The 72,089-nt window shown below is 40.3% G+C and overlaps 1 protein-coding gene across 1 annotated transcript; it reads right to left on the bottom strand.

Moving 5' to 3' along the window:
• Nucleotides 1-50,245: 50,245 nt before the first annotated feature.
• On the bottom strand, nucleotides 50,246-50,671 carry LOC110697621. Its single transcript, XM_021875004.1, has one exon. It carries the CDS (start codon nucleotides 50,669-50,671, stop codon nucleotides 50,246-50,248), a length of 426 nt encoding a protein of 141 aa, XP_021730696.1.
• Between the last annotated feature and the right edge of the window lie 21,418 nt (nucleotides 50,672-72,089).

Raw genomic sequence — 72,089 nt, 5'->3', positions numbered from 1 at the left:
GGAGCCTTCGGCCGCCTGGGGCTGACCAGTCGTCTGGCCGGCTGGTTCACTTGGACCTGCCTGTTCGTCGTCTCGTTCCCTCCTTTCGGTGGGACAAATGCGCCTAGTTCTTAGTATCCCGTTAGGGGCAGTGTATGTATCGACTTCATAGTCGTCATTTGTATCTTGGTCTGTATAGACCTGGGCGTCGGCTATAGGCCGTTTTTCATTAGGAGGTGGTACAGACTGTGAAGCCATCTCAGAAGTACTCTCTCCACAAACGGCGCCAAAATGTTCCGGGGTTTTTTCGGATGTCCTACGGGAGAGTTAAAATTCCAAGACTGGTCTCTAGACGCCTGTACTTGCAAAACAACGGAGACTCTGGTGGTGTAAAGTTCCGTCTCCGAAGATCAAGTTAGAATGTGTTCGAAGATGTAAAGTGCGGAAAGTAAAGTCTTTCTTGGATTCGAAGAGAGTATCTACAATTAATGATTGCTCAGGTTTTTCGGGAATCTTTTTTTAATGTCCACCGTGATGGAATCATCTCCCTATTTATAGGGTCTCGAATTACGTGCCCCATCCTAGGTTACAGAAACCTTAGAATGGTGGGCTTCCTCGGGAATTGGGCAAGAAAAGCCGCCATTTTTCCCAATCATTAGAGATGCCACGTGTTAGCAAGGGATTGGTTCTATATGAACCTCTCCTAAAGTGACACATGTCACCTTCCCATTGGATCACGTGTCCTTGGTAAAAATACCCAAAACATTCTCCACCTTGGGCAAAGTTTAATTTGCCCATGTGAAGGGTATTTATACTCCCTTTTCTAAAACCCTCCTAGACTTATATTGCCTTTTTACCCTTAATGATCCCTTTCCTAGACAAACTAGTATTTGACTTTCTATAAAAACTCGTTGACTTTAAAATTTCCTTTTATAAAATAATATGCCCTAAAGTTTCCAAATCATTCAATAAAATATTTCAAAGATTATGAAAAAAAACTTTGAATTAAAATAATACTTTTTGTTTCGGGGTTTTTGGAGTCCCTCGGGAGAGTTACAATCCTGAGTATGCGCGCCTAACGTCTGTACTTGCAAAACCACGAAACTTAGGTTGGGTGGAGTTCTGCCTCCGACGATCAAGTTAGAATGATTCCGGATGGGTAAAAGTGTAGAAAGTAAATGGGTTTTTCTCACTGATTCAGAGAGATTCCGCAATTAATATTGCTCGGGTTTTGTGTTTTTTATTTATGAATGGGTAATAAATGAGGAATTTCCTTGCTATTTAAAAGTTCATCATAAACACAATATAACTTGTTTAAGTAGAAATTATGGTCTAAGGTAGGAAACGAATTAGATCTGTGCTGAGCTTGATTTAAGGAAGGCATGGTTGGGGTTAGTTGAAGAACGCCAGAGGTTCCATTGCCAACTAAGTTCAGGTATTGGTCAAAACTTTCTTAATAAACTGTTATTATTGCGAAGCATGGTGATAAGTGTAATTTATGACACATTTTAGGGAGTTTTTCTCCCTTAGTTTTATGTTTATTTTGGTCATTCTTGGTTATTTCTAGTCCTTTTATTCTTGTTTTAATTAATATTGTCTTAGTTTATGTTTTTAGGCCTTAGTTGTGAATAATGTGCTCTATACTCGGTTTTCAGCTTAATTTGCGTGCTTTTCTATGTGATCTTTCACCCTTTCCTCTCTTGGTCTATTTGTCTAGGTACTTGGCTTTCTCGATGTTGATGACCCGAGAGACAGCCGAAAAACTTCATAAGAAGAAGCATTGAAGAAGCAAGCAAGCATGAGCAAGCTGCCCAGCCCAGGCCGCCGCAGGCACGGCCAAAACAACCGCGGGCGTGGCCCTCTGCTTTTCCCATGTTTGCAATTTTCTGGAGATGCCTCGGAGAAGCCTTGTCGCGGGCTTGGCTCTGGCTACCGCGGGCGCGGTTTTCTGGGTCTTTTTTGAGCTTAATTTCTTGATTTCCTTCTTTCTCTTCTTGTAATATTTATAAGACAATTTCTTAGACTTTAGGGGGGGGGGGAAGTTTTACATTTTCTCTCTCCTCTAATTAGGATTAGGTTTAGATTATGAGTTTCTCTCTCTAGTTTAGGAGTAGTTTTAGAGAGAGAAAGCTTGGATTTCAATGGAGATTTGAGAGGTTGAAGAAGCAACTTTATGGATTCTTTTCTCATCAACTCAATGAGCTTTTCTAACTTTCTCTCACCTTTATTGCTTTGTTTAATTCTTGTTTTTGTTTAATTCATTGTTGATTAGAGTAGTTATTTAGTTTGGTTGTTTGATTCTTGCTTTAATTCTAGTTTTATCTTGTTTTCCATGTTCATCTTTATTATGTTTGCTTAGTTATTATTCTAGGGAAATGGATGAAGGTTAGGTTGATGAATTGAGTGATTGGTTGTGATTAGTATGCAATTGATTCTTGATTATTGTGTTTGGATGATGCTTACATTGACTAGAATCTTTTTAGGTATTGATTCTAGGTTCTTCATTGTGCTTACAATCAATTGTGAAGAAGTGAGTTGATTGAGAGTCTAGATTCTTCCATACCTTTTCTAGGCTAGTTGCGCGGGAGTGAATTAGCTTAGTAGGATAATTAACATGCTTAATTGTGCGGGAGTGAGTTGAGTGTGTTAATCGTTCCTAATTGAGATCATGATCATCTAATTGTGACTTGCCATTGAATTCATTAATGTAATTGGATTCTCCTTTCCCTAGTACCTTGTTAATCTCTTTAAGTAGCGTTTTAGTTGTTTCTCTCTCTTTCTCACAACCCTTCCTACTAGTTTAATTAGCTCAAATATATACACTTAGTCCTTGTGGTTCGACCGTAGCTTGCCACTATCTAGTGTAAACTTGATAGAGTTAGGTTGGGAATATAAATTGTTGATTTGATCTAATATGGTTGACCAACGACCTATTATCCCCCGATCAAATTTTTGGCAACATTTCCTAGGATTAAGGCGTTCATTAGTTTGTGTTGATTAGATTAGCTAGGTTCTTGTGTATAGTTTTGATTGTTGTTTGCTTTGTGTAAAAAAAAAAAAAAATGGTATGCTTATCCTTTCCTCAATTTGATGATGAACCCTTCTATGCCTATTTTGAAAGACTTGATGGTTTCCTTAGTTTCCATTGTTATTCTCTTAGTGATGCTTGTAGTATAGCTTATTGGGGCATGAATGAGTATAGTAGGGGAATGGTTGAGAATATGTATAATGGTAGATTCTATCTTTTGCCTATCCGTGATGCTTGAAATTTCTTCACATGGCTTGCTAGAGATTCTTATGATAGAGAATGTCATGTTTCTTGTTTTGATTCTCAATGTCAAGATTCTCTTAATTTTTGCATGAACTCTCTTGATGATTCTAATATGCCTTGTGATGATCCAAATATGCATGTTAATTCCTTTCCCTCTTATGGTCATTGTGATGAGGTGTGTTCTAACGTTGATGATATGCATGTTAATGGTGATTGTGAGCCTCAACCCAATAACATTGATGCCTAAATTCTTGCCCAAATGTAATATCTCGCCCAACAAGTCCAAGAGCTTCAAGAGGAACAAAAGTTGAGAGAAGTGAGACTTGCCCAAGTGATGAGTGCTAGAGTTGTTGGAAATGGATGCGAGGCACCTCACTTAGAGTGTGAGAGTGCTTTTGAGGATGATATGGGCTAAGGGTGTAAAGGTGAGGGGAGATTTTCTTGTGATGAGAGGACTTTTGAGGATTTTGATCCTTTTCATTCCCCTTTTGAGCTTGAGCGCCTTCCATCCCCTCATTCACCCCCTTTGGGAGCTACGTACCCTTGGTGAGGATGTGAGTGAGCCATTTTCAATTTCGGATGAGGGAATTCATGAAGAGGATGAGGATGAATTTGAGAAACCAAGAGAGATTGGATTCCCTTGGATGATGGTGGAGGAGTTGAGAATGAAGAAAATGTTGATTTTGTGGATTCCAACCCCCTTCCCCATCTTGATGAGTCTACCTTGCATGCTTGTGACCCTTCGATCCATGAGTATTTTGGACTCATTTGAGGTTATGACTAGTGTGTTCATTGAAGGAGTAACGAAAACTCGTAGCCTTTTGAGTGAGTTCATTGATAATGCTTCATGGGAGAGAAATGAGTTTGAAATGAATTTCCATCTTTTCATGCATGGTTTTGAGACTCTAGGCTTTGAGGATCTTGAGGGAGTTGTTGTTCATCGTTGTGATAGAGAGGAAGATGTGGTTTCTTTTGGAGGTTGGATGTTTGAGGGAGATGGAGATCATGAGTGTTCTTCTTTTGAGGATTCTATGATTGATTTCTATGCTCTTATTGGTGATTTAAGGAATGGTGGTGAGGAAGAGATCATAGGTGAGACCATTGCTCATATTACCTTTTCTCATGTCCCTTTTTGAAGAAGATTTAACCATATCCCCTACTATCCTATGTCCCTCCCTTATTTTGTCAAATAGCTTATTAGGGACCTTCTTTCTGTTGGTGATATTCAAGCCCCTCTCTCATCGATTATTGAGGAAAAGGGTGATTTTGCCACCCAAAAAGATTTGAGGAGGTTTTGCCTTTTTATTCTTTTTCTTTTTCTTCTTCTTCTTTTTCTTATTTTCTTGATTTTTCTTCTATCTTTTGGCATCTCCCTCCTCACTTGTGTGGAATAATCTTGTTGCACGTCCTCTTCCCTTCATTTGCCTACTTGTTATATTATGAGATGTGTAATAGTGCATTTGACAAGCTCTTGCGTTCGTTGCAATATTATTTACTAGAGCGGTCAAGCTTGGACCTTAAGCAAGCCTTTCTCGGGAAGTAACCCGTGTTTATTGCTTTCATTTTCTTTTCTTTTTTAGTATAGATTTTCTCTCATGGAAATGTTTGTGTGACCTTTTCTAGGTACATAACTTGATATACTTTGGTGCATTGGTATTGGATCAAGAATCAAGGAAGTTTGACTTCTCTTTCCTAGCATACGGTATATGAGGCATAACTTTGGAGGAAATTGGCTTTGAAAGGTTTAATTGTGTCATTTGGGGGTATTTACACCCACCTATATCCGGTAATATATTTCCTTTCTCTTTCTCTAATGGTTGATGGCTTGAAGACTATGTGTTGGTTTGTTGGATTGATTTCTCTCTTTTCCCCTCCCATGGACTCTATGGTCTATGATTTGAGTGTAGTGTCTCATTCAAGCTTGGGGGAGGGTATTCTATCATGTTTGGTGGGATGTTGATTCATATATTGAATGCGCAATTATATATGCATTTCCATGTTCTTTATTTTGTAAAATCCAAAAATATTTTCGTTTCTATCAAGGCAAATTTGCAATGTGTTTTTGTTTTGTTCTTATTTTAGACATAATACTTTTGGATTTGTGTTCTTGAATGCTTTTCTTCCTAAATAGTAGTGGTTTGCATGCTTTGAGATATCTTGGGTTGATTGTAGGATAAAGTATGCTAAGGTAGTAAGTTAAGAACTTTGGGACCTTGAAGCCCTAGTCTACTCGCTTGTGGTAAGAAGGTGTTGCTTCCTATAGTGAATTTGAAGCCAATAGTGAGTTTTTGGTACAGCCATGTGAGGTTTCATTTTCTCTATCCTTCTACCTATTTTGCATGAGTGGCACATGGATCCTTGACTATCGCTTACTTTATCTAGAACTTGACTTTTATCTCCTGAGATTGCGACCGAACCATTTAGGAAGGACAAAGGCATCTTTTCGGGGTGGTTATTTTTGCTTTTCTAGGTTTTGAATTTATATTTTTGGTTTTGGGTTTACATTTGCCTCTTTGCTAACCATTTGAGACTTATACCTTCTTTTCTAACCATATTATTAGACTTCATACCATTTGTTTCATTCTTTTCACCTTTGGTTTTTTTGAAGCTAGTGGTGATGAGTTTGTTTGGTGATTATAAGTGCAATAGTTTGAAGTTACGAGCTCATTTTGTATAGCAAATATGTATTGTGTATAAGTTTGTGAATAAAAGCAAATGTAAAATTGAAAAAGTCGTCCATAGTCAAAAGAGGCGAGGACCAAGCACTAAAGTGAAAAAAAAAACAAAAAGAAAATGAAAAGCACAAAAATATTTTGACGTAGTTATGATTTCCCTAGTTTAGAGCATTGAGGATAATGCTCCATTTAAGATTGGGGGAAGCGTGTCTACGCTTTTTGTTTATATGTTCGTGATTTTTCTTTGAATAAGCTTGGGGGTGTTGATATTTTTGTTTGAGTTTTGGTGATAGCTTGGTTATGGTGTTGAGAATTGGCCATTATAATGCTTCACAATTAGGTATACCACTAAAATTTTCAAATTTGTAGTCTACCTTTACCCTTTTTTCCCATACGTTATAACCCTTAAAAGACCTTTTGACCTTTATGGTTAAGTCACAAGTTGGTGGAGGGAGATGAGAGTCAAGCTTATGGAGCAGTTTTCCATAGTCGAGATGTCGAGTAGCCCTAAAATCTCTTCTTTTCCAGTTCCTTAGAGGAATCATTGAGATGCTCACTAGAGGTAGATTTGAAACTAGGGAGAACGCGGTAAGATTGTTTGGGATGAAGGTGAATTGTGTCTTATTAGTTCTCTATGCTTAGCATTTCTTATGTTTCAATCAACCTTGGACATCTTGAGTGTACATTCCTCTATTGTTTAGAAAGAGTTGTATTCATTTGTACTTGTTCATTTGAAAAAGTCCATTCATAAACATTTATTTTCCTTTCTTTTCTTTTGATTTCCTTTTTATGCTTTGCCTTGTTTTTCTTGGGTTTTGTCAAGAGTTGTGGGTAAAACACTTAGGAAACCCTCACGAGAGCACACTCGTCCTCTAGAGCGATCTAGGGGTTTAAAGGGCTTGTCTTTAGTTGCTAAAATTGACCGTGATTCCTACGAAAGTAAGTTAGTGTACATTCTTATCTCCTTAAGTGTGTTAATCTTGTTTGAATAAATCTTATTCCTTTTCTCTTTTGTTTTTGTCTTGCTCGAGGACGAGCAAAAGTTAAGCTTGGGGGAATTTGTCAATTACTACCTCAAAACCCTCAAAATTTGTCAATAACTACCTTAAAACCATTAAAAATTTGTCAATTATTACCGCCCCCTCCCCTTGCCCCAATCTTTAAAACCTATCCCCTCCCCTTTTCCCATCCCCGATTACCGACTATCCCCTTCCCCCAGCTCCCGAAAACAGCCCAACCACGTGATGGGGGTGAGTTTCGTTGTGGCGGAATGAGGGTGGGAATCGTGGTGGTGAGCGGGAGAGGGGTGGGAATCATGGTACGGGGAACGGGAAGGGGGAAGGTTTCGTGGTGGGGGACCAAGAGAAGGGTGGATTTCGTAGTAGGGGAACAGGAGGGGTGGGTTTTTGAAAGGAATGGTGTCCTTCAAACAAGTGTATTACTTCGATCGATGGATCATAATTTAAATTAGGAAAGCTAATTTTTTAGTAAAGTCAAGTAGCTAGAGGCCACTTCCGATTAGTAAGATTAATGTATAATTAATCTTATGGCTTGCTCTTGACTGAACCCTACAGGTCACACCTAATCGTGTAACTGAACAAAAGCGACGAATTAATCCGAAGGATTAAATTAGTCGATAAGGATTTTACGAATTCAGACGTCGGATTCTGAGCTTAGAGCGTCGAAGCTGAACGTCGAATGTCGAGTCGATTTTAGGAATTGATGAATACAATAAATAAGTCAAATAACAAGTCAACGTTAAGCCGTAGCCTCGCGTTGGCTTAGCCATACGAGGGCTAGGCTACCAAGGGCTGCTAGCCTAAGCTCTAGCTAGGCCGCAAGCCTAGCAGCTCCATGCGGGTGCTGGCTGGCCAAGCTTGCGTGTTAGCAATGCTAGCAAGGCTAGTCGCACGCTAGCGCGCTGGGCCTCACAGCTGCTACTAGCACTAGCCAGCCCGCAACAAGTCAAGCCACGCACAACAACCCGCATAGCCATTGAAAAGTGACATTTGTGTCACTTATATGGGTTGTATTTAGGTTATTTCCGTATTTATTTTTGCTATTTTCTTCCCTTTTATTTTCTTGTTTTCTTTTAAATAAGGTTTTTAGTTTATTTGGTAATTTATGTATGTTTTAGTTTAATTGTTATTTAATTGGTTTCTAGTTTATTTTCGTATTTTATTTGCTTTGGATTTATTTTATTTCGTTCTTTTTCTTTATAATTTTAATAGTTTTAATTAGATTTATGTTTATTTTGTTATTTTATTTGATTTATTTACTTGTATAGTTTTTATTAGTTTAGTTTTATTTCTCTAATTACTATTTTACTTCTTATTTTCATTTTATTTTGTCCCAATCCTCTCTTCGATTTTGTTTGTTGATGTAGGTTCGAGCTCAAGTCAATGAGTTCGGTTTCGAGGTCTTAAGTCAAACCATCATTGCCGCATCGCGCCACTCAAAACACAACAACAGCTGCACCTCAAGTCCTCAACACACAAAATCACCTCATAGCGCACCACCTGTTCCTCCATCACCCCACAAACACGCACCAATTTAAAGCCCCACTTCTCGCCACCAATCAACCACCACCTTCGCACCACACCTTTGGTTCGATCGAACCAACCCATAGTTCGGCCGAACCTACCTTCTGTTCGACCGAACCACTTGTTTACGAGCGTCTCACGTGGTTGTTTAGAAGATGAACGACCTTGATTAATGCTCCATGATAGGCGATGATGATGAACAATGGTGATTTAATGATGATGATTGATGATGGTGTTTGATGGGAATTGAAGCATGGGATTAAACCCCATATTAGAGCAGCTTCAATTCGAAAAGATGGAGAATTGGGGGGGGGGGGGGGAGGGGGTGGGTTGACTTTAGTGGGATTTGTTTTTATTAATTTCTTTTCTTTTATATTTTCCATTCCTATTTTCTTTCTTTATTTTCTATTTTCTTTTCTTTTCTTTTTGCTTTCTTTCTTTATTATTTTTCCTTTGTTTTTACTTTCTTTTCTTAGCTTAATATAAATTTCCATTTTTGAGGTAGTTAGAAAAGGGGAGCTTAGTTTTATTACTCTCTTAATTAGCTTTTAGCTCTCTTTCTCTCTCTAGTTTCTAGGGTTAGTTTTAGAAGTAGCTTTTAGAGAGAGAAAGTGAGGAAATCAATGGTAAAGTTCGGTTGTTGAAGATTCAAGAGCAAGACTTGTATTTGAACCTTCCATCATCAATCAATGAGCACTTTCTTACCTTCTCTTCTCTATTTTGTTTATTGTGTTTGATTATTGTTTTTGGTATTGCTTGTTAATCATGTTATTGCTTGTTAATTTGTTGATTAATCTTGTTATTAGCATGAATACCGAGTAGTTACCTTACTAAGGGGATGTTGGTGGTATAGTTGAATCTTAAGCATGTTTTAGGGTTTGGAGTTGATTTGTTAGTGATTAAAATGCTTTGTTTTCCATGTTCTACCAATTATTTCATTTGAGAGGCCTATTAATTGTTGTAGTTGGGTGGATTGAACTAGGTTATGGTGATAGCGTGATCTAGGAATGTCCATTGAATAATTTGCTTGATTTGTACCTCGATTCGTGTGGCTTATGACGATAGTGTAAGTTGTGCTTGAGTTGAGAAAACAATTAACCCTGATAAGCTGTTAGGTTGTGTTTTAAATCATCAACACAAGTTACTTAGTTCGCATTTCGATTCAATTTCCATGCCTTTGCTATGCTTGAGTGAATGTTATGCCTAAACCATCTCCCTTAGTGTTTTGTTTTAATGTCTTTAGATTTAGGTTTACATATCTTGTTGATAACATTTGGTGGTGTTTAATCTTTCTATGTGGTTCGACCCCTATGCTTACCTTATATTTGTATTGGGTTTGTTTCGGTTGTATAAATTGTATTTCATCTAGGGATAGAAAATTGACGATGCGTTTACTCCCTCATCAACTATGCAAGGCCTGCGTGTGCGAGCCAGCGATGGTCCGTTGGCAGGCCCATCCAAGGGACCATGCCGCCAGCAAGGCAGGCCACAGCTGGCGCGCCATGGTTGGCCAAGATTTTGTGAAGGGGCTTGCTTGGGGAGCAAGGGGAGTTATGGTCCTCCCTTTCTTGTCCTCACCTACCCTCCTTCTCTCTAGGCGCCATTTGTTGTTTACTTATGATTAGCTTATTTAATTTAATTTAGAATTAAATTAATTGCTCATATTCTCATTTTATCAACTCTCCCACATGGAAAGATGATTGAGGTTTTTTGGAGTGCTTTGCCTATAAATACCAACATTAGGAGTTGGGAAATCACTATTTGAGTTGAACTTAATAAGGCATCTCCTAAAAGCGTGAGAAAACCTTTAAGTTCGTAAAACTCAAGTTTTTGGTTTAGCCTCATCTAAGCTACGAGGTAAGAACCTTGCTCGGGCGCGTGGGTGTGCGAAGTAGAAGGGTTCGCGCTTGCGGGTCTTGAGCTTTTGAAGGTTCGTGCTCGAGTTCGTGAGAAGCACGCTACAATGGTAAGGAAGTCTTTAACTTAATTTCTCTCTCCTCATCTTTATGTGTTTATTATTTTAATAATTGTGTTTCGGGGTTTTAAGTGTCCTTCGGGAGAGTTACAACACCTAGACTGGATTCAGGGCGCCTGTACCTGCAAAACAACAGAGACTCCGGTTGGGTGGAGTTTCGCCTCCGACGATCAAGTTAGAATGTGTTCAGATAAAGTAAAAAGTGCGGAAAGTAAAGTATCTTCTCGAATTCCGAGATCGGGAGAATTAAATATCTGCAATTAATGATTGCTCTGTTTTTTGTGAATCTTTCTGAATGTGTTCCCTTGGTGGGATACATCTCCCTTTTATAGGGTCTTGGGATTCGTGCCACCATCCTAGGTTAAGAAAACCTAGGATTGTTGGGCTGTGCCGTTATACGGCCTGTTTCAGGAATTGAGCCCAGAAGCTGCCTTTTTCCCAATGATTAGAGATGCCACGTGTCAGCTGTGGATTAGTTCACTTTAAATCTCTCTTAGGGTGACAGTGTCACCATTTTATTGGGCCATGTGTCATGGGTATTTTTACCAAAAACATTTGCCCCTCACAAGGGTGATGTGGCGTGCCACGTTACGCCTGTGACACTTGTCACACAAGCATTGATGGACGGTTTTAACCGTTCACTTTATGAGGCAATTACAGGAATACCCCTGATTTTTACCCTTGTATAAATATCATTTTCACTCCCCATTTTCGCACATTCACAAAAACTTTCAGACAAAGAATCTTTGCCTTTTGAGAGGATTTAAATATCACATTTTGAGTTCAACCCGTCTGCTTTTTCCATTTGACACAGCCGGTATACCGTCTGTGTAGTTCTCAAACAAGAAACACCTGAAACTCCTGGGAAGTTTCCAAAGAGTTCCCTTTTTTCAGCTAAACACAGCCAGACTACCGTTTGAGCACTTCCCGACCAATTCTCTTGCTTTCAAAGTAGATACAGCTGGCCATCCACCTGTGTACCCAACAGACAGAACTGTCAAGAAGCTTCTGGGTACCTTTCCATAAAATCCACTTGCTTTTCAAGGGGGTACATCCGGTCAACCACCTGCGTATGTCTCAAGCAGCTGATTGGTATCCGCCTGCCTATTACAGCTGGTTAACGCTTTGCCTTTCTTTTAGAAATATCTTCGAGGTACCGTCTATCCCCTTCGCAACTCTTTCAAGCTTCTACCATCTATATATATTGTATTTGAATAATGGATTCACCCACCACACACTCGACACAGCCTACGACAGTAGTCAGCAGGTCTTCTAGTACGGCTGAGTCTAGGACTGAGGATGCCGTTTGGGACTGGGGATGTCGTCTGGGACTGGGGATGCCGTCTGGGGGTGTTTGAACCACCCTTGCTCTTCCTCGAATCCAAGCGTCTCTGTGCATGTGCAGGACAGTATGGCTCGGACGAAGTGGACGGCAATTGACTTAGACTATAGATCAGACAGCTCAGCTGAGGCGCTGGCTGACATAGAATCTTACTATCCTCCAGGTGCACCCAACACTTCAAGTGACAACATTTTGGAGGACTCTAATCAAGGAGACGGCGATGAGGTCGTCCAACGATCTGACTTAGAGGAGTCGTCATCACTGCAAGGCGGATGCCGTCAATGAGGTGGAGGAGGCGTACAAATGGTTGTAGTGTTTTTGTGATTTGTTTGTATTTAACCAGCCGGTTTTCCTTTTGTAGAAAAAGGTCTAGAAATGGTGAATTTTGCAAAGACGCCTGCCAGGTCAGCAGCCCAGATCTAGAAAGATCAACTAGAAAAGGAAAGAGCCCAACTACCGTACAAGGATGATGGGTTAAGCTCCGGCTATCTTTTACCTTAACATTTATTGTCACCAGACGACTTTTAACCGACTGTGACCCCTGCGTTTGACTTGCAGGGTGGAAGTAAGAACATTCCACGCTCCATCACAAAAATGCTCAAAAGGAAGGCAGAAGAACCTTCCAAAGCTCCTTCAAAGGCAAGGAAAGGAACGCCTGCCCAATCGGCATCATCAAGACGGATGCTGAGGTAACTTCTTCGCCATGGATCGCATTACCGCCTTGCTGGCTGAGGTAACTTCTTCGCCGGCTGTGTTATTTGGGCTAAATTAACTTCTTGCCAGCTGAGGTAACCTTTTTGCCAATTGTGTTAACAAAGCTAAATTAACTTTTAACCGTCTTATTTTTGCAAGCAATGTTGAGAGTTGAAGGGCTCAAAGCCCTTTTAAAAAGAAGCAAGAGGAGGCAAGAGACGCAATAAACGGGCGGCTGATACCCTTGATGTTGCTCAATACAAATGTACAATGAATGACATAAGGACTAAAGCCCGAGAGATGACACAGGAGGAGCTGATCAAGGAGCTTACAACTGCTGTGGAGACGGCCAATAATAAGACGTTTGAACTTGAGCTTCAAATTAAAAACCTTCAGTTAGATCTCAAGGCACTGGAGGATGCTGACAAAGAGAATACCTAGCTTAGGGCAGATGTCTCCCACCTAAATGATGAGTTGATCCAGGTGCAAATTGACCACAAGGTTGAGCTGGCTGCTGAACAAGAATGATTGGTGGATGAGAATGAGCGAGATTGTGAAACTTTCATGAAAATGGCATGGAATCTCATCCATACGGACTATGACTGGGTGTTCTTCAATTTAAGGTATAAGTATGCCTCTAAGGTATACGATACTCAATCCCTTGGTCTTGAGGCGCCGACTCCCTTTGAAGAATGGGCCGACATTAAGCTGTCTAATGAGGAGTAGGAGGATGAGGAGCTCAATGAGCAAGAAGAGCAAGTGTCGGTTGACAATGACCAAGTTCAACGAAGGCAACCTGACGACGAGCTCCCCTCAGGCCAGGATCAGTCTGTGCCTCCTCCTCAGCAAACTTAAGCTTGTCTTTGTTTTCGGCCTGCGTGCCGAGTATTTCAATGTCAAGTCAACAATCACATTGATATCTCTTTCTCTCTCGGTCTTTTTATGCCAGGGGATTTTAATGAAATAGCCGACTGGGTTCGATTTTTAACAAAAAAAATATTTTTGTTATACGATTGCTTGCAATCTAACTTGTTAATGGCACACGGTACTTTACGAACCGGTTGCCTCTTGCCCCTGGATGGATGTATGTGTGGTTTCAATCAGGAAGGTGATTACCCTAAACTAGGCGGACAATCGTCCATTGAACAACTAGTTCTTAGAGAGAATTTGTCTAAGTAGGGATGGAAGCCGTATTACGGCTGGTGTCAATGAGACATGCGGCATTTGCTTTGCCGCCTAGATTCCATCTTATATTATTTAGGTCAATCGGCTGGGAGTTAATCCTCATGGGTTAATCAGTCTGCCAATTGTTTTCAATGACGAATATACTCATATAGGCTTCGTCGAATGTTTTGCTATTGGAGCAAACGACTATTAGCCGTGTGTGGTTGCTTTAAGCGAGCAAGGTCTTTGCTGCTAGGTTTCTGGCTTAGCTTAGATCTTAAAATTTTAATCGTTTGTGGTGCTTTTGAGCAACAATAGGTAATATCCTACAAAGATGATTAATACTTGCCGTTTGTCTCAGAATAGGCGATAATCTATGTTATCCAGGTCTCACTTGATCATTCAAACGACTGCGAGTTATCTTAATCCGGACAACCGGTAGGGCCTTTTGTTTTTAAGTTTATGGAGCAACGTGCCACCCGAATGGGAGATGCTCTCTGTGACGAATTCACCCGGATGGGCGTCGTCGGTTGCCTACCCGTGTTGGAGTAGACGGTTTTTAATATCATCTGGCCATTGGCCTTATCAGGGGGTTAAAATATGATCAACACATAGCCGATAAGTTTTTGGACTTGGCTTATATCTACTCATGTTAGAGCAGATGTATAAAATAGTAACAGGTCCGTTTGTACATTGCACAGACGATGTTTATATAGCAATAAATATGATTGAAAATAAAGAACAACTTTTCATTGATAGACTTTATTTACAAAATTTCTGAAGTCTTAGAAGTAGTATTTTTGTTAGTTGTCTACATTCCAAGTTCTTGCTAACTGCCTACCGTTTGGGGTTTCCAGGGGGTAGGTGCCGCATCTCACTTCTTCATTAATCCGATAGGGGCCTTCCCATTTGGGAGTCAACTTTCCTTGCTCATTGGCCCTACCGGTTGCCTCCATTTTCCGTAACACAAAGTCCCCTACTTTCAAGGGCTGTTTGTGTACTATTTTGTTGTAAGCTCTTTTCATTCTCAAACGGTAAATTTCATGACGCAAGGTGGCATTGCCCCTGTGCTCCAGGAGTGAGTCCAATGCTACGCATAGCCTCCTAGTTAGCCTCTGTCATAAAGCATGACTCAAAGAGTCAGCTCATAATGTTCAATAGGCAAGACAGCCTCAGCACCATAAACCATGAGGAATGGGGTTTAACCGGTTGCCCCTTTTTCAGTTGTTCTGATGGCCCATAGGACATGAGGCAACTCATCTGCCCATAAACCACTGACTCTCTCAATTTTCTTCTTAATGTCGTTTGAGATAAGTTTGTTGAAGGCTTCAACCTGGTCGTTCGCTTGGGAATGACCAACTGATGTAAAGCAATGTGAGATCGCTTGATCTCCCAAAATATTCCTGAGAGTAGGCGTCTCAAACTGAGGGCCATTGTCAAAGACCATAGACATAGGTACCCCAAACCGGGTGATAATATTCCTTCAAATGAAGGAAATGACATCTTATGTCTTTATGCCTTTTACCGCCTCTGCTTCTACCCATTTGGTGTAGTAGTCAACAATAACTAAAATATATCGCCGTCCGCCTGTTGCAGCGGTATACGGACCAAGAATGCCCATGCCCCATTTGGCGAATGGTATTGGGCTGTAAATGGCCGTCAGATCAGTAGCCAGACGGTGAATGAGTTGGCCAAATCTTTAACACTTATCACATTTCTTCATAATTTATATGGCGTCTACCTTAAGAGTTTGATAAAAATAGCCTTCTCGCCTGGCCTTTTTTGCTAAAGACCTACCGCCTATGTGTGATGCACAAAAACCCAAATGCAGATCCTCTAGCACCACTTGCCCCCTTTTTTAGGGTGATGCGATTCAAGAGAGGTTGCAAATAAACTTTCTAAAAAAGCTATCCATTATGAATCTCAATGCTGGCTGCACGTTTTTTCATTGCAACAACTTCTGGGTATGCATTCGGCAAAATGTCGTCTGTTAGATAAGCCAGGATGCCTTCCATCCAGGTTGAACTTCGGTCTAGGACTCTAATGGGATCTTCTTCAATACTTCGTTTTTCCATGACTTCCTAAAAGACTAACCGAGTTGTATCACAGGATGCGGATGATGCCAGCTTAGAGAGAGCATCCACTTGATTGTTTTCTGATCTAGGCACCTGACTTAGTTGAAACCTCAAGTGTCCCAACCTCTTTTTTGACCGCCTGCAAGCATTTGATCATGGCCGGATGGGTAACCTCATATTCACCATGGTATTAACTGACGATAAATTGGGAATAAGAAAAGGCGTAAACTTTTCTTGCCCCTGCCGCCTTACACATGCGTATACCGGCTAACAGGGCTTTATACTCTGCCTCTTTGTTTGAGGCTTGAAACTTGAACCGTAGTGCATACTCGTACTTGTCCCCTTCAGGGGACTGGCATACTACGCCTGCACCTCAGCCGTTCATAGTAGAGCTCCCATTTACATACACTTTCCAAACCTGGTCAAGATTCTCCGGCCCAGCCGGCCTTGTCATTTCGACAATGAAGTCGGAAAACGCCTAACCCTTTACTGCCTTCCTTGTTCGAAAGTGATTTCAAGGCTTTGCATTTCAATAGCCCATTTGAGCTTCCTACCGGATGAATCCAAGGTTATCATTGGCCGCTTGAGGGGTTGATCTGTTTAGATTACAACCGTATGTGCCAAGAAGTAAGGCTTCAACTTCTTGACTGAACCCTGAACCATGAACCCTGAACCTTGAACCCTAAACCCTGAACCCTATTGTCATGAAAAGAGCAAGGCCAAAATTTTCAACAATTGGGTACCGTAGTTCAGTATTTCAAAGAACTGGCTAAAGAAATAGACCGGGAGCTGGGTATTATCTCTTTCAGCAAGGAGAACATCACTGAGGGCATGGTCTGAGACAGCTAAGTACATGTACATCATTCCTTTGGCAGAGGGCTACGAAGCCTTGGCTGAGAATGCAAGTGATCTTTCAATTTCTAAAAGGCCGCCTCAGCATCATCCCCCCCATTCAAACATAGTCTTGATTTTGATGGCTTGAAAGAAATAGAGGCACTTGTCACCTGACCGGCTGAGTAATCTCCCCAATGAAGCCAGACAACCAGTTAATTTTTGAACTTCTTTGGCCTCAATCCCCCTTTGAACAATAAAAAATCTGAGAAACTTCCCAGACTCAACACCAAAAACACACTTCTTGGGATTGAGCATGACCTTGTGCTGCCTGAGGGTGGTGAACGTTTCTTGGAGGTCAGTAAGGTGATCCGCTTTTTTCTTGGATTTGACTATCATGTCATCAATGTACGCCACTACATTCCTCCCAATTTGATTAATGAAGATTGTATAAATCATTCGTTGGAAAGTAGCAGGCGCATTCTTCAAGCTAAACGACATCACAATGTAACAGAATAACCCTTGATCAGTGATGAATGCTGTCTTTTCTTGATCTTTTTTCCACAAGGGTATCTAATGAAAGCCTGAATATGCGTCCATAAAACTCATCAAGGCATGGCCGGTTGTGGAGTCGACCAGACTGTCGGTCTTTGGAAGTGGATAACTATCCTTCGGACATGCCTTGTTCAAATCTGTGTAATCAACACACATGCGCCAGGTACCATTCGACTTTTTTACAAGCACAACATTTGCTACCCAACCAGGGAAGTAACATTGCCGAAAGAAACCAGGGTCTAAAAGCTTTTTTACTTCAGCGGCTGCCGCCTGACTTCTTTCCTCGCCATGGTTTCTTCAAACCAGCTTGTTTTTAGGATCCACGACAAGTTTGTGAATAGCTAGATCTGGGCTGATGCCTGGCATCTCATCCACTTCAAAGGCAAAGATGTCTTTGAATTCTTTCAACAAATTATGCAAATCTTCACCCAGTTTAGCAAAAGCAACCGTCCCCACCTTTATAGTGCGATCCGGACGTGAGTCGTCCAGAGCGATATCAATGTGTTCGCCAACCGGCTTGGGACGGAGTTTATCCAGTCAGTGATTGCTATTGCTTTTCTTTTTTCATGGCCACCAACTGGTCGACCTTTCTCTTTTTACCGGCTGCTATTGGAGGAGGTGCGGCTTCCTTGATTTCATCAAGGTTTATTGGTTCCTCACCCTAGCCGGATGCGACCATAGTGGGCTTGACGCCTGAGAGGTAACGTTCTCTATCCTTCTTCTTGTCTCTTTTTAGGGAGCTAACAGACCCATCATTCCTCTCAAAATTCAGAAGTATAAGGGATGGATTGATGACAACCTTTGATTTGTTAAGTGTTGGACGACCTAATATCAGATTCTAGGCGGTCAACTCTAGGGGTGAGCAAAGACCCAGGATACCCAATACCGGACCCGGAACTGGTTAGGACCCGCCGGGTCCGGACCCGAAACTGGTCTCACCGGTTCCGGGACCGGGTCCAAAATGTCGGACCCGGTTGTAACCGTTCCAAAATGTCGGATCTGGTTATAACCGGTTCCGGTTCCCAAATCCTAAAATTTTGGACCTGATACCCACTAGGTACCCGGTTAGATATGATAAATATATTTATCAGTTAGTGGCTCTACTTCCTTGTACGCTATCCATCTCTTTTCTCTATGTGTGTTTGCAGAAATTACCAACACCTTTCCCCCCCTTTTCTTTCTCCTCCTTTTCAGCATGCCATCTTCTTCTTTTTTCTTTTACCACGATAAATTTCATTCCTTTTCTATTAGATTCCCCAACTAAAAAAAAGAGGGGGGAATTAATCCTTAACCAAATCAAATTAAAACCAAAAAAAAAAAAAAAATCGAAGTACCTAGTTTAGTGAAATTCTTCCTTTACTCTTGCTCTTCATACTTAAATCTTTCAGATTAACCATGATTGAACAAAGTCTAATATATGGAAGATCACAACCCATCTTTCGTTCATCTCGTGCGGGTCTTTAGGTATTTTTCGCCCTTTTCTCTGTTTTTTTTTTTGGGTTTTTTATCATACAATTTTTGTAGATCTATGCTTGTATATTCAAAGTTCAAAGAATTGTGCTTGTAGGGTGTTGTTCAAATCACCGAAATTGTGTTGTGATTGTGTTACATTATATGATTTTTATAAGATTACCTGATGGAATTTCTAGGTTTTTGAATTTGATTTTGAAATTTTGTATGTTTTCAGAAATTAATTTTGTAGTTAAAGTTGTATTGCAATTTAGTTTTAACTTTGGGAAATAATTGAAATAAGAACTGGGTACCTCGTCTTGGAACCGGTTCCCCCCAGTTCCGCCACTACGGGACCCGGTTACAACCAACTCCGGTTCTGGTTCCGAAATCTTGGACCCGGTTATAACCAAGTTGCGGTTCCGGATCCATTAAAACTGACTGGGTACCCGGTTTTGCTCACCCCTAGTCAACTCCTCAACGATCAAAAACCGGACTACCATGTGGCATCTTTTTCCCTTCTCCCCTAGCCGGATGGGTAGGTCAATTCGACCTACTGGATGCACTACTCTACCCCCAAAACCAACTAAGGGGTGAGACACCTTGTGCATGCTCTCAGGCTTGTACTTGAGGTTCGCCAAGCACTTGTGGCTGATGAGGTCAGACGAACTGCCTGTGTCAATAAGGATCTGGCCTACCTTCTGGTTGGCCACTGTAAATTCAATAACAATGGGGTCATCATGTGGTCGACTGACCTTGCCCCTGTCTTTCTCAGTGATGATGACCTCTAGAAAGGTGTCAGTAAACGCCTAGCCCTCATCAACTGAATTGACATCCAGCCGCCTGACATGACCTACACAAAACCGCTTGCTATTGTGTAGATCGGCTCTTGATCAGTTTCCGAACTATCAGCAGGAGGTTGTCCACAGGGTTACCTTGGACTTCAGAATTTAAGACTTTAACACCCCCTTACCAGCCGCTTGAGACTATAGTAGTCGTTGGTGTCGTGGCCAATATCCTCATGGAAGTGGCAATACTTGTTTTTGTTCCAATTTTTTTTACAGAACCTTTAAGAAGCCGATTTTTCAATGGTTACCCGGTCTTTGATCTCCATGAGGATAGAGTAGTAGTCCTTATTAAACTCGTACTTTAGGACGTATGGTTTAAACTCTTTCTTTTTCTTCTAGCTTACCTAGCTATTTTCACAAAGTCGCAGATTGTTGTAAAGGAAAGCTAAGTCTTGTGCAACACACTGATGCTTGTTTTGAAGTCTATGTCCAAGGGCTAAATTGATTAAGGCAGTCCCTGCAAAGTAAGATGCATCAGTTAAATGGAGAATCAACACCAGCACACTCACATTAATCAGATTGGATAAAATTACATAAAACATACCGACACAGAGATTGGTCAGTGGGGAATTTGGCATTTGTTTATGCGCTTCCAAGTACTCCCTTGCAGCTACTTGGTGTTGACTGATCATTGTAAACTGATTTCTAGAAATGATCATGGGTGGCACTAGATCCTTATGTTCAACTCGCATATGATGCATAAACATATTATGCTTTGAGAGACGATTCTCTAACCTAAAGCCAGATGAACAATAGTAAGAAATATTATAAGATAGTTTCAAGTTATAAGACAAACCATAGCAAACCAGCATGGACAAAAAGAACAGAAGCTCTAAGCAGGTACAAGAACAGTCAAACAACCCCAGCACACTTACTAGCTCTGCATCACAGTAGAACACAGCCTGCAGCAACACACAATAGACAAAAATAGGTATATATGGTGTTGTTAGTCTATTATTCAGTGACAACACTTTAGGGATACAAGTGAAACCATTATTCTAATAGCTTTTTTTCCCCTAAATTTTTCTAATGCCAAGTAACCAGCTCATTAGAGAAATGAAAACTCTTCAGTTAATGTTGCACACTTTTAAAGGCACAAAACGAGAAGGTGAACAAATAGAATTTTAGGATGGGTACCAGTTATGTTGCTATCCCTTGGTACATCAACCAAAAGGGCAGGACCTGTAATAAAAAACAAACAACAGCAATAAGCAATTAAATGATCAACAATATCTAATCATTAGCCAAATATCCAAAAATCAAACAAAAGCCAAATACTATTAATTCAATAAAACTAATATTTTACGAAATAGAAGAATAACAAGCACACCATCATCTAGCTAAACATAACAACAAATACCCATTAACTCTAGATAATGATATAGTCTGACTTGATCTCAGGTCTTTAGTACAACCACTACAAGTCTATGACTTTATCAAATAAGCCACTTTACCTGATAAGCTAGCAGTCAACCAGAAACAGCAATAACACAGAACTAAAATCATTGATCCAACAAATAATTCCAATTAAAACCCAGCTGAAAAAACAAAAGCTCTGAGCAGGCACAGGAACAGTCAAACACCCCCAGCACACTGACTAGCTCAGCATCACAGTAGAACACAGCCTGCAGCAGCACACAATAGACAAAACAAGAGCTAGAGAAATAGCAACTCAACCCAGCAGATAAAAAAGACAGACTCAGGGCATGAATCAAAGCTGAACAGACTCCAGAACACACGCCAAATCCAGAATTCAGCAAGGCACACAGAGAAGAAACAGACAGAAAACCAGGACAACAAGAAAAACAAACACTACAGAAGTTAGGGCCTGCAATTCAAGGAATTCTAGGTAGATGTGATAGAAATGGGGAAATATAAAAGCTTTAGCACAGAGCCAAATTGGTATCTCGATAGCTAGGCAGCCTGATTTTATAGCAATTTTTTTTACCTGAAATCATACTTCACACTGTTTTAGGATATACAAATCTAAAATTATCACTTGTGATTGTGCTACAGATGTACAGATCTAAAATTATCACTTGTGAGATAAGTTTGATAATATAAGCCTTTTAGTAGCTCTGTATAATCTGGATTTTCACTTGAATTCTATTATTCTTCGTGATCTTACACTCTAATTTAGAAACACGGTTAACAGCCTAACACCACCACAAAAAAAAAAAAAAAAAAAAACGCTTAACAATTAAAACCAGTTTGGGTTTTTCTCTCCTGTGATATCAGAAGCAATAATTTGCCTTTTTTTTTATAAAAAAAATAGCCTATATTCATTCTGCTAAAGTGACCTTGTGAAACATGTTAATTCTAGTTATATTGCAAATTAAATTTTCTAATTCATACTCTGTAACCACTTAGCTTAAGCCAAAAGGAAAATAGAAGCATGACATATAAAGAAGATATGACCCGATGTAATGACGTATCAACAAAACAGATTCATCATTACACAAACAAGGAGCAACGAGGGGTTATTTTATTCCTCTACTTAGAAGTAAATAATGTCACAGAAGTTTTAAGTAGTAGCTTCATATCTGAAACATACAGAAACTTTAGCCCTAGTGCTTCAGATTGTGCATTTTAATCAATAAAGACAGAGGTAGTAGGTTGGATTTGGGCAATCATAAATATTGGGACTTAAGGCATAGATGTTGTACGGTCTTTGATAGGGTGAATTCTGAAATAATTTAATCAATAAACCACAAATTTTCAAACTACATCATTTTCAATAAATATAATTAACACAAGCAAGATCCCAGTACAAAATTTTATGACTGATCAACACTATCATACTAAGAGGATTGATGGTCTTGATACATAATTAATATCCAAAAAAAAAAACATTTTTTATTGGTGGAACTTTCACAAGTCTTCATTATTATAGGACAGAGATACATTAAGTATTTCCTTTAATTATAGTGATACAATGTTGTATGCTTTCGTAGTGACCCGACACTATGCAGAAGGAAACCCACCAAGACCCGCCCCTTAATTAAAGCAATTAACAAGCATAATAAACTTAATCAAACAAGATTAAGAACGAGAATTATACCTTTGACGCGTGCTTCGCTCCTAAAGAGCTCTTACTTCAAAATCCCGAAAAGACGAGATCTCCGACGGATTGTACCCTCGACCCGACCCGAGCGTCCTAAGTCTTGAAGGTTAGTCAAGACCCGGACAAAATAACTATGAGTTTTACGAATCAAAGGTTTACTCTTTCTTAGAGTTTCCTTTTTAATTCCACTTAAGGTTGTTCATTTCCCAATACCCAAGTTTGGTATTTATAGGGAAATGATCCCTTGATTTCCAATCTCCCATCAATGTGGGAGAGTTGGTAAAATGATAATTATTTAATTCCAAAATTAAATGATTAATCAATTCAATCACAAATCGACACATGGCACAATAATAGAGAAAGCCAAGTGAGGACCAAGGCTTGGGGGGACCATTGCCTTGATCCCCAAGGCCATGAATTGGTCCCCACACACAATTCCCAAAACCGGATCAAGGTGAGCTAGCTGGCTGCCAGCTAGCGTGCCAGCTAGGGCTGCCAGCTAGCATCGTCTTGCTGCCCAGCACCCAGCCAGCCAGCCAGTGCATACTGCTACTACTGTGCTGGTGCTACGTGCTGGCACTGGCCCTAGCTGCCCACGCACACCTCCTTGCGCGCCATTGCTAGCACAGCCAGCATGCTGCTGTTAGCGAGCCACACATGCTGGCCCTTCCCTCGCATCATCCTACGCACCACGCACCATGCACCACGCAACGCTCGCATCAGCTAGTGCCTAGCACTACTATGCTTGGTGCGAGGCATGCACACACGCACACACACATGCATGCGTGGTGCTGCTAACCAGCAACCTAGCATCCCCATTGCACGCACACACGCACCAGCCCACACGCATCATTGCTGCTGCTGTGCGAGGCTGCGAGGCACACACGCAAGCCCCTGGCATTGCGATGGTGCTGTGTGTGGTGCCATGCCTTGCGATGGTGCCTGGCCTGGGCTTGCGTGCTGCGATAGCCTGCCACATGCACCCAGGCACCCAGGCTAGGACGCTGCTAGCTGCGATGAACTGCCTGGTGCTTGTGGCACTTGCGATGGCTTGCCATGCGCATGCCTAGGCTGCGATGGTGCACCTAGGTTGCGATGGTGCGCCTTGAGCTTGCGATGGTGCCCCTAGCCATGCTAGGTGCATGCTAGCTTGAACTAGCCTAGCATCCACATGGCTAGGCCAGTGTGGTTCTAGGGCTATGTTCGTACTTGTAGCTTTGTGATTTTGTGACGCTCGGTCTCGACGCTCTAGGCTCGATTTTCGACGTCTGTATTCGTAAAACTCTGTTGACTCATTAAATCCTTTCGGATTAATTTGTCGTCTCGGATTTGTGATTCGATTGGGTTCGACCCGAAGGGTTCAGTTAAGATTAAGCTGCAACATCAATTGCACATTGATATTACTGATCGGAAGCGGCCTCCACCTAGGCATTCCGGTCACTTGACCTTACTGAAGAATTAGCTCCGTAATATTTCTGAACCCTCTATCGGAAGAATACACTTGTTGGAAGGACACCATTCCTTTCAAATGTTGCATATGAAAATTCAATTAATATATAGATCATACCTCACGAGTGTCTTTTATGACGATAGAATTTGAAGAAGCTCCAATTTTAGACACTGATCTAATAAAAAACAGTTCCCTATCCTGCAAGTAAATAGATAGAATATTACAATATATTAAACCCTGTAAGTAAATAAATATAATATATTAAATTTTGCCTATGGCAAGCAATTGTTTCTATATTATAAAATTCATAAGCCTTGTCAATGTTCCACAGCACAAGAGCTGATCTGAATTAGCAATAAACTTGGAAACCATCCCCTATTCTGTCCCAGAAGATTACAGGATATTCTCTGATAGTTTATAGAATATGCAGATTGTAGACAGTTAGAGAACCGAAGCTCAAATTGGTCAAACACTCTAACATGCATGTTGGCCACTACACAAATAGCTAGTGAGTAGAACAAAGACAGAGGTAGTATAGACTAAAACATGCATGCACTCCCAATCTGATTAATTGCTTCTACAAATCTACTAACAAGTGGTGGTTGGTATAGAGTAAAATGAGGTGTGCATGTTAGCATGTACTCACTCTTTTCTAGTAAACTAATTAGAGAATATATCCAAGAATAAATTTATGTCAATAACAAATTAACAAGTACACAAGCACCAAGTAAATATCAGTTATATATATATGTTGTACTACAATTCAAATAACATAGATCCAGCCGATGTGACATTTGATACATTCAGAAAGCTATATGCTACTTGAGAACTTCTAGTTTGCTAAATGCTACGGAGTATAACATAAATTACTGTTTACTGAAATATAACTTTTCAACTATTATATGTTTTATAGCTCATTTGAAATATATTGAGGGTAATTAAAGAAAAAGAAAACAAACAGAAGCAAAATGAATTGAATAAAAAAGCAAATGGAAAAAGAAATTTGTCTTAAAAACCTTCACTAAACAAAGCTAATAATGGAATTAGAATGACTCATGCTCATCCAATTAGAAATGAGATACTGTTAAAATCAACACCAAAAGTCAAGAAAAATATCACAATTTCTCATAGTCAGCCTGTGCATTCCCTCCCAAATTTGTTTTCATGATTAAAACTCTATAAACCAATGACATAAAAGTGGAAAAACATCCGGATTATACTTACAAGGCATCAACAGCAAGCATTCTACCAATCTGGTGTCTTGAGTTGCCAGGGATTGAAAGTTGAACATGAGTCACTGGAAAGAACCTAATCAGTCAGCGGAAGCACAAATACAAGTAACCAACTAAACCATAATTAGTTCACACAACGAGAAACTATAAATACATCTAATTTTTCTATTAAAAAGCAGAGGAGAATTCATAGAGGAAGGCTCTAGATGAGAGTAGAACCTATGCATTTCATTACAAAATGTAGAAAAGAGAGCTTTCTAGAATCGAAAATGATAACCAACATGCCTTTCCCCACAACCTACAGAAGGAATAAAATATGCATTCAATTACAATGCAAGAAAAGAGATGTAGCCATTATGAGCCTTAACATGAGGGTTCCTTACATCATGTAAAACCTGTGAGTTATTTTGTCCATATATGTCGAAATATTGATTGGATTACTGTAAGGTCGAGTCGGGTTACTTTTTTACGCATCTAATTAAAAACCCCTGTCATAGTGATAACTGATAAACCCTTAAAAAAACCTTGACCTAATTAGCATGAATAGCGATCTCTGTAATTCCTCATAGCAGCTACAATGTAAGCTAAGTTTGACTGATTTTGCAAATCTATTTATTCATGCAAGTTTTCACATAAACAAAATTTGAGTTTCTATATTGCTGTTTACAAGTGATGTGTATAGCAACTATAGCCCCTGTATCATAGACGATGAAACTCTACTGGTTCTTTGATAAGCAGGAAAAAAATTTCTCTGATCTTAAACAAAGGAAAACTAAAGGTCTCATCTCCCTATAAAGTTTGTTAAATGATGTAGTAATTTTAAAACATGTGAAGAATCACTCCCTACCTCATCACATAGCTAAAGAATTAAGATTTAAGACACGTCTAGATTGGCCTATATACATTACCAAAGCACCCATAGAACTTTTCGAAAAAAAAAGTTGTTCTATATATTTTTAATCCTTATGGCTTATGCAATGTCAAATTCACCAAACATAACTATAGAAAATAAGAGAATAAATAGGTAGGAAAAGAAAAGTTAAGGAGTTTGAAGGCTTCAAACAACCAGCAGGCTATCTTAGAGATCCAGAGGAAAAGCTATATAGTCTAATATTTGCCAACTAACTGATCTATACATGTGTGGAATGCCACCTTAAAGCTACTTAATTTACTTCAGTCATTATGGGAGTTCCGTATCATAAAACCTATTGTGTACTACCTACCTTGACATACAACATAAGTCATAACCACCATACCTAATCTTTACACAACAAAAACTTCAATATAAACTACTGCTCTCAATAAACACATTACTCCTACATTTATTTTGTATAAATGCTCTTAATATTAAATACATAATGTGCAGTAATTTAATTAAATAAGGAATACTTACGAGACGATGATGAAAATAAGAAATAAAACCAGAACCCTAAAATTACAAAATTGAAAACCAAATCAATGACAAACCCTAGGTTCCGAAGAAATTCGGTAGATTAAGAAGACCACAATGGCCCAAATCTTACCTCGAAGCTGCTTCAATGGAGGTGAGAAAACTTAGAATGCGCTTCAATGGAGAATAGAGAGCACGAGTTCAATGGAGGAGAGATATGGACAGAGAAGGAGGTGCATGCAGCTGCTTCAACGGAGATAGAGAGCTCAAAAACGGCTTTAATGGAGAAGGTGGGAATTCGGAGGTGGTGGCCTGGAAGAGAAGGTGAGAACGAGGGAAAAAATAAGTGTTGAAAAATCAAGGGGAAAGAAAAGAAGAAGAAGAAATACGAGAAGCCCGGTTTTTTTAATGGCACCGGTTCAAACCGGTGCTAACTACTATAGTTGGCACCGGTTTAAGACGAACCGGTAACAACTCTATTGCTTTCTTTGTTTTTTTTTTCTTTTTTTTTTTTGGTTGGCACCGGTTTGAACCGGTGCTAATTAGAATAGTTAGCACCGGTTTTGGTTGGAACCGGTGCTAACTCTGAATTTTCCAATCCCACCCATTTCTTTTGGCACCGGTTTTCAAGAACCGGTGCTAAAGGGGGGGGGGAGTGCCTATGTCAAAATTTCTACTAGTGGAAGTTAGAAGAAAACAAGTACGCAAGCGTCTTGAAGCTATTGATGTATCCGGCTGGCAGGTTGCCAAACCATCGTTGGGCAATACCCTTCAATGTGGCTGGGAAGCATCGGCACCAGGTAGCATCATCCAACCCCTGTAAGTACATGAGGTTGGTGTAAGCCATTTTGTGGTCTTCCGGGTTGGTGGTACCATCATAAGTACCCACCAAAACATTTTCAACCTTGGCTAGCTGTGCTGCCTTGGTTATCTCCTTGGAGAATGCAAAAGGTTGTTCCCCAAGTTTTAGCTAACGGAACTGCTAGTCTAAAGGTTCGACGTTTTATGTCGCCTGACCTCCAAAGAGGGTCGGCTGCACGTAAGGTTGTCCATAAGGCATGTATGGTTGCTGAGGCACATACAAAGCCGAAAGGATTATCTGAGGGCGAGTGCGAATGGACATGCCGCCTAACTGACTCTCTCGGTTAGATTGAGAATACCCCATTGAGGCATTCTGAAAGCTGTCTGGGTAATTCGACGTTGAAGCCGATTTAGACAGTTGTTGATTTTTCTTCTGCTGGATTAACATTCGGGCATCAGTATAAGTCTTCTTTGAGCCATCCGGTTGAACATGCCAAATAACCTTCCTCTTTCTGTGTCTCAGGGAATCGGATCTTTATAAGATCGATCAACGACGACTGCCCCACCCCCCCTTTGATTTAGGATGCAGAGTGGGCTCTCGGTCCTTAACAAGCTTGTTCCTCCCAGAATGGGAAGGCTTCTTGGGTGACTGACCCTTATTGGAGCCAGCCGTCCTTTTATCGATCAGGTCCCTTATCTCCCCCTTGAAACTTGTCATGAATCTCATGAGTTCCTCACAAGTGATTGGAGTTGTGCCTTCTGCCGCCCGGGGTTGTCCCGACAGCTGTCTAGATGGTTGACTTGGACCTACTTGATTGTCGCCCCGTTCCCTTCTTTTAGTGGGGCATACGCGCCTGGTTCTGAGTGACCCATTAGGGGCCACATACGTTTCGACCTCAAAGTCGTCATCACTGTCTTCGTCCGTATAGAGCTGAACATCGGACATAGGGCGTTTATCATTAGGAGGCGGTACAGAATGTGAAGCCATCTAAGAAGTATTCTCCCCACAAACCGCACCAAAATGTTTCGGGGTTTTCTGTGTCCTTCGGGAGAGTTTTAACACTTAGAGTGGATTCTAGGCGACTATACTTGCAAAACAACGGAGACTGCGATTGGGTGGAGTTCCGCCTGCGACGATCAAGTTAGAACGTGTTCGAATGAAGTAAAAAGTGCGAAAAGTAAAGTATCTTCTCGGATTCCGAGATCGGGAGTATTCTATTAGCGGAGAATTAAATATCTGCAATTAATGATTGCTCTGTTTTTTGTGAATCTTTCTGAATGATTTCCCTTAGTGGGATACATATCCCTTTTACAGGGTCTTAGGATTCGTGCCACTATCCTAGGTTACGAAAACCTAGGATTGTTGGGCTGCGCCGTTGTACGACCTGTCTCAGGAATTAGGCCTAAAAGCTGCCTTTTTCCCAATGACTGGAGATGCCATGTGTCAGCTGTGGATTGGTTTACTTTGAACCTCTCTTAGGGTGACATGTGTCACCATTCTATTGGGCCATGTGTCATGGGTGTTTTTACCCAAAACAAATTGCATGTCAGTTTGTTTCGTTGTATTAATTATTTATGCAGTCCGGGCGGGTTTTAATTCCACACGGTTCACGCGCATCTTAAAACCCAACAGCGGTATAAGAGCCTCTTCCATTTAATTTTTACAATTAAAAATTAATTAAGGTTTAAAATGGATTTAAGTTTCTGGATTAGCAACCTAATTAGATCTGGATCTCGTTTTTATTGGATTAAAATTGTATTATAGCTATTTTTTTACTACGAACACAGATTTCGACCCAAAAGTAGTGTATTTTTTTTTTTCTGTGGAATCGATGTTCTAAATCATACTTTATCTACAAAGTGTTTAAAAATGGCCTTCCAGAAGCCAAAATTTGCAAAAAGGTGCTTTTCTGAAGGGTTTTTCGGTTGGAACGAAAAAAATTTAAATCTTTAAACCTTGATTAATTTAAACATGTAATTGTTGGATTATGAGTTTAATTATAGCATTAATCTACTGCAATTTCATTCCTTATTAAGCATGTTTTGATGTGATTTGGTTGCTTAATTTGGATAGCTCTAAAATATACATAAACTTGATTATTGTTCATTCTTGCAATTAGATTGCTTGCAATGCATGAGTTTATGTTAAATATGATTTTTGAACCCTTAAAATAGTCAAAGATTGAATATTTAATGGTTTAATTGGTTGAATCTTGACTTGCTAAAATCCAAAGTGAACATATTTTGAGTTTTAATCATTTTGGAAGTTGATTAAAATCACGAATGTTCATACTTGTGCTTGAATATTATTTTTCATTAGAAGGTTGAAATATTCAAATATACATGAGTAATTGTTGGTAAAATTATTTTCATTGGATAATTGATTATTTATTCAACTAATTTTGTTAAACTCGTAATTAATTTTAATCTTTGGTTGAATTAATCATGAGACAAGCATTCAATTTTTTGATTGCATCAAGTTGACCCAAAATTATTACAAGAATAGTTCTTCGAGTAATATTGGTTTATGCACTAAAATCGGTTAGACTTGTTTTAATTCAAAATGGCTCAAGTGTTAGTTCTAAAACGAATTTATATAAGTTGGAATTCTTTTATATTCATTTTCCTCAATATTAATTCTAAAAATAATTAAGAATTAATTTTTTATCACAAAAAAATTGGGATATAATCCCGAGGCACAAGCACGCAAATCGAGGCACGAAGCCTCAAGCACATCTCTCGGCCAGCTTGGCTGCTTGTGCAGCCCGCATGTGGCTGTCGAGGAGTGCGGGGCTGGTTCATTGATGTGTGCATGAGTGCGTGGGTGTGCGAGCATTGGTGCACTTGGTGTTGAATTGGTGCGATGTGTGGGTTGCGATGTGCAGTTGCAGCCAGCACGAGCTCGCACAGCAGCAGGCCTTTGAGGCCCTCACTTGTTAGCATTGCAAGCATGCAGGCGGGGCATGCATAATGCACTTGGTGCGATGCTGTTAGCCGCCTGCACATGCTTGGCGCAACAAGTGGTTTTCCAAGGGCAGCAGCCACACAAGGCAGCGGAGGCTCGGGCCTAGCAAACCAAGCCTTGTTGCTTGGTACTAGGCACTCGAGCATCGTAGGGCTATGCGTTTTGCAATTTTTACCATTTTAATTATTTTATTTAAATATTAAAACGAGGCTAGGCCTCGGTTTTTCCTGGCACTTGCAAAATAATTTTTGCAAAATTTGGGTAAACCGACTTAATTAAATTAATTGGATTAATTTTAATAAGTTTGATGAGGAAGTAAGTGGGAGCTTCATTAATTATTTGAGCTTATTTTATTACGTTAAATCACATAATCCATTATAAACTTTGACTAGTTTAAAGTAGGCGCGTTAATTTGATTAACCACCTAAGTTAGTTACTAGTTTTCGCATGTTTTGCTTTATTGATTGTTTTACTTAGTAAAATGCATGGGCCAATCACATTAGTGAATGGATGAATGGTACATATATTCTAATGCAAGTTTTACAAAATGGCAACCAGTGGGGCCCGACTGGGATAGTAAATACGAATTGCAAATCTAAATACGAACAGCGTGCCGTTGGGTATTTCTGTACCTTAATATTTAGATTAGTCCTAGTCTTATTATTTGTTGCATAATTGGTGGTGATGTCTGAAAGACGCCGTTTCTAACAAGACGAGCCAAGAGGATGCAACGAAGGCCCTTGAAGATTTTGAAGACTCAAGTTCAAGAGGTCATGCTAGTTGCCAAATGAATCTTCAATTATACTTACAATTTTAGATGCATGTTTAGGTATTTGCATGTTGTGATGATTAATTAAGTTCACTTAAATCAACCAACATAGTAACCCTAAGTCCCAAAGAAAATTGAGTTAAATTTGTCATTCCAAAATGACACTTACGGAACTAATGAGAATAGTAATGGGTTGTGCCAAAGTACATCATTACTACTTTCCTAGGGAAGTAAGGTATGTTGATGCGCTTGCCAAAGAAAGGCATCGCATACACGTTAGTTTTGGTTAGACTCAACGATATAGTAAGGAGTCCTTAGATGTCGTGGCAATGGAGATAAAACGTCAAGAAAGCATTAGATGCGATGTTTTATCGAACCAAGAGTAGCTTAGAGCTATTAGCAATTGTATTTCTTACCTTAAAATATTAAGTGTTAAGACAAGACAAAGCATGCTTAATCATTTTTTGATTTTTGGGGTCTTGGAATCGTTTTAATTCTCACCTAAATGGGACAATTTTAACTGTGTGGATAAAGCACTTAATATCATGTTATCTTGATAAAAGGTAAAACTTTGCACTTATATTTGTAGAGTTCTAAATCAAAGTATAATGTTTCCAACGATTGGTAAAAGGAAATCTTTTGAGAATGGTTCTCAAGGAAAGTAAAGGCATTTCTAAAATACGACTTATCATAATTGACATTTATGACTAAATTTCGAAAGGACGGTTAATTATCATGTATCGAAAATACTAGATAGTTTTGATAAACATGAAGTATTGAGTTGAAAAACTCAAATTTTCAATAGTTGACAACCAACATATATTTTCGCTTCATACACTAATGAGTAGGACTCATTGATGTAGTAATTCGAGTACGAATTGAAGGAAAAGATGGAACTTTATTTTACGGCGCATTAGATGCTTAATTATGCCTAACAAAGTATAAAAGTCAAAACACTTAGAGAAATGGTTCTTAAAAGTTATAAGATTATGTATGATAAAAAATATAGGAAATAAGGAACAAACAAAAGGAATTTGAGATTCCAATTCTACTTAAGAGTTCATGTTATCATCGTTCAACTTAGCAACTTATCTTCAAAAGTATTAGATACTGCTTGACAGTTCCACTTTCGAAGTGACCTCAAAACAATGCAGTTAAGCTAAGTTATTGACTTACAAGCTTGGAATGAAGCAAGTAGTGCTACATCAGTTGTAAGGTCATCTGCTTTGTTTAAAGACCTTTTAAAGCTAAGGCTGGAACAAATAATGGTTATTGTGTTCCGTAATCAGCAAACGATCCGTTTACACACAAAAAGACTCACATTCAAAGTAAAAGAGCAATAGTTTTTGGTTTTATTTGAATGACATGGTTGTTTAAGCCATGAGTCAAGGATGATTGGTTATAAACAAACATTTCCCTAACATGAAAACTCACAAGGTTCAAGTCATGGATATGATTTTGTTCCAAACTTCTTTAGCAATGTCACATCGACAAGAAATTACTCAAGGCTCTATATGTAAGGTTTTGTAGAGTCCGACTCAACGCGGAAGAGAAACCCGCTCAAGACCCGCCCACTAATTAAGGCAACTTAGCATGCAATCACAAATTAAACAACAATTAAGAGAGAGAAGGAAAAGACATTCATACCCTTGCGCGTGCTTCGCTCAATCCCGAGCTCTTACTTCAAAACTTGAATCGCGCAAATGCGAAGGTCTCCAACGGCTCGTACCTACGAACTTGACCCGAACGGTCCTAGTCCCGGAGGTTAGTCGGGACTTGACCAATAAAAACTAGAGTTTTACGAACTTAAGGTTTCCTCACTTTTCTAAGGAGATGCCTTTTTAGTTCCACTCAAGTGTTCTTCCCAAGTCCCAAAACTTGGGTATTTATAGGGAAATGAACCTTGATTTCCCATTCTCAATCAATGTGGGAGATTTGCAATTTTCCCATTTTATTTTAATCAAAACAAAATAAAATTGAAATTTAATCACCAAGTTACAAGTGGGAATAGGAGGAGAGGGAGAAGGTGAGGACCACCAAGGGAGGGGACCAACCCACCTTGATCCCCAAGGCAAAGACCAAGCTTTGATACCCACTAGAAAAATTGGACCACCAAGTTAAGTGGCTGGCTGGCAGCCTAGCACCAAGGCTAGACTACCTGGCTTGAATACCTTCCTAGCATTGCTTGGATCAACAAAACCTTCCGGCTGTGTCATATGCACAGTTTTTTCCAAAATCCCATTAAGGAAGGCGGTTTTGACATCCATTTTCCATATTTCGTAATTGTAACATGCAGCAATCGCTATGATGATCCGGACGGACTTAAGCATTGCAAATGGCGAAAAGGATTCATCATAATCAACTCTGTGAATTTGCCTGTAACCTTTTGCCACCAGACTAGCTTTGTATATAAATACATTTCCATATTTGTCTGTTTTCAATTTGAAAATCCATTTGCAACTGATAGGTGTGTAACCTTCAGGCAAATTAACCAAGTCCCAGACTGAAAGGAATGGTGTCCTTCCAACAAGTGTATTATTTTGGTAGAGGGTTCAGAAATTTTAGAAAATAAATTCTTCAGCAAGGTTAAGTAATCGGAATGCCTAGGTGGATGCCGCTTCCAATTAGTTACATTAATGTACAATGAATATTACAGCTTAATCTTGACTGAACCCTTCGGGTCGAACCCAATAGAACAACCGATCCGAGACGACGAACCAATTCGAAGTATTTGATGAGTCGTTAGAGTTTTACGAACAAAGAAGTCAGATATCGAGCTTAGAGCGTCGAGACCGAGCGTTGCAAGTTGAGTCGATTAGGAATTCTACGAGACGTGAAATCAATCAAGTTACAAGTTCGAGCCTAGCCGTAGCCTCGCATTGGCCTAGCCATATGAGTTCTAAGCTAGGCAATTCCCCTCGCAATGCTAGTCGCAAGCCTAGCATGCTAACCGTGCTAGCTAGCCATCGCATGTCGCTAAGCATAGCCTAGAACTGCTCGCAAGCATCGCAGCCTTGCGTGCTTGCTAGCATGCTAGGCGTGCTAGCTAGCCATCGCATGTCGCTAGGCATAGCCTAGCACTGCTCGCAAGCATCGCAACCTTGCGTGCTTGCTAGCATGCTGGCGCCTATCCATCGCATCCACGTACCATGCTTGAGTATCGCACAGAGTAGCACACAGCATCGCAAGCAATGCGTGTGTGCGAGGCTGTGCGTTCTAGCTGGGCCAGGCATCGCTACACACCATGCATGCTAGGCCTCGCATGGCAGCAGCCCAACGCTTCGCACACCATGCGTGCTGTGCCTTGCATGGCATGCTGGGCTGTGCGTGTGTGCTAGCAAGCAGTAGCACGCTATGTCTCGCTTAGCAGCAGCGCCCATCATGCGTGGCTTACTAGCAGCACGCATGCACTGGCTGGCTGCTGGCTTCCTGCCTTGGCTTCCAAGCCCAGCCACTTGGCATGCAGGTCGGATTTTGCTAAGAGGGGACGAATGCTTATTCATTGCCTTGGGGAGCAAGGTGGGTTGGTCCCCTCCCTTGGTGGTCCTCACCTTCACCCTCTCCTCCTATTACCACTTGTAACTTGGTGATTGAATTGCAATTTTATTTTTGCTTTGATTAAAATAAAATGGGAAAATTGCAAATCTCCCACATTAATTTTGAATGGGAAATCAAGGTTCATTTCCCTATAAATACCCAAGTTTTGGGATTTGGGAAGAACACTTGAGTGGACCTAAACAGGCATCTCCGTAGAAAAGTGAGAAAACCTTAAGTTTGTAAAACTTTAGTTTTTATTGGTCAAGTCCCGACTAACCTTTGGGACTAGGACAGTTCGGGTCGGATTCGTGGGTACGAGCCGTTGGAGACCTTTGCATTTGCAGGGTTCAAGTTTTGAAGCAAGAGCTTGGGTTCGAGCGAAGTATGCGCCAAGGGTATGAATGTCTTTTCCTTCTCTCTCATAATTGTTGTTTAATTTGTGATTACATGCTTAGTTGCTTTAATTAGTGGGCGGGTCTTAGGCGGGTTTCACTTCCGCGTAGAGTTTGACTCTACGAAACCCAATAGCGGTATTGGAGCCGCGCTCACTTTAATTATTGTGACTAATAATTAATTAAGGTGATTTAAAATGGATTTAAATTTCTAGTTGTGCTTTCTAATTGGATTAGAAGCTCATTTGAATTTGTTTTAATCTCGTATGTTTTCTAATTTTGGCTGACGAACCCAGGTTTCGACCTAAAAATAGTGATTTTTGGGTGGAATCGATGTTCTAAATTGTTTCTGACCCTATCAGGATTGTCTAGAAGCTAAAACTCCACCCATAAACTTGTTTTTCGAGGGGTTTACGTTTTTGACGCAAATTTTTAAATCTGTTAACCTTGATTAATTATTACATGTAATAGATTAATTGTATGGTTGTATCCCTAATCTACAGAAATTATAAACCTCATTAAGCATGTTTATGAAGTCATAATTGGTGCTTAATGTGGTATGTTCATTTTTCACATAAACTTGAATTTTTCACATTTTTGCAAATAATGTGGTATGTTCATTTTTCACATAAACTTGAATTTTTCACATTTTTGCAAATAAATTGCTCCAAGTGTGAATGTTTATGGTGAACTTGCAATTTTGAAGCCCCTAATATTTCAAAGATCCAATCTTTAATTGTTTATTTGGTTGGAACTTTGATTGCTAAATTCCATGTTGAACTAATTTTTGGATTTAATCATTTTTGTGTTGATTAAAGTCCTTAAAGTTTAATACTTGTGATTGATTTTTGATTAATCTTCATATAGAAAGATGTAATTTTTCATTTATACACAAGTTAAAGTTGAAAATTTTCATTCGATGAATGGGTTTATTTTTCCAACCCCATTAGTTTTGTCAAATCTCATTATTAATGTATATTTTGTTCAATTAATTATGAGTGTAGCCCTTCAATTTTTGTAGCATAAAGAAAAACCTAAATTGTTTAAGAATGGTTCTTGAATAATTTAGGCTTGTGCAACATTAAAAATTGAATTTAATTAAGTTGGACTTGTTTTATTTTCATTTTTTTCCTAAATTGATTTTAAAATAAATTTAGAATTAATTTTATGTCACAAGTATAACGGGATTAAAATCCCGAGAAAAGGCATGCAAATCGAGGCAAAAATACCCAAGCGCTACCAAGGCTAGCCGGGCTGCTCACGCAGCCCACATGTGGCTGCCTTAGGTGCGCATAAGGGTTCTCCACCTCGAGTTGCTGCTGCAGCTGTGTGGCTGGGCTTGTGTGTGCTGCTGTGTGCTTGGTGCGTGGTGGATGGCTGCTGGCCATGCTTGTGTGTGCTGCTGGGTAGCGAGGCAGCAAGCCAGCCATTCGCCTGCTAGCGCCAGCAAGCAGCTAGCATGCGTAGCAAGCTGCTGGTGCCAACAAGCACGGCATGCATTGCTGGGCAAGCATTCCAGCACCTAGCACATGCAGCTGCATCTCCCAAGCACTGCTAGGCAGCCATGGTGCGCATCCCACGAATTTTGGGTGGGTCGATTTCTTTCTTGAGTTGGGCTATCGGGTTTTGCAAAATTTTACCGTTTTAATTCTATTTAAATTTTTTAATGAGGGTAGGCCTTGGTTTTTCCGGATTTTGCAAAATTTTTAATTTTGAAAAAATTTAGGTTAACCGGCTTAATTCATTGGATTAATTAAGTTGGATGTGGAATTTAGTGGGAGCTTCGTTAATTGCATGAACTAATTTCGCCTTAATCACATAAAATGTTAAACAACTTTGACTAGTTTTAATTAGGCGCGTTAATTGGATTAACCACCTTAATTTAGTTACTAGTTCGCGCACATTATGCATTGTTACTTGTTTTTCGTTGTAAAATGCATGGGCCATTCACATATAGTGAATGGATGAATGGCAACTAGTGGGGCCCCACTAGGATATTAAATACGGACTGCGATCCGTTATGTATTTTTGTAAATCTAAATACAATCTGCGTACCGTTGTGTATTTTTGTACCATAATACTTAGATTAATCCTAGTCATAGTAGCTAGTAATTTTATTTTGGCGGGGATGTCTCAAGACGGTGTTTCTATGAAGACAAGCCAAGATGAAGACTCTCGAAGATTTGAAGATTTCAAGGGGTCATGCTAGTTGCCTAATGCATCTTATTTCATGTTTTTATATGTAATTGTACTTATATATGTATGTTAGATGAATGTTTAGGATTTCAAATGTTGCGATGATTAATTAAGTTCACTTAAATCAACCAACATAGAAACCCTAGGTCCTTCAAATATTGAGCTAAAATATGTAATTCCAAGAACAACACTTACTGAACTAATGCGCGTATGTGATGGGCTACGCCAAAGCGAGGCATCACTACTTCCCTAGGAACGTAAGGTATACTAGGTATACAAGTTGTCTTGGTTAAGCTCAACGATATCGGTAAGGAGTCCTTAGATGTCATGGCAATGGAGATAAAATGTCAAGGAAGCATTAGATGCGACGTTTTATTGAACCATGACTAGCTTGGAGATATTAGCAACTGGACTGCTAGCTTACCCTAAAATATTAAGTGTTAAGACAAGCCAAAGCATGCACAATCACTTTTTGATTTTTGGGATCTTGCAATCATTTTATTCTCGCCAAAAAGGGACTAATGTTATTGCGTGGATAAAATGCTTAATAATATTGAAAATTTGCATGAACGCTTTAAATTTCAAACTTATTGGTTTATAAATGGTTTTTCATTTCATATTCTTTCAATTGTAGAAACATGTCTCCAAGTAACTTAAACAACCAGTTTTCATTACGCTCAATTCTCGACAAGGAGAAGTTGAGTGGGCCAAAATTTCTTGATTGGCAAAGGAATTTGTGTATTGTTCTCATGCAAGAGCAAAAGGAATATGTCCTTGATGAGGAAATGCCCGACACTCCCAATGAGGATGTCACCCAGGCTACTGTTAACCGATGGTAAAGTGTCAATTGGGATGTCAAGTGCATCATGTTGGCCACTATGTCTCCGGACCTTCAAAAGATTTTCTTTGAAAAGGAGATGACTTTTGAGATCATTTATGAACTTCAGAATATGTTTCAAGAGCAGGCCCGAACTAAAAGGTTCGTCATCCACAGGCAGATCCTTGAGAGCAAGCTCAAGAAAGGAGAGCCAGTCAACTCGCATGTTTTTAAAATGATTGGATTATTTGAGAGCATGGAAAGGCTCGATGCTGGGTATTCGACCGAGACGACAATTCACATCATTTTCCACTCGCTGCACAAAGGCTATGATCAGTTCAAGATGAACTATAATATGCACAGCATGGAGAAAACTCTCACCGAGCTTCATGGAATGTTGAAGTAGGCCGAGCAAATCCTCAAAGATGAGGGAAAGCAAAACATGCTCATGGTGAGAAAGGGCAAGCCATTTGAGTGCTCAGGCAAGAAGAAAATCTTTAAAGGGAAAAAGAAGAAGAATTTCCCGCCTAAGTCAAGTCATGCTAAATTCGATTCCGATTATGAGTGTTTCTATTGCAAGAAGAAGGGACATTGGAAGCGGGATTGCCTCAAATTCAAGGAAGATAAGAAGAACGGCACTGTTGCTTCTTCATCATGTATTTTTGTTATAAACTAAAACTTCGCTAGCAAAACATCATGGGTATTAGATACCGGATGTTGCTCACGCCTTTTTTCTAATTCTAAGGGACTAAAGATAAATAGGAGGCTAGAGAAGGGAGAGGTTGAGCTTCGGATCGGCAATGAAACATGGATGTCTGTCGTATCCGTTGGACTCTCTGTTTGGCTTTGCCCTTTGGGATAATTTTAGAACTTGACAATTTCTATCATGTTCTTAGAGTTACAAAAAACATTATTTCAATTTCAGCGTTGGACGCCAAAGGTTTTGAATTTTGAATTAAAACAATAGTTGTTCATTTTATTTCGATAATGTTGTACATGGTAAGGCATATTCAGAAAATGGTCTTTATGTGCTTTCTCTAGACAAACAAGTTTATAACATTGATGATATCGACAAAAGGGCTAAGATCGTCGAGTTGAATCAAACCAACTTGTGGCATTGTCGTCTTGGCCACATTAACATCAAATGCATCAAGAAACTTCTTCAAGAAGGTGTTCTTGACTCATTCGACTTGGAGTCGTTTAAAAATTGCGAAGGATGTCTATTAGACAAGATGATAAAGTAGCCTTTCTCCAAGTTGGGAGAAAAGGCAAGTGACTTATTGGGTCTAATACATACGGATGTATGTGGACCAATGAGTACACCGGCAAGGCAAGGTTATCGATATTTCATTACCTTATATCGAACAAATCTGAATCTTTTGAGAAATTCAAAGACTTTCAAAGTGAAGTTGAAAATCAACTTGGCAATAAAATAAAATCACTTCGATCGGATCCAGGTGGCGAGTATTTGAGCCATGAATTCAACGATCACTTGAAAGAAAATGGTTTTCTTTCAGAATTGACACCTCTCGGAACTTCACAATGGAACGGAGGACTCGAACCTTGTTAGACATGGTTCGATCAATGATGGGTCTTAGTGATCTTCTTATCTCTTTCTGGGGACACAAACTTCTAACTGCGGCACTAACACTAAACCGTGCTCCGTCAAAAGTTGTCAAAAAGACTCCATATGAATTATGGACGAAGAAACCTCCGAGGTTGTCTTTTCTTAAGATTTGGGGTTGCGAAGCATACGTCAAGAGATTAATTTCTTACAAACTTCACCCAAAATCAGACAAGTGTTTCTTTGTGGGCTACCCAAAAGAAGCCAAGGGGTATTACTTTTATAATAAATCCAAGAACAAAGTGTTTATTGCTCGTGATGGTGTCTTTTTGGAGAAGGAACACCTTTCCAAAATGACAAGTGGGAGGAAAATCCAACTCGGCGAAGTTAGAGAGGTAGAGAAACAAAGTCAACATGACAAAACTGACAATTAAAGTGTTTTAGAAGCAGCTATTGCCATTGGTTAGAGTCAAACTGACAATGCAAATGCACAACCTATTACCTTGTGTAGGTTGCAACGGCCAAGATCTCAACCAAATAGATACCTTGGTATTGTCTAAACCGAACATCAAGACATCCTAGTTATGGATGGAGATGAGCCAGCGACATACAAACAAGCTATGACTAGCTTCGACTTTGCTAAATGGAAAGAGGCCATGATATCCGAGATGGACTCCATGTCTGAAAATAAAGTGTGGGACTTGGTTAATTTGCCCAAAGGTTACACACCTATCGGTTGCAAATGGATTTTCAAATTGAAAACAGACAAAGATGGAAGTGTATCTATATACAAATCTAAACTGGTGGCAAAAGGTTACAGGAAAATTCACGGAGTTGATTATGATAAAACCTTTTCACCAGTTGCAATGCTTAAATCCGTCTGGATCATCCTAGTGATTGCTGCATATTACGATTATGAAATATGGCAAATGGATGTCAAAATTGCCTTCCTTAATGGGATTTTGGAAGAAACTGTGTATATGACACAACCAGAAAGTTTTGTTGATCCAAGCAATGCCGGAAGGTATGCAAGCTTAAGAAGTCCATTTTTGGACTAAAGCAGGCAATCAGAATTTGGAATCTGCGATTCGATGAAGCCATTAGTAAGTTTTGTTTTATCAAGAATCCAGATGAGTCTTGTGTCTACAAGAAGGTTAGTGGGAGTGATATCGCATTCCTAGTCTTATATTTCGATGACATATTACTCATTGGAAACAACACTAAATTGTAAGAGTCCATACAGGGCTGGCTAGGAAAGTGCATTTCAATGAAGGACTTGGGAGAGGCACATTACATATTGGGCATCAAGATCATAGGGATAGATCTAAGAGGATGATTGGATTAAGCCAAAGTACTTATATAGATAAGGTACTGGCACGATTAACCATGTAAGAGGTTAAGAGAGGGCACCTACCCATGTCCCATGGCATAACTCTCAGCAAGAAACAGTGTCCACAGACACCTGATGAGTGAGAGAGAATGAGTCATATTCCATATGCTTCGCTTATTGGATCGATCATGTATGCCATGATATATACTAGGCCGGATGTATCGTATGCCTTGAGTGCTACGAGTCGATACCAATTAGACCAAGGAGAGGCGCATTGGACTACGGCCAAGAATACCCTAAAGTACTTGAAAAGGAACAAGGATAAATTCCTGGTCTATGGTGGCCGTAATGATTTAGTTGTTGAAGGTTATACTGACGCGAGCTTCCAGACTGATAGAGACGACACTAAGTTGCGGTCGGGGTACATATTCTACCTTAACGGAGGAGCGTTTAGTTGGAAGAGTGCTAAGCAGAGCACCACAACAGATTCTACAACCAAAGCCGAATACTTGGCAGCTTCGGAAGCAGCTAAGGAGGCAGTTTGGATTTGTAAGTTCATTCGTGAACTTTGTGTTGTACCTCAATTAAGAGTCCAATAGACCTCTATTGTGGTAACAATGGGGCTATTGCTCATGCCAGGGAGCCAAGGGAACATTAGAAGGTCAAACATGTCAAGCGGCAATTTCACATGACAAGGGAATGGAAATCCGAGGGCGAAACCAGAATTTGTAAGATTGGAACGGACGACAATGTAGCCGATCCTCTGACTAAACCTTTGTCCTAAGTGAAGCACAACAAGCACGTTGAGGCAATGAGAATCAAGCATATTGGAGATTGGCTTTGATATCCTTGTATAGATGTTTTAATTAAACTTGATGTCTTAATGTAAAACACTATGTTGAACCATTCAATTTTGGAGCACTGAAATTTTCTGCAAATTTATGATTTCTCCATATCTATTCAATTGTGGTTTAGAATTAAATATTGACTCCATTTGATTTTTGAGAATATTCAAAATAGGCTATCAAGACAATGTCTTGGACAAAGAAACACCTGTTAAGTGAACATTGAATATTTTAATCGAAAATTATCCCTAATCGAGGTCATTTAAACGATGGACGATTAATGACCACTTGAGATTAGTGTGTAGTATGATTTATGGCACCGTTTCTTGTGCTACAAGGACATGATAGTCATAAATCATTTGCACAGGTACAAGTTTGGAACTATACCGGATAGACCTATAAGAATACTTTAAGAGATATCAAATAGTCATAAGTATATTTCTCATTATAGCTATCAGAACCTTTTTCCTCGACCATGAGTATTGCAAGTTCTCTTGTTTGAGTACTAGTCGTTTTGATGTTGTCAAACGTCTGCCGTAAATGGGGATTATAATGGCAACACTCAAGCGACTAGGTCCTCTTAGTAAGGGAAGCTTACAGTACAAGACTTGGAATGTCCCCCTATTAACAATAGGGAATATGTCTTTGTTGTTTACAAGGCCTCTCAATGAGCGAGACTGTGAAAATGCATGGCTGTGCTTAGATGAATTTTAGAAATCATCTGTTTATTGACAATCAAACTCGGGAATCGAGAAACACTTCCAGACGTAATAAATATGACGAAGAATCTAACCTTATAGTTCATGAAGAGACATTAAGCGACATAGAAAGGGGCTATACACTAATTGCACACTTGTCCAGAAAGACAAGTGGCAGATTGAAAGGAATGTTGTCCTTCCAACAAGTGTATTTTTCTAGTAGAGGGTTTAGAATTATTAAAAAGCTAATTCTTCAGTAAGGTCAAGTAATAGGAATGCTTAGCTGGAGGCCGCTTCCAATTAGTAATATTACTGTACAATTAATATTACAACTTAATCTTGACTAAACCCTTCGGGTCGAACCCAATTGAACAACCGATCCGAGACGATGAATAAATCCGAAGGATTTGATGAGTCGTCAGAGTGTAAAGAACAAAGACGTCGGATATCGAGCTTTTAGCGTCGAGATTGAGCGTCGTAAGTCGAGTCGAATTTGGAATTCGACGAGATGTGAAATTAATCAAGTTACAAGTTCGAGCCTAGCCGTAGCCTCGCATTGTCCAAGCCGTATGAGTGCTAGGCTGGGCAAGACCCCTCGCAATGCTAGCCATAAGCCTAGCATGCTAGGGCCATGCATGCTAGCTAGCCATCCCATGTCGCTAGGCATAGCCTAGCACTGCACGCAAGCATCGTAACCTTGCGTGCTTGCTAGCATGCTGGCGCCTAGCCATCGCAGCCACACACCATGCTTGAGCATCGCACAGCGCAGCTAACAGGCGGTATTTTAGGTCGTTACTAAGACACCTCTATCAAATGAGATTTGTAGTCCTAAACATGCAACTAAAAGAGCATAGAGGCAGGTTAAGGGTCGAACACAGGGAAACGATTAAGCACCGCTATTTATCTCCTAATGTTAATCTAGTTCGATCAAGAAGTATGGTGGGTAAAGTAATGACTAAAGGGGATAGAATAACAATTAAAAAAAGCACTAGGGGGAAGGATCAAACATGCTATGAATTCAACAAAATTAGGCATCGGAAAATAGGTTTACATGTAACCCAAGCAACTCATACAAGGCAAAGTCAAGAATACTCTCCAATCACCTATCGGGATTAAGAGCTATCCTAGCTAGCATACATTAACACTATCGTTATAAGGCATACAAACTAAGGTCATGCAATAATCAATCACCTAATGACTATTCTTAAATCACACTATCGTCATGATTTAGTTCAAGTCACTCAACCACAATATGCATATGGCCTTAAACATGGAGTGGCTAATAAGTATAAGCACAAGGAAGATTTAATCACAAATATTCCAAATTAACCTAGCCTAACATACATCAAACTCAAAGCATATCTTCATCAAACCCCTAAACTACTCACTATCCATAACTACAACTATAATCATACTAAGCAATATTATAACCAATGAAATATTAAGAAAGACAAGGTTTTTATCAACTAAACTAACAAAGGTAGAAACTTTAATCATAAAAACAAGAGAAAATAGAGAAATATACCAAAACTTTCATTGAAATCCAAATAAAGAACCATACATCATCCAATCTCCAAGCTTGACCATACATCAATGTTGCAAAATACTTCTTTAAAAACTAAGAGTAAAACTAATGTTGATGGGCAATGAAATTACACTAAAAACTCTCAAGATTGTTCAATACAAAAGTGGCTAAAACAATCCTAGAAAAATTCCTTAAAAGCTCTCCTCCAAGGTTTCTGTGCTAAAAAATCCTAATGATAGAATGTTGTCCCAAGTTAGCCGTTTTGCCTCCCTTTTGTTGATTAGATTGAATTCGGGATTTGAATCCGCAGCAGTAAGGCGCGCCCGCGCGTTAAATGATGGCATGGCCGCTCCTCGAAATGTGCACCCGCTCCAAAGTGGGTATTTAATGGTTGGTCCAGCTCATTAGCGCGCCTGCGCTCAAGGGAGGGGCGCCCGCGCTTATAGGTGGCGCGCTCGCTCCTCTGGTGGCGCGCCCGCGGCATTTGTCTAGTCTGGAATTCTTCCCGTTTTGCCCTTGTTCCTTCCATCTCCGAATCAACGGCATACACCTACAATCATGGAACAGGAAGGCAAAGCGTAATACAACAAAAGGGGAGGGGAGTATAGACTACCTAAACCACATGAATACACATTACGCATCACAAAGGTAGAATACTCGAACTAGGCGGATCATAGCAAAAACATACTAAAATGGACCGAATTATTACTAAAACTACTAGAAAAGACTACCCTAAGAGTGACATAAATGTCACTCATCAAATTCCCCCAAGCTAAACCTTTGCTCGTCCTCGAGCAAAGCTAAGGGCAAAGAAAAATAAGAAACAATTATTCAAACACAAGAAAATAGAAAAGGAGGGAAAGTAATTCACACTAACTCACTTTCGTAGGATTCACGGTTGTTTTTAGCATAAACAACAAGCCATTTAAACCTCAAAGTCGCCAATGAGGACGAGTATGCTCTCGTGGGGGTTTCCAAAGAGTTTAACCCACAACTCTTGGCAACATGCTCAAAACAAACCCAAACAAAGGAGCAAATAAAGAAGAAAATCAACTACAAACACGGAACAAAACATGCAAATGAAAAGCATATTGAAAAGACAAGCATAGATGGATGACAATCTTTCTAAGCACTAAGAGTAAGCACGTTTTTGGATGCCAATGGTTGATTGAAAGATAAGTTATGCTAAGCATAGAGAACTCTAACATGCTCCACTCCACCCGCATTCCATACATTCTTACCGCGTTCCCTCATCTAGATTCAAATCCACCCTTCAAGGTAGCATCTCATGACTCCACGAAGGAGCCGGAACAAATGAAACAAGGGTGACCCGACATCTTACCAAGTCATGACCTCTCCATATGCTTGAAATCTAGCTCCCTCCACCGACTAGTGACTCAACTAATCCAAGTCAAAAGGACTTTAAAAGGGGTTGTAATGTAGGCTATGAGGTAAAGGTGAGGAAAAATATGAAAATTTGGTGGTAAATCCTAATTGTGAAGCAAATAATGGCGCCAATTCCCGAAAACAACGTAGAATATCACCAATTTCCAAGCAAAAATACATCTGCCCCAAGCTTATTCAACATAATCTCACAAAACTATAAATAAAATGCGTAGAACCTCTCCCCTAAGCTTGAATTGAGCATTGTCCTCAATGCGCAAACTAGGGAGGACAATACATCAAAATCTTTTTGCAAATTTTCAAAATTTTTCATTTTCATTTTTTTTTAATTTTTTTTAGCTCATGCTTTTGTCAACCTTTATTACTTTGTCCCTGCCTTTTATAACTATGGACGGCTTTTTCTTAAATTCACATTTTCTTTTAATAAAAACCAAAAATATCTAAAACAACCTTACTTTTCATATCAAACCATCACCTTCCAACTTATCAAACCAAAATCACAATAAACTTTCATGGCTCAAATTTCACAATTCTACGGGTGAAGAAAATGAAATAGAAGGGCCATAGGGTTTGTAATATGCTACAAACAAGGAGGTGTAGGCTCAACATGGCTAGCAAGGGGGATATGCAAATGAAATTACAAGGAAGCAACAAAAGAAAAGCTAATCCTAGAAAAGCAAAATAGTCACCGAAGAAAATGCCTTTGTCCTCCCTAGATTTAGTTCGGTCGCAATCTCGGGTTGTTAGACATCAAGTTCTCAATCTAAGCATGCCTTGGTAAGGATCCTATGCCGCTCATACAATAAGTGTTGGAGGCTTGAACAATAAAACTCACATCGGGTTACAAAAACTACCTTTAGGGCTTCAAATCCCCCAATGAGGGTAACACCTTCTTACTACAAACAAGCGAATTTGGGTTCGGTGGGCCTTACAAGTTCTAGCACAACTACCTTAGCATAGGCATATGTTAGAGTCAACCAATGGCAATCCAAGAACGCGAAAACTCTTAATCCTTAGGAATAAAAACATTCAAGAATGCAGGACCATTAAGTTTTTTTTTTTTTTGTTTTTTTTTTTGAAATCCAAGAAAGTGGAAATAGAAGAGGAAGTAAGCATAATCAAATATATCCCAATCGACAAACAAGTGGCCGTTAAATATCAACATCAACGGCCCCAAACACACTAGGTGTTAATAGCAAACATCCTCGAACAATTCAACTTCCATTAAACTACAACTATCCTAGAGCACACCAACGAAAAATACAGTGAAGGAAAGAAAAAAAAAGGAAAAAGAAAGATCTCACCGAAATGACGCCCAAGTAAGCATATCCGAAGTGAAAGCATGCATCCTAAAAGGGGTGAGTATCCAAATTAAGAGAAAAAAAACTATATACACAAAAGGGTTAGCCTGAATGAAGGTTGAAAAATGAAATAAAAAAACAAAATGCAACTCTCATTCGGCTTTTTTTTTTTTTTTTTTTTTTTTTTTTTTTTTTTTGTAAACTTTTATTTTTTCTTCACTATAAACTAATCTACCCTTGACAAAATTTCTAGATCTCCTCCAAAATCAACATTACCTTAAAAATCATCGAACCATATATACACACCTGCACTAGTCAATCGCCATGTCGGCGAATACTAGTAATCATCATCATCAACAGTAAGCATCCCTAAAATAGCATCATCATAAAAAAACACATCAAAAACTCATCAACAATATTAGTGAATAGGGGAAAATCAACCAAAGAAAACAGTCATGCAACTCAGCAGAATCAACAGCATAAAGGTATAAGTAAAACAATGAAAGACCGGCAGGCAAGCAGGTAAAAATCCCAGCCAAGTCACTCCCTACCAAGAGTATATCTCCTACTCATCAAAATAAGCATACAAAAGCAGGGGAGAGAAATATACTCAAGGGATGTAGCCTACTGGCCACTAGAGCTGGGCTCACTAGGTGAGCCAGGCCGACGTGGCGGCTCTTCATAAGTGAAGCCACTAGGGGGGGCCGAAAAGGCCCCAATCACCGTCAAAGCCCGGCGGCCAACCGTAGTGACCTCTGTAAAGATCCTCTTGCCAACTTGGCAAAGGATCAGAGGGATTGTCCTCAGACTAGGAATATAGAGGGGCGAGGTGATCAGGATGCACATAGGGGTAAGTAGGGTCCCCTTTAAAGTCACACATGCCGGGCACATGATGATCGTACTGCCCGTCCTCTGGGAAGTTGCGGAGCTCCCTACTAGGCTCGAAAGGACCTTGCTAGTAGGGGTAAGTGGGGAGATTGTCCCCCCCCCAAGAAGAAACAGGGCCGTGCTGAGGCGGCCTATTAGGGTAGTTCACGGGGGGAGCAATCTCTCCTCTATCCACAGCTGAGTCATAGAGGGCCTACTTCTGCAGATGGTGGTCTTGCTGTGACTCATAAATCACTTGCAACTGTCTAGCTATGTCAGATAGCGGAAATGTACCTGTACCTGTGGGTTGCTGGGTAACCGGCTGCTGCTGCTACTCCTGAACCTCCTCCTCATTACCTATCCCTACGTCATCGTCCCCAACAACATCGGGCACTCACCCGCTATCTCTCAAAACTATCCACACATTAGAGGACTGACGCGTGAGGGAGGTGAAGTGAGGCTTAGGGAGGAAACAATGGTGGGCTCCTCTAACTAGCCACCTAAAAGCATTGGGGTTTTCCGTGGGAGTAATAAAATCAGAGCGGCAAAGCTGGTCCAAGTCAAGGTAAATATCCCCACTACTACTTATTGCCGTGCATAGAGGTAGAAGGTCAGTGTAACCTAACATGGCGGCCAATCTAGTGACCATCGCCCCGCAATGTATCTATCCTGGCTTTTTTCCCTTTGTTATGGCTTGGCAAGTTTGCATAAAGAGGAATCCCAAATTCAATCTCCGTACATGCTCTGCCTTTGTGGCTATCCACAGGCAAATGACCTCTTCCTTAGTCAGTTTTCCTAGGTCTTGTTTACTAATGATAGAATACCCTAATAAACGGTGTAGGATCCTAAGGACAGGGTGCCAAATCTCACTGGCTATGGAAGTCCTGGTACGAAACTCATTTTTACCTGAAATGGAACGCCACCAAGCGTACTTACTATACTCCCTAAAGTTCTCATAGAGCGGGTAGAGGAGGCCAGGTCTGCATCTGAGTGAAAGTCTAGGGCTTGGTTGAACTGTGCTAGTGACATGGTGTGGGGGTTGTTGAAGAGTTGGAAAGATATCCGAAAGTCGTTGTCTTCTAGTGTTTCAACTCGAAAAGCCGAGAAAAACTCTAAGGTGGGTTCTTGGTAGGTCATGAATGAAGAGTTTACGAATGACCCTAGTCGAAGGTTGTCAAAAAGAGTCCACAAATCGTCATTTATCCCATGTTTTATCATGTCTCCACGATGGTAGCGCCTAGAAGGTCTCAACTTTCGTTTTTTCATGTTAGAGTATATGGAGGAGTGGCTTTTGTTTAAGAATTTTAAGGTGGGTAAGACATTGGGTTGGTCCGACTCTGTGTTTTGGGACGATTGTCCCGACTTTGCGGTTTTTCTCTTCTTCCCAATCCTTAGACTCATGACTACCCACCTCTCTTTCTTTTTGTTTTTTTTTTTTTTTTTTTTTTTTTTTTTTTTTTTTTTTTTTTTTTTTTCTGTTTTCACTACTTTTTCAAAGCCAAATCCTGGCTATTTCCACCCTTAACCTCCACAAAACCACAATGTACCTGTCTACAAGTAATAATAATCCAACCAACACAACGAATATATCTAACAACAATTTCAACAGAATACAACAATATTTTCAACAATAATTAACTAAATCTCGATAATAACCTTAGATAACCAAAATCCTTGCTTTAAAATTAATCAAAAGAGAATAATTAATGAAGGAATTTGAATATCTTTGCCTTTATGCGAATAAATTGCTGCTTTGGTGGCGAATTGTTGAAGATTTTGAGTAGCAAAGAAGTTCATTGCGGTTGGTGTTGAGGATGCCTATTTGCTTTCTTTGGTGATGAACAAACGGTGATGATGATGAATGATTGAAGCTTTGAGGATGATTGATTTATGAGGATGGTAGAAGATGGTGGCAACGGATCTTGAGTATGGGTGGTGAGGAGCGGCCGCGAAGAGAGAGAAAGGTAATGAGGGAGGTGGGTTATGTTTGTGAGGGTTGAGGGAGTTAGTGAGGAATTAAGAGATGAAGCCGTATTTTTTTCTGAAACCCAGAAAGGCACGCCCACTACAAATACAGGCGCGCCCGCGCCTCAGTGTATACGCGGACCGCTCCTAAATCGCGACAAAATCGCTCCAACTCCCAGGAATTTAGACCAAACAATTGACGCGCCCGCGCCCGCGCCTCTTTGATATTGCGTGCCGCTCTTTAGTCGCGAAAAAATCACTCCTTCTTTCTGGAATCGGAGACCTTTTAGACCAAGCAGATGGCGTGCCCGCGCTCCTTTGATGACGCGAATCGCTTCTATGGCGCGACAAAATCACTCCTACATTCTGGAATGAAGGCAATTTGTTACCCAAGAACTGGAGCGCCCGCGCCTATTTGACGCGCGCCAGCGCCTTTCTCTACTCGCGCTCGCTCCTCTGCCGCGTCCAAATCGTGCTGGCTCTCTGTCTTTGGTCTTTATTCGACCACAACTCCTCAAAATTTTTTTTTTTTCTCATTTTTCTTCAACTCTTATCTCTCTTTCCTAAGGACATACACAATCACACCTACATCACAATTGATTAAGAAAAGTGTTAGGTGGATTAGTTCAAGTGTAGCAAAGGAAATAAAATAAATAAATAAAAAGTTAGAAACCGGGTTGCCTCCCGTAAGTGCTTCTTTAACGTCATTAGCTTGACGCCCTTCACAAGAGAATCATGGTGATTTGAAAACATCAATGAGCGATAAATTTTCCGGCTTCTCGATTAGTTGACCCTCATAGTATGGCTTGAGACGGTGCCCATTCACTTTGAATGGAGGGTACTTGTCATTGAATACCTCAACTGAGCCATAAGGAAAGACTTTGGATACTTGAAATGGGCCGCTCCATCTAGACCTCAATTTCCCCGGGAAGAGCTTGAGTCTTGAATTGTAGAGTAGGACCTTTTGTCCTTCCACGAATTCCTTCTTGAAAATTTGAGCGTCGTGCCATGCCTTGGTTCTTGCTTTGTAGAGGCTTGCACTATCATAGGCGTTCATTCTCAACTCTTCCAACTCATGAAGCTCTAGAAGTCTTTGCTCACCCGCACTATGGAGATCAAAGTTGATTTGCTTGACTGCCCAATGTGTTTGGTGCTCCATTTCTACGGGTAAATGGCAATTCTTCCCTATAAACAAGCTTATAGGGGGTAGTCCCTATAGGAGTCTTGAAGGCGGTCCTATATGCCCACAATGAATCAATGAGCTTACTAGACCAATCCTTCCTTGTTCTAGCAACGGTCTTCTCCAAGATGACTTTCAACAATCTATTTGTGACCTCCGCTTGACCACTTGTTTGGGGGTGGTAAGCAAGGCCTCGCTTGTGCGATACACCATACTTTGAAAGAAGCTTGTTGAATTTATGGTGCTTGAAGTGTGAACCTCCATCACTTATGATTGCCTTAGGAACACCGACTCTTGGGAAGATGACTTTCTTGAACAAATTGATGACCACCTTTGAGTCGTTGGTGGGAGATGCCACGGCTTCCGCCCACTTGGAAACATAATCAACGGCAACTAGAATGTGCCGGTTTCCTTGGGATGAGATGAAGGGGCCCATGAAGTCAATTGGCCAAACATCAAAAATTTCTAGCTCAACAATCGGATTTTAGGGCATCTCATCACGCCTTGATATGTTCTCCGTCCTTTGGCACCTATCACAAGTCTTAACAAATTGCCAAGCATCTTTGAATAGAGAGGGCCAAAAGAGCATGCATTGCAAAACCTTGGAAGCGGTCTTTTGAGCACTCATATGACCACCACAAGGGGATGAGTGGCACATTGAGAGCACATCTTGGAACTCTTCATTAGGAACACATCTTTTCAAAAGTCCATCCACCCTTCTCTTCAACAACATTGGGTCATCCCATATATATTTCTTTGCTTCATGCTTGAGCCTTCGATGTTGTTGAGGAGTGAAATTCGGAGGTATGGCACTACAAGCCAAGTAGTTCACAATATCCGCATACCAAGGCTCCGATTTTGCCTCAAGAGCATATAAGACATCATCCATTGGGGCATCTTCAATTGGAAAACCGTCTTCATGTATTCTTGCACCTCCCAACCTAGAAAGGTGGTCCGCCACCACGTTCTCGGCTCCCTTCTTATCTCTCATTTTGTAATCAAAGTCTTGAAGGACCAAGACCCATCTCAACAACCTCGGTTTGGCCTCCTTCTTGCTTATCAAATATTTGAGAGCCGAGTGATTGATATACACTATTGTCCTAGAACCAATGAGGTAGGTTCTAAACTTCTCAAACGAGTGAATAACCGCCAAGAACTCTTTTTCGGTAGTTTGTATAATTCCGTTGAGCATCATTGAGAGTCTTGGACAAATAGTATATAATGTGAAGTATCCCATCCTTTCTTTGTCCTAGAACCGATCTAATGGCTTCGTCGCTTGCATCACACATTAGCTCGAATGGTAAAGACCAATCCGGTCCTTGGACTATGGGGGCGGTGCAAAGAGCCTTTTTCAACCTAAAAAATGACTCATGACAAACTTCATCAAATACTAATTCTTTATCCTGTTGCTAGAGAGATGTGACCAAGGAAGGACCTCACTTATCTTACATTTGTGGGAGGAGGAAGCTTCTCAATCACATCAACCTTTGCACCATCAACTTCGATGCCCGCTTGGGAGATTTTATGGCCAAGAACAATGCCATTTTCCACCATGAAGTGTCATTTCTCCCAATTGAGCACCAAGTTGGCACTCTCACACCTTTATAAACAACGAGATAAATTCATTAGGCACTTCTCATATGTGCCTCCAGCAACGGAAAAGTCATCCATAAAAACTTTCATTTCTTCCTCGATCATTTCACTAAAAGTTGACATCATGCATCTTTGGAAGGTAGTCAGGGCATTACAAAGACTAAAAGGCATCCTACGGTAAGTAAAAGTACCGTAGGGACAAGTGAAAGTGGTCTTTTCTTGATCTTTTGGGTCAATTGGGATTTGGAAGAATCCCGAATAACCATAAAGAAAGCAATAAAAGGCATGCTTTGTAAGCCTCTCAAGCATTTGGTCGATAAACGGTAATGGAAAATGGTCTTTGGAAGTATTGGCATTCAATTAGCGGTAATCAATACACATACGCCAACCCGTAACAAGCCGAGTTGGGACCAATTGTTGCTTATCATTGACCATTACCGTCATACCTCCCTTTTTCAACACTACTTGAACCGGGGACACCCAATCACTATGAGCGATTGGATAGATGATCCCTTCTTCAAGTAGCTTGGAAACTTCCTTCCTCACGACCTCTTGCATGGGAGGATTAAGTTTCCTTTGCCATTGCCTACACGGCCTAGCACCCTCCTCTAAATCGATTTTATGCATGCATATGGAGGGGCTTATACCCTTGAGATCATCAAGAGTATAACCCAAAGCCTTCCTATGGTTTTTCAAAACATTAAGCAATGAGGAGGTTTGCTCTTCCGTGAGGTTAGCATTGACAATGACCGGAAAAGTATCATTAGCATCCAAAAAGACATACCTCAAGCCTGAAGGTAGAGGTTTCAATTCTACCTTCAGAGCTCCCTTACCATTGAAGATTTCCTCCTCTTCTACTTTGAAGACTTCATATGTTTGGAGCATCTCTTGTTCGGGGGTTGTCTCCTCTTTCTCATCAAGCATTTCCTCATATAATTGCATCTCCTTTTGATCACCTACCTCATTCTCATTCAAGAAAACATTCTCAAGTAGATCATTAGAAGCATGCATATGAGGGTATCTAAACTCATTCATCAAGTTTTCAATTGTATCTATTCTAAAGCATTCATTACTAGAGGAAGGTTGTCTCATTACCTTATTCAAATCAAATTCGATAGAATCATTGTCAACCTTCAAGGTCATCTTACCTTCTTTGACATCAATAATTGCTTTATAAGTAGCTAGGAATGGCCTACCCAAGATTATAGGAATTCTTTCATCTTCATCCATCTCATGAACATAAAAGTCCACCGGAAAAGTGAACTTACCAACTCTAAGGGGTATGTCCTCTACTTTCCCTATAGGCAATTTTGTGGACCTATCTGCAAGTTGGAGGGTGATGTTTGTAGGTGAAAGACTTCCCACATTAAGCTTTTGGTAGACCGAGAAGGGCATTAAACTCACACTAGCACCTAGATCACACAAAGCCTTCCCCAAATGAACCTCATTGATAGAACAAGGGATGGAAAAACTACCGGGATCTTGCAATTTGGTTGGTAGCTTACTAGAGAGAATAGCACTACAATTTGCGGTTAGGCTAACGGTTTCGACTTATCTCCTTCCATTCAGGAGGTCTTTTAGGAATTTAGAGTAGTGTGGCATCTCTTTCATAGAATCCTCAAAGGGTATAGAAACATGCAAGCTCTTTACTACATCTAAAAATTTTCCAAATTGGTCATCAAACCTAGACCTAGCAAATCTTAGGGGAAAAGGAAACCTCTCATTCCTAGGTTGGAGATTAAGGGGTAAAGGTGTTTGATCTTTGGTGCTCTCCTTTTCGGGTTCCTTCTCTTTCTCTTTCTCACCCGTCTCATTCTTTCCAGCACTTCCCTCTAGAACCTCACTCTCTCTTGATGATTCATCCTCAACCTCAAGTCCCATCCTCATATCGGAACTCTTCTCAACATTTAAATCACTCTCAAGGATCTTCCCACTTCTATTAGTAATGGCATAAATAGACTTGGGGTTGACACCTTGGCTAGGTAAAGAAGAAGATGAAGAAGGGGAGGATGAAGAACTTGGTTGGGCAATTTGGGAGATTTGGGTCTCAAGCATTTTCATGTGTGCCTTAATTTGTTTCTTTTCCTCCTCTTGACTCTTATTATGGTTTTCTTGACTTTTAATGAAATTTTGAAGCATAGTCATCATAGGATCCGAAGGGGCTTCTATTTGGAGGGGTTGAGTATGGGGAATTTGAGAATGGGGCCTTAGTTGGTCAAAACCGGGGGGTCTACTATTTTGTGAGAAAGTAGAAGAATTTTGAGGTCTATTACCCCCGGAACCCTGATTGGAATTAAGACGTTGTTGGTTGTTGGAATAGTGATGTTGGTTTTGATTCCAATTAGGCCTTTGGTTTGAGTAACTTCTTCCATTGTAATTGGAAGAGTTTCCCCTACCTTGGCCTTGGTTATCATAACCACCACCACTTTGATTCCATTGATTTTGATTCCAACCTTGGTTTTGATTCCAACCACGGTTTAAGTTTTGATTCCAATTTGGCCGCATTCTAGCATTTCCCTCACGGGGCACAAAATTCATGGCATTAACATCTTCAACATTATCATCATTTTCATGGGGAGGGGGACCTTCACTTATGGACATACATTGTTGAGAATTATGATCATAGCCTCAACATATATCACAAAACATACAACCGGGAGGCATGGAATTGTAATTAGAGGGAGAAGAAGTAGAAGGATTCATACCATGGCCTCCCTTGGGAGAAGGGGGGAAGTATTTTGAGAACTTGATTTCATGAACTCCTCCATTTGTTTCGCCATCTTTTCCATTTGGTTGGGAAGATTTGTGATGGCATTGGTTTGCTCGATGGATTGTACCGTTCCTTTGGTAGAAGTGGCTTCCCTCTCACCTTCGTACCAATCCTCATAATTGCGCACGTCTTCTATGATACTCTCCACTTCATCTTCCCTTTTGTTCATGATTGGGCCTCCGGCTTCGGCATCAAGGCTAGTCTTGCTTTGAGGGGAGAGTCCTCCGTAGAATGTTTGGAGAACTTGCCAATTAGGAATCCCATGGTGTGGGCATTGCCTTTGTCACTCTTTGAATCTCTCCCATGCCTCACAAAGAGACTCTCCACCTCTTTGGCAGAAACTTTGAATCTTTGAGCGAGCCTCGACAGTTTTCTTGTGATTGTAAAACCTTCCTAGGAACACCGTATTTACCTCGTTCCAAGTTGTGAGGGAACCGGGAGGAACATCCTTGTTCAACCAATGTTCTGCCGCTCCCATGAGTGAGAACGGGAACATCTTCAATCTTATGTACTCTTAGGAGACTCCGTTGATCTTGATAGTGTCACAATACTTGAGAAACTCTTTGAGATGCTCATTGGGATTCTCAAATTTCCCACCGATAAATTGCCTTTTCTCTATCATTGAAATGAAATTAGGCTTTATCTCGAAATTGTTTGCTTGAGTGGTGGGGGATAAGATCCTACTTTGAGAGGCATATGGTTCGGGTGCTCCAAGTTGCTTTAGTGACCTTTGATCACCCATGTTTCCTTGATTAGCCATGCTTTGTTGATTATGGTTATTGGCAAATGGGTTAGGAATTGAGCCTGTGGATGGTTCACCCTCCTCACTTGAAGTGGGTGAAGATGGGGTAGGGAAACTTTTCACTTCCTCTTGAAGTGGGTCTCTCCCTTGCTTGTCTCCTCAATTGGGCCAGAGTATGCTCTAGCTCGAGGTCTATGGACACCAAAGGCTTAGAGCAATTAAGCCTCCTGTGCATATACAAAGCTAAGCAGAAAGTGAGCACTGACAAGATACGGAAAAAACAAAAGAATAGAAAAGAACTAGTCTCATTAAGAAAATAAACACACAATGGAAACCGTTTCCCCGACAACGGCGCCAATTTGACAGGCGGTATTTTAGGTCGTTACTAAGACACCTCTATCAAATGATATTTGTAGTCCTAAACATGCAACTAAAAGAGTATAGAGGCAAGTTAAGGGTCGAACACAGGGAAACGATTAAGCACCGCTATTTATCTCCTAATGTTAATCTAGTTCGATCAAGAAGTATGGTGGGTAAAGTAATGACTAAAGGGGATAGAATAACAATTAAAACAAGCACTAGGGGGAAGGATCAAACATGCTATGAATTTAAAAAAGTTAGGCATCGGAAAATAGGTTTACATGTAACCCAAGCAACTCATACAAGGCAATGTCAAGAATACTCTCTAATTACTGATAAGTGTCATTTATGCCACTTTTTAGATCCTCTAATCACGGTATTTTTATACGTTTGTCCCTTGTTTGTACCCCTTTTGCTCTATTTCTCTCTTTATTATGTTTTTGTGCTTTTCCTCGTGTTTTGTAGGCTTTTGGAGTTGATTTTGAGAGAATGAAGAGCTTGGACAATTGGAGTTCATTTGAAGAGCTACAAAGGAATTTAAGGAGCAAGCAAGCAAGGCCATGCGGACTGCGCGGGTCGCGCTTTCAGAATGGCGGGGGCGCGCCAAACCCAGCGCGGGTGTGCCTAACATTGGGGTCGAAAATATTGGAGGCAGAATGTAGGCGCGATTTGGGCGCGGCTTAGGCGCAGGCGCTCCTAAGATAGGCGCGGGCGCTCAAGGGCCTGAACTCCAAAACTAACCTTTGTTCACTCTTTTAGCTATATCTTTTGATCTACGAATCGGATTCAGGTGATTCAAGTTGCATTAGAAACTAGACTTTAAGATCTTTCCAACAGTAGGTTGCACGCCCCGAGAAGCCTCCTAGAACAGAAGTTATAGCCGTTTGAAAATAAATGTCGCTGCCAGGCCAATCCCAGAGCGCGGGCGCGCAGGCCTCTATTGCGGGCGCGCACGAGCAGATACGGGTCTTTTAAATGCATCTTCCTCCTCTTTTTGGCCAAGTTTTTGGTGGTGGTTTTCTTTGGGGTTTTCTCTCTCCTCTTTGAGGGGTTAAACCCTAACATCTCTCCATCAATCTTCACATAGATTAGGCTTAGATTTAGTTTTAATCTTTGTTTTTATACTTTGTAATGTAGATTAAGAGTAATTTAGGGTATTTTAGAGAGAGAAAGTGAAGAGCTTCAATGGTGGATTGAAGAAGATGAAGATGCAAAGTGACATTGTTTTGGATTCCTTTTCAATACTTCAATGAGCATTCTAAACTCTATCTCATTTATTGTTCTTTCTTAATTTCTTGCTTGATTAGAGTAGTTGTTTAGTTTAATTGCTTCTCTTTGTTCTTCTTGCTGGGTTTTGTGTTAGTTGTTCATGATTAGTGAGTAATTCCCTTTACTAAGGGATTGATGATAGCATGTGGTGAATCTTGAATGTATTAGGCTAGACAAATGTTGGTTATATGTGATTAAATATACCTTGTAACCATGTTTTACTAATTACTCCATGTGAATGGCCAATCATGTGTTGTAATTGGGTGGATTGAACTAAGTTATGACGATAGTGTAACTTAGGGATATCCATTAGGTGATCGATTCTATGCAAAAACCTTAACTTTCACAGCTTATGACGATAGTATGAGCATGTGTTAAGTTGGGAAAGCCTTTGACCCCGATAGGTGGTTAGATGGTATTGTTGGTATTGCCTTATATGAGATATTTGGTTTGCATGTAAACTCATTTCCATTGCCTAACTTTATTGAAGATCATTGTCATGTTTGACCCTCTCCCTTGGTGATAGTTTAACTTTATATTAATCTCATTTTGTTTATTGTTCTATCCATCCTATCTCTTTGACCTAGCTTAATCGGTGGTGGTGTTGATAGTGTTTATGTCGTCTCCGTGGTTCGACCCTCTACTTACCACTAAACTTGTTTAGTGTAGGTGTAGGTTTATAAATATTGTTTGGTTGATGGTAGTTAGTCCAACGACCTAATTATCCTTCACCAATTACCTATCGAGATTAAGAGCTATCCTAGCTAGAATACACTTACACTATCGTCATAAGGCATACAAACTAAGGTCATGCAATAATCAATCACCTAATGACTATTCTTAAATCACACTATCGTCATGATTTAGTTCAAGTCACTCAACCACAATATGCATATGGCCATAAACATGGAGTGGCTAATAAGTATAAGCACAAGGAAGATTTAATCACTTATATTCCAAATTAACCTAGCCTAACATACATCAAACTCAAAGCATATCTTCACCAAACCCCTAGCAACAAGAAACTACTCACTATCCATAACTACAACTACAATCATACTAAGCAACATTATAACCAATGAAATAGTAAGAAATACAAGGTTTTTATCAACTAAACTAACAAAGGTAGAAACTTTAATCATAAAAACAAGAGAAAATAAAGAAATATACCAAAACCTTCATTGAAATCCAAATAAAGAACCATACATCATCCAATCTCCAAGCTTGACCATACATCAATGTTGCAAAATACTTCTTTAAAAACTAAGAGTAAAACTAATATTGATGGGCAATGAAATTACACTAAAAACTCTCAAGATTGTTCAATACAAAAGGGCTAAAACAATAACCTAGAAAAATTCCTTAAAAGCTCTCCTCCAAGGTTTCTATGCTAAAAAATCCTAATGATAGAATGTTGTCCCAAGATAGCCGTTTTGCCTCCCTTTTGTTGATTGGACTGAATTCGGGATTTGAATCCACAACAGTCAGGAGCGCCCGCGCGTTAAATGATGGTGCGGCCGCTCCTCGAAATGTGCGCCCGCTCCAAAGTGGGTATTTAATGGTTGGTCCAGCTCATCAGCGCGCCCGCGCTCAAGGGAGGCGCGCTCGCTCCTCTGGTGGCGCGCCCGCGCCATTTGTCTGGTCTGGAATTCTTCTCGTTTTGCCCTTGTTTCTTCCATCTCCTAATCAACGGCGTACACCTACAATCACGGAACAAGAAGGCAAAGCATAAAACAACGAAAGGGGAGGGGAGTATAGACTACCTAAACCACATGAATACACATTACGCATCACAAAGGTAGAATACTCGAACTAGGTAGATCATAGTAAAAACATACTAAACTGGATCGAATTATTACTAAAACTACTAGAAAATATTACCCTAAGAGTGAGATAAATGTCACTCATCAGCAGCACATAGCATCGCAAGGAATGCGTGTGTGCGAGGCTGTGTGTGCTAGCTGGGCCAGGCATCGATGCACACCATGCGTGATAGGCCTCGAATGGCAGCAGCCCAACGCTTTTCACATCGCAATCAACACGCAACAGCCAGCAACGTGGTAGGCATGATAGGTTGTGCGTGTGTGCTAGCAAGCAGTAGCGCGCATGTTGTGCCTCCCCTAGCAGCAGCGCCCAGCATGCGTGGCTCGCTAGCAGCACGCATGCACTGGCTGGCTGCGCATGCTTGCGGCTGGCTGTGCGTGTGTGCTGGCTGGCTGGCCAGGCTGCCCAGCCTTGGTGCTAGGCGCCAGCTAGCAGCCCTTGCAGCCAAGGCGGGCTGCCAGCCAGCCACTTGGCATGGTGGTCCAGTTTTTGCTAAGTGGGGATCAATGCTTGGTCATTGCCTTGGAGAGCAAGGTGGGTTCGTCCCCTCCCTTGGTGGTCCTCACCTTCTCCCTCTCCTCCTATCGCCACTTGTAATTTGTTGATTGAATTGAAATTTTATTTTTGTTTTGATTAAAATAAAAATGAAAAAATTGAAAATCTCCACATTGATTGTGAATGGGAAATCAAGGTTCATTTCCTTATAAATACCCAAGTTTTGGGATTTGGGAAGAACAATTTAGTCGAACTAAAAAGACATCTCCTTAGAAAAGTGAGAAAACCTTAAGTTCGTAAAACTCTAGTTTTTATTGTTCAAGTCCCGACTAACCTTCGGGACTAGGGTTGTTTGGGTCGAATTCGTGGGTACGAGCCGTTAGAGACCTTCACATCTGCGGGTTTCATGTTTTGAAGTAAGAGCTCGGGTTCGAGCGAGGCACGCGCCAAGGGTATGAATGTCTTTTCCTTCTCTCTCTTAATTGTTGTTTAATTTGTGATTACATGCTTAGTTGCCTTAATTAGTGGGCGCGTCTTTGGCGGGTTTCTCTTTCGCGTAGAGTCGAACTCTACGAAACCCAACACAGACTTGATTGTTGGAAATGGATTCCGTCTCGGATTTCATGGCCTCTTGCCACTTTGTAGAGTCGGGGCTCGTCATAGTTTGTTTGTATGTCGCTAACTCATCTCCATCCACAACTAGGATGTCTTGATCTTTGGTTAAGACAATACCAAGGTATCTGTCTGGTTGAGATCTTGGCCGTTGCGACCTACGCAGGGTAATAGGTTAAGCATTTGCATTGTCGGTTCGACTTTGCACATTGTCGGTTTGACTCTGACAATTGGCAATAGCTTCTTCTAAAGCACTTTGATTGTTAGGTTGACATTGTTGCTCATCCCTCGAACATGGTTGAGTTCGATTTTCCTCCCACTTGTCATTTTGGAAAGGTGTTCCTTCTCTAAAAAGACACCATCACGAGCAACAAACACTTTGTTCTCGAATTTATTGTAGAAGTAATACCCCTTAATTTCTTTTGGGTAGCCCACATAGAAACACTTGTCTGATTTTGGGTGAAGTTTGTCAGAAATTAATCTCTTGACATATGCTTTGCAACCCCAAATCTTAAGAAAAGACAACCTCGGAGGTTTCTTCGTCCATAATTCATATGGAGTCTTTTCGACAACTTTTGGCGGAGCGCGATTCATTGTTAGTGCCGCAGTTAGATGTGCGTGTACCCAGAAAGAGATAGGAAGTTCACTAAGACCCATCGTTGATCAAACCATGTCTAATAAGGTTTGACTCCTCCGTTCGAATACTCCGTTCCATTGTGGAGTTCCGGGAGGTGTTAACTCTGAAAGAACACCATTTTCTTTCAAGTTATCGTCAAATTCATGGCTGAAATACTCGCCACCTCGATCCGATCGAAGTGCTTTTGTTTTCTTGCTAAGTTAATTTTCAACTTCACTCTGAAATTCTTTGAATTTCTCAAAAGATTCAGATTTGTTTGACATAAGGTAGACAAAACCTTATCTACTATAGTCGTGGGTCAAGGTAATGAAATATGAATAACCTTGCCTTGCGGGTGTACTCATTGATCCACATACATCCATATGTATTAGACCCAATAAGTCACTTGCCCTTTCTCCCAACTTGGAGAATGGATGCTTTATCATCTTGCCTAATAGACATCCTTCGCAATTTTCAAACGACTCCAAGTCGAATGAGTCAAGAACACCTTCTTGAAGAAGTTTTTAGATGCATTTGATGTTAATGTGGCCAAGACGACAATGCCACAGGTAGGTGTGATTTGTTGCCGACCCGAAGCTTGACCTCTCCCTTCTCTAGCCTACTATTTATCCTTAGTCCCTGAGCATTGGAACAAAGGTGTGAGGCACATCCTGTATTCGAAATTATATATAGAAGGCATGAAATATGATGCATTTGGCAACTAGCATGACCCCTTGAAATCTTCAAATTTTCAAGAGTCTTCGATGCAACATCTTTGAAAAAGATAATGTGATTTAAGAATAGTCATTAGGTGATTGATTATTGCATGACCTAAACATGCATCTAACATATCATTCACATATATAAGTACAATTATATATAGAAAACATGAAATATGATGCATTTGGCAACTAGCATGACCCCTTGAAATCTTCAAATTTTCAAGAGTCTTCGTAGAAACATCTTTGAAAAAGATAGTGTGATTTAAGAATAGTCATTAGGTGATTGATTATTGCATGACCTTAGTTTGTATGCCTTATGAGGATAGTGTAAGTGTATGCTAGCTAGGATAGCTCTTAATCCCGATAGGTGATTAGAGAGTATTCTTGACATTGCCTTGTATGAGTTGCTTGGGTTACATGTAAACCAATTTTCCGATGCCTAACTTCGTTGAATTCATAGCATGTTTCATCCTTCCCCCTAGTGCTTGTTTTATTTGTTATTCTATCCCCTTTAGTCATTACTTTACCCACCATACTTCTTGATCGAACTAGATTAACATTAGGAGATAAATAGCGGTGCTTAATCGTTTCCCTGTGTTCGATCCTTAACTTGCCTCTATAATCTTATAGTTGCATGTTTAGGACTACAAATATCATTTGATAGAGGTGTCTTAGTAACGACCATAAATACCGCCTGTCAGCTACGAAATGCGATGCTCAAGAATGGTGCGTGACTTGCAATGTTGTGTGCTGCATTGTGCGATGCTCAAGCATGGTGTGCGGCTGCGATGGCTAGGCGCCAGCATGCTAGAAAGCACGCAAGGTTGCGATGCTTGCGTGCAGTGCTAGGCTATGCCTAGCGACATGGGATGGCTAGCTAGCATGCATGGCCCTAGCATGCTAGGCTTACGGCTAGCATTGCAAGGGGTCTTTCCCAACCTAGCACTCACACGGCTAGGACTATGCGAGGCTACGACTAGGCTCGAACTTGTAACTTGATTAATTTCACTTCTCGTCGAATTCCAAATTCGACTCGACTTACGACGCTCAATCTTGACGCTAAAAGCTCGATATCCGACGTCTTTGTTCGTAAAACTCTGACGACTCATCAAATATTTATTCGTCGTCTCGGATCGGTTGTTCAATTGGGTTCGACCCGAAGGGTTCAGTCAAGATTAAGCTGTAATATTAATTTTACATTAATATTACTAATTGGAAGCGGCCTCTAGCTAAGAATTCCGATTACTTGACCTTACTGAAGAATTAGCTTTCTAATAATTCTGAACCCTCTACTAGAAAAATACACTTGTTGGAAGGACAACATCCCTTTCAATCTCCCACTTGTCATTCTGGACAAGTGTGAAATTAGTGTATAGCACCTTTCCTATGTCTCTTAATGTCTCTTCATGAACTATAAGGTAAGATTCTTCGTCATCTTTATTACGTCCGGAAATGTTTCTCGATTCCCGAGTTTGATTGTCAATAAACAGATGATTTCTAAAATCCATCTATGCACGGCCATGCATTTTCACAGTCTCGCTCTTCGAGAGGCCTTGTAAACAACAAAGGCATATTCCCTATTCTTAATAGGGGGACATTCCAAGTCTTGTACTGTAAGCTTCCCTTACTAAGAGGACCTAGTCGCTTGAGTGTTGCCATTATAATCATCATTTACGGCAAACGTTTGACAACATCAAAATGACTAGTACTCAAACAAGAAAACTTGCAATACTCATGGTCGAGGAAAAAGGTTCCGATAGCTATAATGAGAAATATACTTATGACTACTTGATATCTCTTAAAATATTCTTATAGGTCTATCCGGTATAGTTCCAAACTAGTACCTGTGCAAATGATTTATGACTATAATGTCCTTGTAGCACAAGAAACGGTGCCATAAATCATACTACACACTAATCTCAAGTGGTCATTAATCTTCCATCGTTTAAATGACCTCGATTAGGGATAATTTTCGATTAAAATATTCAATGTTCACTTAACAGGTGTTTCTTTATCCAAGACATGGTCTTGATAGTCTATTTTGAATATTCTCAAAAATCGAATGGACTCAGTATTTAATTCTAAACCACAATTGAATAGATATGGAGTAATCATAAATTTTTAGAAAATTTCATTGCTCCAAAATTGAATGGTTCAACATAGTGTTTTACATTAAGACATCGAGTTTAATTAAAACATTTATACAGGGATATCAAAGCCAATCTCCAATATGCTTGATTCTCATTGCCTCAACGTGCTTGTTGTGCTTCACTTAGGACAAAGGTTTAGTCAGAGGATCGGCTACATTGTCGTCCGTTCTAATCTTACAAATTCTGATTTCACCCTCGAATTTCCATTCCCATATCATGTGAAATTTCCGCTTGACATGTTTGACCTTCTAATGTTCCCTTGGCTCCCTGGTATGAGCAATAGCCCCATTGTTACCACAATAGAGGTCTATTGGACTCTTAATTGAGGTACAACACCAAGTTCACCAATGAACTTACAAATCCAATTTTCCTCCTTAGCTGCTTTCGAAGCTGCCAAGTATTCGACTTCGGTTGTAGAATCTGATGTGGTGTTCTGCTTAGCACTCTTCCAACTAAACGCTCCTCCGTTAAGGTAGAATATGACCCCGACCGCAACTTGGAGTCGTCTCTGTCAGTCTGGAAGCTCGCGCCAGTATAACCTTCAACAACTAAATCATTACGGCCACCATAGACCAGAAATTTATCCTTTTTCCTTTTCAGGTACTTTAGGATATTCTTGGCCGCAGTCCAATGCGCCTCTCGTAGGTCTAATTAGTATCGACTCGTAGCACTCAAGGCATACGATACATCCGCCTAGTATATATCATGGCATAAATGATCGATCCAATAAGCGAAGCATATGGCATCTGACTCATTCTCTCTCACTCATCAGGTGTCTGTGGACACTGTTTCTTGCTGAGAGTTATGACATGGGACATGGGTAGGTGCCCTCTCTTAACCTCTTCCATGGTTAATCGTGACCGTACCTTATCTATATAAGTACTTTGGCTCAATCCAATCATCCTCTTTGATCTATCCCTATGATCTTGATGCCCAATATGTACTATGCCTCTCCCAAGTCCTTCATTGAAAAGAACTTTCCCAGGCAGCCCTTTATGGACTCTTACAGTTTAGTGTTGTTTCCAATGAGTAATATGTCATCGATATATAAGACTAGGAATGCGATATCACTCCCACTAACCTTCTTGTAGACACAAGAATCATATGGATTCTTGATAAAACCTAACTTACTAATGGCTTCATCGAATCACAGATTCCAACTTCTGCTTGCCTGCTTTAGTCCATAAATGGACTTCTTAAGCTTGCATACCTTCCGGCATTGCTTGGATCAACAAAACCTTCTGGTTGTGTCATATACACAGTTTCTTCCAAAATCCCATTGAGGAAGGCAGTTTTGACATCCATTTGCCATATTTCATAATCGTAATATGCAGCAATCGCTAGGATGATCCGGACGGATTTAAGTATTACAACTGGTGAAAAGAATTCATCATAATCAACTCCGTGAATTTGCCTGTAACCTTTTGCCACCAGTCTAGATTTGTATATAGATACATTTCCATCTTTGTCTGTTTTCAATTTGAAAATCCATTTGCAACCAATAGGTATGTAACCTTCGGGCAAATTAACCAAGTCCCACACTTGATTTTCAAACATGGATTCCATCTCGGATTTCATGACCTCTTGCCATTTAGCAGAGTCGGGGCTAGTCATAGCTTGTTTGTATGTCTCTGGCTCATCTCCATCCATAATTAGGATGTCTTGATGTTCGGTTCAGACAATAGCAAGAAATCTGTTTGGTTGAAATATTGGCCTTTGCGACCTACACAAGGTAATAGGTTGAGCAATTGCATTGTCGGTTTAACTCTGACCAATGGAAACAGCTACTTCTAAAGCACTTTGATTGTCAGTTTTGTCATGTTGACTTTGTTGTTTATCCTCTCGAACTTCGTCGAGTTCGATTTTCCTCCCACTTGCCATTTTGGAAAGGTGTTCCTACTCCAAAAAGACACCATCACAGCAACAAACACTTTGTTTTTGGATTTATTATGGAAGTAATACCCCTTGGTTTCTTTTGGGTAGCCCACAAAGAAACACTTGTCAGATTTTGGGTGAAGTTTGTCAGAAATGAATATCTTGACTTATGCTTCGCAACCCCAAATCTTAAGAAAAGACAACCTCGGAGGTTTCTTCGTCCATAATTCATATGGAGTCTATTTGACAGCTTTTGACGGAGCACGGTTCTGTGTTAGTGCCGTAGTTAGAAGTGTGTGTCCCCAGAAAGAGATAAGAAGATCACTAAGACCCATCATTGATCGAACCATGTCTAACAAGGTTCGATTTGTCCGTTCAGATACTCCGTTCCATTGTGGAGTTCCGGGAGGTGTCAATTTTGAAAGAATACAATTTTCTTTCAAGTGATCGTTGAATTCATGGCTCAAATACTCGCCACCTGGATCCGATCGAAGTGCTTTTATTTTATTGCTAAGTTGATTTTCAACTTCACCTTGAAAGTCTTTGAATTTCTCAAAAGATTCAGATTTTTTCGACATAAGATAGACAAAACAATATCTACTATAGTCGTCGGTGAAGGTAATGAAATATCGATAATCTTGCCTTGCGGGTGTACTCATTGGTCCACATACATCCTTATGTATTAGACCAATTAAGTCACTCGCCTTTTCTCCCAACTTGGTGAAAGGATGCTTTATCATCTTTCCTAATAGACATCCTTCGCAATTTTTAAACGACTCCAAGTCGAACGAGTCAAGAACACCTTCTTGAAGAAGTTTCTTGATGCATTTGATGTTAATGTGGCCAAGACGACAATGCCACAAGTTGGTTTGATTCGACTCGACGATCTTATCCCTTTTGGCGATATCATCAATGTTATAAACTTGTTTGTCAAGAGAAAGCACATAAAGACCATTTTTTGAATATGCCTTACCGTGTAAAACATTATCGAAATAAAATGAACAACTATTGTTCTTAATTCGAAATTCAAAACCTTTGGCGTCCAACGCCGAAATTGAAATAATGTTTTTGGTAACTCTAGGAAAATGATAGCAATTGTCAAATTCTAAAATAAGCCTAGAGGGCAAAGAAAAATTGAGAGTTCCAACGGATACGGAAAACAACCTTGCTTCATTGCCGACCCGAAGCTTGACCTCTCCCTTCTCTAGCCTTCTATTTATCCTTAGTCCCTGAGCATTGGAACAAAGGTGTGAGGCACATCCGGTATTTAATACCCTTGATGTTTTTCTAGCGAAGTTTAAGTCTATAAAAAAATTACCTGATGAAGAAGCAACGGTGCCGTTCTTCTTATCTTCCTTGAATTTGAGGCAATCCCACTCCCAATGTCCCTTCTTCTTGTAATAGAAACATTTGGAATCGGATTTAGAAGAAGCTACCTTCTTGTCCTTTCCACTCTTAGCAGCACTTGACTTAGGCAGGAAATTCTTCTTCTTTTTCCCTTTAAAGCTTCTCTTCTTGCTCGAGCGCTTAAATGGCTTGACCTTTCTCACCATGAGCATGTCATGCTTTCCCTCATCTTTGAGGGTTTCCTCGGCCTGCTTCAACATAACATGAAGCTCGGTGAGAGTTTTGTACATGCTGTACATATTATAGTTCATCTTAAACTAATCATAGCCTTTGTGCAGCGAGTGGAGAATGATGTCAATTGCCATCTCGGTCGAATACCCAGCATCAAGCCTTTCCATGTTCTCAAATAATCCAATCATTTTGAGAACATGCGGGCTGACTGGCTCTCCTTTCTTGAGCTTGCTCTCAAGGATCTGCCTATGGGTTACAAACCTTTTAGTTTGGGCCTTCTCTTGAAACATATTCTGATGCTTAGAAATGATCTCAAAAGCCGTCTCCTTTTCAAAGAAATTCTTTTGAAGGTCTGGAGTCATAGTGGCCAACATGATGCACATGACATCCCAATTGGCATTTTTCCATCAATTAAGGGCAGCCTGGGTGACCTCATTGGGAGTGTCGGGCATTTCCTCATCAAGGACGTATTCCTTTTGCTCTTGCATGAGAACAATACACAAATTCCTTTTCCAATCAAGAAAATTTTGCCCACTCAACTTCACCCTGTCAAGAATTGAGCGCAATGAAAACTGGTTGTTTGAGTTACTTGCAGACATGTTTCAACAATTGAAAGAATTTGAAATGAAAAACCATTCATAAACCAATAAGTTTGAAATTTAAACCGTTCATGCAAATTTTCAATCTTATAGAGCATTTTATCCACGCATTTACATTAGCCCCTTTTAGGCGAGAATAAAATGATTCCAAGATCCCAAATATCAAAAAGTTATTAATTTAAGCATCATTTGGCTTGTCTTAACACTTAATATTTTAGGGTAAGCAATCCAATTGCTAATAGCTCCAAGCTACTCTTGGTTTGATAAAACGTCGCATCTAATGCTTCCTTGACATCTTATCTCCATTGCCACGACATCTAAGGACTCCTTACCGATATCGTTGAGCTTAACCAAGACAACTTGTATACCTAGTATACCTTACGTTCCTAGGGAAGTAGTGATGCCTCGCTTTTGTGTAGCCCATCACATACGCGCATTAGTTCGGTAAGTGTTGTTCTTGGAATGGCATATTTTACCTCAATATTTTAGGGACCTAGGGTTTCTATGTTGGTTGATTTAAGTGAACTTAATTAATCATCACAACATTTGAAATCCTAAACATGCATCTAACATATCATTCACATATATAAGTACAATTATATATAGAAAACATGAAATATGATGCATTTGGCAACTAGCATGACCCCTTGAAATCTTCAAATTTTCAAGAGTCTTCGATGCAACATCTTGGCTCGTCTTTTTAGAAACGCCGTCTTGAGACATCCCCGCCAAAAAGAAAATTACTAGCTACTACGACTAGGATTAATCTAAATATTACAGTAAAAAAATACGCAACGGTACACAGACCGTATTTAGATTTACAAAAATATATAATGGATCGCAGTCTGTATTTCCTATCCTAATTGAGCCCCACTAGTCGCCATTTTCACGAAACCTGTGAAATAATATATATTCCATTCGTCCATTCACTATATGTGAATGACCCATGCATTTTACAATGAAAACAAGTAACAATGCGTAATGCGCGCGAACTAGTAACTAACTTAGGTGGATAATCCAATTAACGCGCCTAATTAAAACTATTCAAAGTTGTTTAACATTTTATGTGATCAAGACGCGAATGACTGGGTTGTTGGGGCTTGCTACCTCGCTGCCTAGCACCACGCACAAGCATGGCCAACAGCCATCCACCTCGCACCAAGCACACAGCAGCACACACATGATCAACCACACAACAACAGCTGCATCTATAGGTGGAGCACCCTTATGCGCACCTAAGGCAGCCACATGTGGGCTGCGTGAGCAGCCCGGCTTGCCTAGGTGGCTCTTGGGTGTTTTTACCTCTATTTGCGTGCCTTTTCTCGAGATTTTAATCCCGTTATACGTGTGACATAAAATTAATTCGAAATTTATTTTAGAATCAATTTGGGGCAAAAATGAAAATACAACAAGTCCAACTTAATTAAATTCAATTTTAATGGTAAACAAGCCTAAATTATTTAAGAACCATTCTTAAAACAATTTAATCAAATGTAAATTAATAATGAGATTTGACAAAATTAAAGGGGTTGCAAAATTAAACCCTTTCATCCAATGAAATATTTCCAACAATAACTTGTGTAAAATTGAAAAATTACGTCTTCCAACATGAAGATTAATTTAATTTGAATAACAAGTTTTGAACTTTTAGGACTTTAATCAACACAAAAATGATTAGATCCAAAAATTAGGTCAACATGGAATTTAGCAATCAAAGTTCCAACCAAAAAAAACGATTAAAGATTGGATCTTTGAAATATTAGGGGCTTCAAAAATTACAAGTTCACCATAAACATTCACACTTGAAGCAATTTATTTGCAAATGTGAAAAATTCAAGTTTATGTGAATAATGAACACTCCAAATTAAGCACCAATTATGACTTCATAAACATGCTTAATGAGGTTTATAATTGCAGTAGATTAGGGATGCAACCATACATTTAATCTATCTTCAACATGCAATAATTAATCAAGGTTAAAAGATTTAAAAAAATTCGTCGAAAACAAAAAATCCCTTGAAAAACAAGTTTCTGGATGGATTTTAGCTTCTAGACAATCCTGAAGGGTCAGAAACGATTTAGAACATTGATTCCACCTAAAAATCACTATTTTTAGGTCAAAATCTGGGTTCTACAACCAAAATTAGAAAAAATACGAGATTAAAACTAATTAAAACGAGCTTCTAATCCAATTAGAAAGCACAAGAAGAAATTTAAATCCATTTTAAATCACTTTAATTAATCATTAGTTACAATAATTAAAGTGAGCACGGCTCCAATACCGCTGTTGGATTTCGTAGAGTCCGACTCAATGCGGAAGAGAAACCCGCACAAGACCCGCCCATTAATTAAGGCAACTAAGCATGCAATCAAAATTTAAACAACAATTAAGAGAGAGAAGGAAAATGCATTCAAACCCTTGGCGCGTGCTTCGCTCGAACCCGAGCTCTTACTTCAAAACTTGAACCCCATAAATGCAAAGGTATCCAACAACTCGTACCCACGAACCCAACCCGAACGGTACTAGTCCCGATGGTTAGTCAGGACTTGACCAATATAAACTAGAGTTTTATGAACTTAAGGTTTTCTCACTTTTCTAAGGAGATGCCTTTTTAGTTCCACTCAAGTGTTCTTCCCAAATCCCAAAACCTTGGTATTTATTAAGAAATGAACCTTGATTTTCAATTCACAATCAATGTAGGAGATTTGCAATTTTCCCATTTTATTTTAATCAAAACAAAGTAAAATTGCAATTCAATCACCAAGTTACAAGTGGCAATATGAGGAGTGGGAGAAGAGGAAAACCACCAAGGGAGGGGACCAACCCACCTTGCTCCCCAAGGCAAAGACCAAGCTTTGGTCCCCACTAGCAAAACCGGACCACCAAGCCAAGTGGTTGGCTAGCAGCCTGCCTTGGCTGCAAAGGCTTCCAGCTGGCGCCTAGCACCAAGGCTGGGAAGCCTGGCCAGCCAGCCAGCACACACACGCATAGGCAGCTGCTATGCATGCGCAGTCAGCCAGTGCATGCGTGTTGCTAGCGAGCCACTCATGCTGGGTTGATGCCTAAGCGCTGCTAGCAAGGCTGCTGCGTGGTGCGTAAATGCTAGGCGCTGCTATGCGAGGCACACGCACAACCTAGCATGCCTAACACACTGCTGGCTGGTGCGTGGTGCTATGCGATGTTGCGCGAGCAATGCGCTAGCGCCAGGCCCTAGCATGCTGCTTGGTGCGTGCCATTTCCCAGCATCATGCATTGCCTAGCACTCTATTGTGCAATGCTGGCGCTTACTGCATGGCAGCAATGGCTAGACACCTAGCATGCTAGCAAGCACATAAGGCTGCGATGCTTGAGATGGCTAGCTAGCATGCATGACGCTTGGTCTCGAAGCTCTAAGCTCGATATCCGACGTCTTTGTTCGTAAAACTCTAACGACTCATAAAATCCTTCGGATTGATTCGTCGTCTCGGATCGGTTGTTTGATTGGGTTCGACCCTAAGGGTTCAATCTATATTAAGATGTAATATTAATTGTACATTAATACTACTGGTCGGAAGCGGCCTCCACCTAGGCATTCCGATCACTTGACCTTACTGAAGAATTAGCTTTCTAATAATTCTGAACCCTCTATTGGAATAATACACTTGTTGGAAGGACACCATTACTTTCACTACGATGGCTAGGCGCTCATCATGCTAGCAAGCACGCAAGGCATTGTGCCTGCGATGCTTGCGGGCAGTGCTAGGCTATGCCTAGTGGCACGCATGGCCCTAGCACACTTAGTATGCTAGGCTTGCGGCTAGCATTGCGATGCATATGCTAGCTCGAGCTAGCCTCGCCCTCACTTGGCTAGGCCAGTGCGAGGCTACGGCCTAGCTTAAGCTTATTGCTTGTTGAATTTTCGACGCTCGATCTCGACGCTCCAAGCCCGATCTCCGACGTCTTTGTTTGTAAAATTTTGACGACTCATCAAATCCTTTGGATTGATTCATCGTCTCGGATCGGTTGTTCGATTGGGTTTGACCCGAAGGGTTCAATCAAGTTTAAGCTGTAATATTAATTGTATATTAATATTACTGATCAGAAGCGGCCTTCAACTAGGCATTCCGATTACTTGACCTAACTGAAGAATTAGCTTTCTAATAATTCTTAACCCTCTACCGGAATAATAACCCTTATTGGAAGGATACCATT

Source organism: Chenopodium quinoa, unplaced genomic scaffold (assembly GCF_001683475.1).
Source record: "Chenopodium quinoa cultivar QQ74 unplaced genomic scaffold, ASM168347v1, whole genome shotgun sequence".
NCBI lineage: Eukaryota > Viridiplantae > Streptophyta > Magnoliopsida > Caryophyllales > Amaranthaceae > Chenopodium > Chenopodium quinoa.
This window is presented reverse-complemented; position numbering and strand designations above follow the sequence as displayed.

What these genes read in the sequence shown, in the direction of transcription:
- LOC110697621 (XM_021875004.1), bottom strand. Translation starts at nt 50,671, where the DNA reads ATGGAGCACCAAACACATTGGGCAGTCAAGCAAATCAACTTTGATCTC.